This window comes from Sceloporus occidentalis, unplaced genomic scaffold, assembly GCF_023333645.1.
Source record: "Sceloporus occidentalis isolate IW3139 unplaced genomic scaffold, rSceOcc1.0.p SCAF_38, whole genome shotgun sequence".
In the NCBI taxonomy this organism is placed as follows: Eukaryota; Metazoa; Chordata; class Lepidosauria; order Squamata; family Phrynosomatidae; genus Sceloporus; species Sceloporus occidentalis.
In genome coordinates, this window is record NW_028317018.1 from 9,492,605 (window position 1) to 9,564,693 (window position 72,089).

The 72,089-nt window shown below is 40.1% G+C and overlaps 2 protein-coding genes across 2 annotated transcripts; one reads left to right on the top strand and one right to left on the bottom strand.

Moving 5' to 3' along the window:
- Positions 1 to 4,612: 4,612 nt before the first annotated feature.
- LOC149297650 (transmembrane protein 11-A, mitochondrial) lies at positions 4,613 to 7,400 on the bottom strand. Its single transcript, XM_089488574.1, has 2 exons — positions 7,354 to 7,400; positions 4,613 to 5,129 (listed from the first exon to the last, which is right to left on the bottom strand). Exons 1-2 carry the CDS (start codon positions 7,398 to 7,400, stop codon positions 4,613 to 4,615), a joined length of 564 nt encoding a protein of 187 aa, XP_089344700.1.
- Positions 7,401 to 8,154: 754 nt separating this feature from the next.
- On the top strand, positions 8,155 to 41,538 carry LOC149297651 (protein NATD1). Its single transcript, XM_089488562.1, has 3 exons — positions 8,155 to 8,248; positions 40,920 to 41,038; positions 41,422 to 41,538. Exons 1-3 carry the CDS (start codon positions 8,155 to 8,157, stop codon positions 41,536 to 41,538), a joined length of 330 nt encoding a protein of 109 aa, XP_089344688.1.
- Positions 41,539 to 72,089: the final 30,551 nt, after the last annotated feature.

The following is a 72,089-nucleotide window of genomic DNA, read 5'->3' on the forward strand; positions in this document are numbered from 1 at the left end:
TTATTTCAAAAGAAATAAAACAATGTATAATGTATGAGGGTGTACTAAATGAGTTAGCGGGGAGTTGAATAAATGTCAACAAAAGCACAAAAACAGCTCTGGTCATTTAGGGCAAACATGGTAAAAAGCAAACAAAAAAATGGTTCTGAAGGGGTTAATAGTTGTAGTGAACCAGAGAAAGGTAAGTGAAGTCTCTTTAAAATATTCAAAGGGTGTGCGCGTTCCAGTGATATATAGGTAGCAGTGGTTATTTTGATTTATTTTTTGTCCGTTCGGTTTCAATTTCGTATCCATTCGTTCTGGACGATACTCGAGTAGCTTTTTAGATTCGGAAACAAAATTAGTTGTCACTCACCCTAATGCTCTTTCACACTCTCCTGAAACGTCTCCCTACCTTCTCTGCTTCTTCGCATTTGTTCTTCGTCTGCTGCTTCAAAAAAAAATAAAAAAATGGAAAAGGGACATGACCTCCAGTGAGCTTGCGTGCACATCATCTTCCCCATTGGAAGATCAAGGGAGAGGGTGCGTGGCTCTGTCCTTTTGCCTTAAGTTACCTCCCATTTTGCAGAATTTAACTGTGAGGTCATGTCCCTGTCTCATTGTCCACAGAGAAGCAGACGAACAACAAATGCTTTTTTAGAACAGCAGAAGCAGACAGAAGAAAGAAGGCCAGGAAGATGCTAGATCAGAAGCGGAGCTGCGTGGCATGGAGGCAGGGACACGGAAAAGGTTGTCAGATGTTAGGGAGACATTCTGAGAGAGCACGCAAATGAGAGTGTGCAAGTGACAGAACCAACGAACATTCTGAACGCTTTGCTTCACTTTCGAATGCGAATGCCCAAGTCTAATCATTATCCCTCAAAAATCAAGATATGTGCACTCATGATTCAGGGGCATGTTGTGACCTGTGATTATGTAGGTTTTGTGGTATTGTACTTGGAAGACTTACATGAATCACTAATATTGGACATATACATAATCATATATCCCAATGCTGTATTTGTTGTGTAAGAAAAAAATTTCTTATTTAAAAGTTGTTTGTGACTGCATTAATAGTAAAACAAGATAAACATGTGCTTGAGTCTTTGCCCTTGTGAGCTTTCAGAAAATGTACACTTATTTTTACTCTATACCAGTTTGACCACTGAATATAGGTTGACTTTTTTCTTTTCAACGTACGTAAATATGAATGGAACTTCTGAGACCAGACCTAACTGAAGTCAAGTGACTTTCCTCTGAGAACTTTTAAAAGCCCTGTATTTCTCCTAATACTTAGTAATGAAATGATCTGAAAACTGTACTTTTATACGTAAGCATTATTTTTTGTACCCTTCGTGACAAATGGCTGTTTTAACATTCCTGCCCTGCTTGTGTTTAGCAGTAATTTTCTTCTCTCATTTACTGAATCCACACAAGTTATATATTGTTAGGGCTTTCTTTAGATGTCATTGTTTGATTGTATCATATAATTTACCATAAAAAAAAAAAAAGTATAAAATATGGTGAAAAATATTGTACTCATCTATAAAAGCTAGTGAAAAACCATGCTAAATACATTCTATTTGCCCTGAGTTTAGAAATACCCAATGTTTTTTATGTTTTTTCCACGTTATGGGGTAATAGGTGCAAGTAGCGTTTTGCTATTTCAAAACCATTTTTTCCAAATCTGGTAATTCTTTCCCCATGTGTTATTTCCGGTATCTTTAAAGCCGGCCAATGCAATTTACCACATCAAACATATATTTTTGAAGACAAGACACACCAGGGTGTTTCAAATGTTGGTATTTTAACTCTTTCCATGCACTAATTCTAGCGCCAGCCTTTGTCAAACTTTGTGGTAGTTTTCTTCACGTATGAATTTATAGCTCCTGGAATATGCCACTGCCACACAACACCCCAATTAGCAACATCCCCCGAATACAGCGATACCCCAATGCTGGGTGCAAAAAGGCCACATTTGTGGCATGCACATTTTTCAATATTGAACTTTATTTGGTGATCCTGTGTCCATGCCCTATTTGGTACATCTTTGAGCCCGACCATTTCAATGTGCCCAATAAAACCATATATTTTTGAAAACTAGACACCCCAGGGTATTTCAAATATTTTCATGCACTAATTCTACCACCAGCCTTTGTCAAAGTTAGCAGTAGTATTTTTTGTGTGTATTTTTCCCACACACGTTGTACTTTAGGTATGAATATACAGCACCCCAATATGTGTTCAGCAACATCTCCTGAGTACAGTGATATCTTGCATGAGTTTGTCTGGTTGTTTGGGGCCTGAAAGGCCACATTTGGGACATGTGCATTTTTCAAATTGGAAATTATACATATGGTCATCCTTCCCCTCTTGTTAATTGGGACATTGTTCAGCCCATCAAATCATATATATATTTTTTTTTTAAAGTAGACACACCATGGGCATTTAACATGCCAGTATTTTAGCTCTTTCCATGCGAGAATTGTTTTAAGATAAATCGCTAGTTTTAGGACTTGCTCATAAAATGCTGGCGACATCATTGGAAAATTATTCTTACATGTTACTTTTTTTTTTTTTTTTTTAATTTATTTTACCAATCACATAGTGATCAGAAAGCTGGGCTCCTTTGACTTGCATGGTGGAATGCAGTACCTGCAAGTGTTCTCCAGAATTGTCAGGAGGGTCTGGAGAGACCCTCTTAGAAATGTTTTCAACTGTTATTTTTTTCAAAGGACGCGCCGTTGACGCCCCGGGCAGTGGCCGATCTCAGTGTTGCTGAATGCCTCGACATCTCTCATAGAATATCATTTTAGTAAAATCTATGGATGCAGTTATATTTACATTTTGGAATTAGTAATTTACATGGACTATGAAGAAAAAAAGCATTGCAAAATATTCCCTACAATGCTTCTAGAAAGCACACGATCAGTGTAAAAATTGATTATAATTACTCTCGGCTCTGTAGTGTCTATAAAGAATGCACATTCATTCAGAAAACAGATTACATACCTGTTAATTCAGAGCTCATAAATTTAAATATATGTTATGTTGGTATATGCATAATACACACCAACACTTGGTAACAAGGTAATAAAAAAAAAATATATTTTTATTATTATGAATAAATAAAAGTAGTGCTTCAAGTAGAAGTGAACATCTAATATAATGAGAGACAGAGAGAGAGAGAGAGAGAGAGAGAGAGAGAGAGAGAGAGAGAGAAAAAAAGCCAAAATATTGTTTTACTACTCCCTTTCCTTTCGTAAAATACCAGAATGCTTATATTAATCTGTAAACATAGGCTTAACTGCAAGATGTAGGAATTGGGAGAAAGATCCATCTGAACTGAAACATACCAGTTTCTGTAATACAAATTAATCACTATTGTTTAATCTGGGAATAACACCATTTTTACATGTATATATGTGTAAACCCATGCATGAGGGGTATCACTGTACTCGGGTGATATTGCTGAACACATATTGGGGTCTTGTTTGAAAGTGACGTATACCAGGAGCTGCCACAAAGTTTGACAAAGGGCGGTAGCAGAATTAGTGCATGGAAAAGGTTAAAATACCAGTATTTGAAATACCTTGGGGTGTCTTCAAAAATATATGGTTTGATGGGGTAAATTGCATTGGCCAGCTTCAAAGATACCCAAAATAACACATGGGGCAGAATGACCAGATTTTGGAAAAAATGGTTTTAAAATAGCAAAATGCTACTTGTACTTATTGCTCATTCATTAACTTTTTTTGATGAGTAAAAGATTTTTTTCCATGTAAAAGTCAGAAAACTTGCTTTTTTTTTTTTCTTCTTCACTTTATCATTTTATTTTTTTATGGGAAATTAGATAATATGATCAACCAAATGGTATCTGAAGAAATACCTTCTTGTCCTGAAAAAACAACATATAACTTGTGTGGGTACACTAAAGAGGAGAAAATTACATCTAAACATAAGCACTGCAAAAGTGTTAAGACAGCCTCGATCCCAAAGGGTACAAAAGGTAAAACACAGCCTTTTAACAGGGGTTAAAAGGCTGTTAGATTAGCAAAGAGATTATATTTTCTTTTGACAATACCCTTTCAATACATACTTTGTGTGTATGTATGTATATATATATATATATATATATATATATATATATATATATATATATATATATATATATTATATATATATATATATATACACACACACTTTAATGATGTTTACACCAGAAGACTAACCACATGTAAGAATTTTAAATATGCTGTCAGGGAAATGTCTTCACCCATGTTTTAAAAACGACATAATGAAGGCACATAAAGCAAACTGTTTTGTTTACATTTTAATGTTGATGTGGACTGTTCGGTTTAGTATGGTACAACAAAAGCTTCATGGAAAAAAAAAAAAAGTTATCCATTGTTTTCCTGTAGATATTCATGTTAGTTAGTAACTTGAATCCAAGGTAATTAGTTAACTGCAGGTCCTCGCTGTCCAGCTGTAAAAACTGAAACTAATCAGTGCAGCAGTATTGTAAGGGTTTGAGTTTATATACTTGTTTTAATCAAAATTCTAGCTCCAACAATATTCAGATGAGATAAAGCTGTTACTGTTGTGTTTTATCTTCTTAAATAGAAGGTGGCAATCATAGGGCATACAGTTCATAAAGCTTCTTGACACAGTATGCCAGAGCAGCAAGAGCTATTGTGTTGTGAAGTCTCTTTCTATGGATGTCGTCCTTTCTTACAAGCACAACAGGAGTAGAGGAGGTGAGTGTGTGCAGCGGCAGTCTTGAAAGTTTGTAGGCATCATACTCCACCTGATATTTGCAGCATGGGTCGAATTGCCAGGAGATGCCATAAAGAGTGGAGCAGGCCAAACTGACTACACCTGCAGGCAGGGACACGTAATGCGAATACTCTGATGGCAATGCCAGTGGGGTAAGGAGACAGACTGTGCCTGATAATACTGCAGTCTTATGCAGGCAGTTTCCCACAGAGATCCAGCGTGCCGTTTCATCGCCGATGCGTGTAGGCTCAATCACTATGTATTTGTACTGGGATTCCAGTGCCTGCTCCAGCTCATACTCAAACTGGTCCTGTGCATTTTCTCCATTGTAAATTTCATGTACGATGTAGCACTCACCCGCTGACAGAGGCACCCTGATAATAAGAACGTATTAACAAGTGTAAGCTCTCATAATACGCACTCCACATTATTATTACTCAAATGAATCCAACACACAATTGGGTATATTCACTATACCCAATTTCACAAACACTAGCATGTTTCTAGAGAAAGATAGGCTGTAGAATGCATACTTCAAAAGGTTATATATATATGTTTTGTAGGGCTAAGATGCTTTCTTACGGTACTATCTTTCTTTCATCATGATTCTGTTTTTCTAGCCAGCAAAGGTTTTTTTTTTTTATGTTATATCTGAAGTGGTTGAAGCATGAGTATTTCTTCTCAAATCTTTTTTCCCTGTTTACAACTTTTTAAGGTGGAGAAACTCAAACCAGTGCTTCTGACATAGTTTGTGTATTGTGTTTCTACCATGCACCAAATCCGTCAGCAGCGGGGAACCCAATCTGTTTGCAGAGAATGGCAAAACACATGCTCAGCTCTGGCATGTTTATCCCCTTCTCCTTACCCCACTCTTTCTCAATGTGTACAAAAAAAATATGTATAACACGGAAGAATGATAGTGATAGAATAATTGTGAGTAAAACTAAATAAAATAAGGACTCAAGAGGAAGTAAAATTTGACATCACTTGTCCCACATGTACAATATCGCAACCGTGGTTGTTAATCTGTATATTAATCTGCAGGGTGGCAAGGGACAGTTGAGTTCTTACAATTGCTTTATCTTACCATTTTTCTATAATTAGTTCAGTGCTGTCGGGTCCTAAAGCTGCTGTCATAACTGCAAGAATGTCATAACTATAGCACAAACTCCACTCGTGTAATTAAGAGAAGCATGGAATGGAATAGTGTATTTCCAAGCCTAGGTGTTGATGACTCCCTCAGCAGGTGTAAAGTCCGGATTTTGGGTGAGGCGAGATCCGTACTCACCTCAGGTGCAACAGCAGCCCCCCTGCTGTTGCACCTGAGGTGAGTACGGATCTCGTCTCACCCAAAATCCTCACCCAACAGCCACCCGATCAGCAGCTGCAGGACTAGCTGGGAGATCGCAATCTCCCTCTAGTCGGCTCAACATTAGGGAGTGCTAGGTCTGTCACTTCAGCTTTACTGCTCCCTATTAATCACCACCCACCGGCAAATAATGCAGAGCGCGGGGATGTGACGTCATCCCTGCGCTCTGCAGTAATAGCCGGCACGTAGTGATGAGGGAGCAGTAAAGCGAGGTCTGAAGTGACAGACCTCGCGCTCCCACAGAAGGATATAGGGTAGAGGCAGACGGATGAAGGATGGTGGAAGAGGTAAGAGATGGGGAGAAAGGACAGTGTATATGTATGTGTTTGTAAGCTTCTGTGTGTATGGGCCAGTGTGTGTGTAAGAGCAGTATTGTGTGAGTAAGAGTAGGTATTTATAGCTGGCGCGTAAGGGCGGTGGACGGGTATATATGTGTGTGCATAAGGGCAGTGTATGTGGCGAGTTCCACATGATTAAAAAATAAATAAATAAAAAAAAGTGTCCCTCTTTCACATTTTGAAATGCTGGGAGGTATGAACAGGTGCCATGACATCATGTGGACCCACATTCCTATGGTGGCAGCTCACACAGAAAAGTGTTCCACAATCCACGGATTTGAGAGATCTAAATTGATTATGATAAGCACGCGTGGCTGAAAATAATGTGTATGAAACATACATGTGTGCCTCAGCAGGATTGAGTCTCCATTAGCCTAATTTTAAACACACACAGATGGGGAAAATTATCCATTGTAAAGCATAAATAATATCAGGTCCTGTGTGTACAATCACTTTACACATATAAACGGTGTAGGGGGACCATGCGTGTATAATTACGGAAACCCTGCAAAACATCACGTGTAGCTCATGAAAATTAACCCACTAAATGTTGCTTGCCACACACAAAGCTCCACTCGTAATCTGTAAACACTGCTCATACCAGCAAGAATATTAACGGATCCGCCCCTCAATCAATGTATTACTTAAATTAAGGGGGAAAACACGCAACTTCCAATAACCTGCCGAATCCACTCCCTCACACCTAATCGTGCCCCTGCGTTGGCCCACACATACAGTCGAACCCTGTCAGTGCTCAAATTCCCTTCCAAGATCCAGGCACCAACCAAGCATTCCTAAGCAATGCACTCAAGGCCCAACACACCAAGAAATACCCACCTCAGACAGAAAGCCTTCCCTATACCCAGGTTCACAGTGGGTACTCTAACTCACCTTTCTCTGCCTCCCTGCCCAGCGCGCCTCCTTCCCCAAGTGGCCATCTTGGACACTCGGCTCGATAACGTTTTCCTAGGGGCTGCACGGCTACCGGGGTTGATGGGAAATGTAGTACTGACATCACAGGGCACACAAGGAGGATGGAGGGACAAAACTACAATACCCAGAGTATGCTGGAGCTGCGTAAAGGCGTATATCGCTTAGCTGCATGGAACATGTAGTTCTCAAACCTCTATACGTATTAGTGAATGTCACAGGGACGCAAAGGGCAGGGAAATGGAGTTCCCACCGAAACCACACGTCAGCATGTTTTCCACTGAACTTAATTAGATAGTTGTAAAGTGTACGCATTGTTTTCTACAGAGACAACAAAATGCGTATTATGCAGCTGAAAAAAACTTTAAAAAAAAAAACATACGCGTGGAAATACAGGTCGCTAATGGTCTGACTTCTGTTACAGAAAATATAGTGGATTTACTTTTAGGTCAAAACTACTATGTCGAGGATTCATGTACGTAAACGTTACATCCACAGGGAGAACGTCACTGTAGTTCGCAAAGAAACAATGTCTCATTTTCTTCAAGGACAATATAACAAAACGTGCATACGGATTGGCTAAACTCAAATCCGTCATTTGGTAATTGGTCAGAAAATGTGTTCACTCTGTGATTGGTTGTTTATACCTGTTTGGTTCTGTAGAGAGTGACATCCGATTTCTCTGTTTTGATTGGATAGGTGTGGCATGTGACTTTACAGCTGATTTCCTGGCCGTGTTTAGGGGGTGAAGCAGAGCTGCACATGGCGCATTCTGTGTCGGAAAGCATGGAACAAATTGGTCCTATTCGAGTGGAACACGACCGGAATAGAAGGCAGTTCTCTGTGCGCCTCAACGGTATGGGGATTATACTGAGAAAAAACTAGGGAGGGGGTTCAAAACATGACCCCTGTGATTAGTCGAAATTCTCCGTCACGATTTCGTGGGAGAGAGAAGGGGTCAGAGGACTATAAAACGACAATAAGGTGAACTACTGATACTTATGTATGTGACAATGCATGCCCGGTTGCAGCGATATATTTGGTCGACAGTAGAATTTAAAACGTTAAAAAAAAAAAAAAGTTTACAAGTGATGGCAGGAAAAGGTGTTGGTGATGGCAACAAACAATGGCAACATGAATGTAGGCAAGGAAAAACATTTGCATGTATATGTATATTAATACTAACATGAACTCAGTGTTTACACTATAATACATGGGAGGTACAACCAGGGAAGGCCTGGCACCTTCACACTTGGTGTAGCAGATAAAGCCAAGTGCTCCCCTCACCAAAACTAACGTTCACACTAGCACTACTACACGCGCACTCATACCAAAGCATCCCAACCCCACAAACTTGCCGCGATCTTTTATTTATATATATATATATATATATATATATCCTCCCACATGCTACGATGGGTGCTTTAGTACCGGAGGGGTTTGTATTAAAGAATTTGGAGCTAGCTGGGGGGTAGTTACACGAAGGGCAGCCCGCTAACCTCATACAGTAACTGCAGCTGTTTACTAAACACAATGGTCAGGCCTCATGACTGGGAAACAATAGGTGGATGACTACATTCAAAACGAGAAAAAGCAAGAATTACTACTATTTTATAAAGGGCAGTTTCTTTTGTATCAGGTTGTTTTTGATTTGATACTAGAAATGACAAAACGGAGCACTAGGGGAGAAGCAGGACTAAATTTGCCAGACACTAAAGCATACAACCTGCCAACTTTTGACAAACATTTGATGTACCTAAAAAGACATACATGCCAAGCTTCAATATGAGTGAGAGATGGCTCTTTGAGTAGTGGGGCCAGCCATTCATTTTCCTCAATGGAGGCCTGGCCAATATTTGAATTATTAGTAAATTTATCCAATAGCTGTATGCATAAAAATGTGTGTGTGTGTTACAGTACCATCCACAAATATTGGCATCCTTGGTTAATATGAGCAAAGTAGGATGTGAAAAACTGCTTACTGTTTAACCTTTTAAAAAATACACAAACATACTCTGCTCTTGTGGATATCAAACAATTGCAAACACCATTTTATATATAAAAAAACAGATTTGTGAAATGTGTGCCACAATTATTTGCACAATTTTAGTCAATACTTTGTGCTACCTCCCTTTACCAAGATTACTGCTCAAGTCTTCTCATATAATGCCTTATGAGGTTGGAGGATACATGGCAAGGGATCTGAGGTCATTCCACCATAAATAAGCTCTCCTTCAAATTTTAAGGTTGATGCTAATGGACTCTCCTCTTCATTTCACCCCAAAGGTTTTCTATGTTGTTCAAGTCAGGGGCCTGGGTTGACCATGGCAGAACCTTGATTTTATGTTCAGTAAACTATTTTTGTGTTGATTTTGATGTATACCGTATTTGCTCGATTATAAGACGACCCCCCAAAATCTGAATATTAACTTAGGAAAAAAAGAAAAAGCCTCAATATAAGACGACCCTAAAGGAAAAAAGTTTTACCAGTAAATGTTAATTCATGTAAACTATTTTTTTTAATAAAAGCTATGATTGAGAAAAATATTTTTTTTGTTTTTATTTCTTGTATTTTCCAACCTGTCCCCCAGTTACGCACATCTGCCCCCAGGCTTGCCACTCCAATATGGCACTGTGGCCCATGATATGCCTTTTAACCCTCTATATGCCACTGTGCCCCATGGTATGCCTTTTGACCCCCTATGTGCCACTCTGCCTCCAGAAATGCCTTATACCCCTATATGCCACTCTGCCTCCAGAAATGCCTTATACCCCTATATCCCATTCTGGCATTTAGGGGGTTAAAATGCATATTATGGGGCAGAGTGGCATATAGGGAGGTATAAGGCATTTCAGGAGGCAGAGTGGCATTAAGGGAGTTAAAAGGCATTGTATAGAGCACTCTGCCTCCAGAAATGCCTTATACCCCTATATGCCACTCTGGCATTTAGGGGGTTAAAATGCATATTATGGGGCAGAGTGGCATATAGGTGTATAAGGCATTTCAGGAGGCAGAGTGCTCTATTAAATGCCCCCTTAACGCCACTCCAGAAATGCCCTATGCCCCCATTTAACACACACACACACACACACACCCTATACCCCCATTTAACTAACACACACACACACACACACTCTCCCCTCCCCTCCCCTCTCAGCCCTCTCTTACCGGTGCTTCCAGCCGGGGCAGCGGGTTGACGTCGCCTTCTGCTGCAGCCGGAAGGAGGTGGAGTTGGCAGCGGGGGTTTGTATCCGTCCGTCGCGTATACTTTCCCCGGCTGTCAGAGATCAGAGTTCCCCGCACCGGTGCGGGGAACTCTGATCTCTGACAGTCGGGGAAGGTTTGCGCGACGGACGCAGACAACCCCCGCTGCTAGCCACACCTCCTTCCGGCTGCAGCGGACGTTGTCTACGCGGATCGCGTAGACGTCAACCCGCTGCCCCGGCAATACAGCAGGAAGCACCGGTAAGTGTGTGTATGATGGGGGGGGGGTGAGACAGGAGGATCCAGGTCCCCTGCAGCGGTGCGGGGGATCTGGATCTTAGTCTCCTAATCAGACTCTATTTGAGGTCTGATTAGAAGACGACCCCGATTAGAAGACGAGGGGTATTTTTCAGAGCATTTGCTCTGAAAAAAACCTCGTCTTATAATCGAGCAAATACGGTATTTTGGATAGTTGTCCTGCTGGAAGATCCAACCACAGCTCATTTTTAACCCCTTAAGGACAGCTGTTTTTAATTTTTCGTACCCTTGCTGTGGCAATGGCTGTTTTTTCACATTTCTGTGGTGTTTGTCTTTAGCAGTAATTTTCTTCTCTCTCATTTAGTATACCCACACAAATTAAATATTGGTTTGGTTTTTTTTCAGGACAGAAAGGCTTTGTCACACTTTGTGGTAGTATTTTTGTGTTTTTTTTTTTCCCCACACACATTGTGCTTCAGTGAATATACAGCACCTGGTATATGTCACTGTCAAACACCCCAATATGTATTCAGCAACATATCGTGAGTGACATCATCCAAACAGGTTTGTCAGGTTGTTTGGTGGTTAAAGGGCTACTTTTGGGAGGTGTGCATTTTTGTTTTGGAATTTTGACATCTGGTCAGGCTCAGTCAATGCCTTTTTTGGGTCATCTTTGAAGCCCACTAATTTAATTTACCCCGTCAAACATTTGAAGACAAGACAACCCAGGGTGTTTCAAATGTTGGTATTTTAACACTTTCTATGCACACATTTTACCACAAGCCTGTGTCAATGTTTGCGGTAGTATATTTTATTTGGGGTTTTTTTTCCTCATGCACAATCCCGTTCAGCTCCTGGTATGTGTCACTGTCAAACACCCTCTTTGATCACCTTCTCCTCCTCCTTTTAGCCACCTGGCGACGGCAAATTTGAAAGGTATATAGCCTTTCTACATGGTGCATAGGATTGTTCCTAGGAGTGCGTGGTATGGGGGCCCCTACATTTTTATTGGTGTTGCTCAATGCCTCTATGTCGAGACATTGCAGCAACACCAGCTGATCAAAGATTGCTTTCTACACTTGTCTTACCCTATGACTTGCCAGTCACGTCAATTGTCATTGAAGGGATTTATTTCCATGAAGTGCCTGGCACATCAATTGTCAAGGGGTTGCTATCTGGAAGAGGCAGTCAGGTGTTCGTTTAATATCTGCTGTGTCCACTATGCCATGTATCCTAACAAAATGCCCAGGCCTCTGTCAGAAAAAACAGCCCCTAAACATTAGAGCCACCATTATATTTAACTGTGCACATGAGGTACCAGCATCACATGATGTAGAAGCCCCAGCGGAAGTGAAGGGGAGTAGCGGAGACTGTCTGTGCACATCGTGCAGACCCCCACCGGCTGACAGAGAATCGAGGTCTCCTGCAGAGGATCACCCTCTCTGTCAGCTGGTGGGGGTCTGCGCAATGTGCGCAGACAGCCTCTGTTACTCCCCTTCACTTCCACTGCACTTCAGTGCCGAAGTACAATAGATCTGCATAGCTCCTACCAGCTCCAGTGAAAGTGCCTGTCAGCAACGGAGGTTCACAAAACACCAGGGAGTCGGGAGAGAGGCAGAGTGGCATATGGGAGGGGGAGGAGGAGGAGGCAGAGTGGTGTATGGGAGCCACCGTCCCATACAGGCCCGGACTGGGACAAAAAATAGGCCCGGGCATTTAAGCCTGAGCAGCCCATTTTTATTTATTTATTTATTTATTTATTATTAAAGCCCACCCTTCATGTACCATCTTTGCATTTACTTTCTCATTCACACAAATCATTAACAAATTAATTAATGCAGTCTCACAAATCATTCAAGCAATTCATCCACACCTGAATTCATTAATTGTCATACGCATTCACACAATTCATCCACACATTTATTCATTCATTCTCATATGCGTTCACACTACCCCCTCTCCCCATCTTATCTGCCCCTTATCACTGTTCCTCCTTTTCACTATGTACCCCCTCTCACTATCCCCTCTCCCCATTTCTCACTATCTAACCCCCCTCTGCCCCTTCTCACTGCACCCCCCTCCCTCACCCTACTTACCATGTTGCCGGAGCAAGCAGCAACTGCGACCGGGCCCACGGCAGGGCCGGATTGACTTAGGGGCTGATGGAGCTGCAGCTCCAGGCCCCTACCTTAAAATAGGCCCAGTGGCATATTGGTAGTTATAAGGCATATCAGGGGGCACAGTGACATATAGGGGGGTATAAGACATATCGATATTAGGCATATCAGGGGGTCATAAGACATTTCTGGGGGTAAAAGGTATATCAGGGGGCTCAGTTGCATATCACTGGCATATAAGGATTATAAGGCATATCGGGGGCCCGGTAGAATCTCTGGCATATAGGAGGTATAAGGCATATCTGGGGGCAGAGTGGCAAGCTGGGGGTCAGATGTGCATAACTGGGGGCAATTTGGTAAATAAAAGAAAATATAAACAAGGCTTTTTTTCTCATAGTTTTTATTAAATATGAAAAATAGTTAACATATGAATTAATATTTACTAATAACTTTGTATTAAAACCTAGTTTGAGAAACACTGTGTTTGGGTTCTTGTAGCTTTTATTATGTCAGTAAAATAAGAAGGTGAATAGGGAAATGCCATTGTGATAAAGAGATGAAAGTGTAAATTGTAAGTTTTTTTATTACATTATTTTAAATAAAAAAAAATAATCGGCCAACTAATCGATTGTTAAAATAATCCTTAGTTGCAGCCCTTTACCAAACCCACCTCTGGTGTTAATTGCCAATAAACTCTATTTTGATTTCATCTGACTTTCTTCTTGAATCCCCTCTAAACACCTAGTGGTGATATAGGTAATGCCAAATTTGTAGTTTTGGAGTCTTTCTGACCCCAAGATGCAATTCTCCAGCTATGGTTCTTGGGAATTCTGGGACAATATAGATATACATCCTCTTCCAGGTAAATTCATAGCATTTCCAGTTGACTGAACCTTTTGCCACACATCAAAGCTCTATTATAAGTAGGGCTGCAACTAACGATTATTTTAATAATCGATTAGTTGGCCGATTATTTTGTCGATTAATCGATTAATCGGATAAAAAAATACATTATTTTAAATTGAAGAAAAATTGCAATAAAAAAAACGTACAATTTACACTTTCATCTCTTTATTGCAATGGCCTCTCTCTCTCTCTATTCATCTTCTTATTTTACTGACATAATAATAAAAGCTACAAGAACCCAAACACAGTGCGTCTCAAGCTAGGTTTTAATACAAAGTTATTAGTAAATATTAATTCATATGTTAACTATTTTTCATATTTAATAAAAACTGAGAAAAAAGCCTTGTTTACATTTTTTTATTTACCAAACTGCCCCCAGTTATGCACATCTGACCCCCAGCTTGCCACTCTGCCCCCATATATGCCTTATACCTCTTATATGCCAGATTCCACTGTGCCCCTGATATGCCTTATACTCCTTATATGCCAGTGATATGCAACTGAGCCCCCTGATATACCTTTTAGCCCCAGATTTGTTTTATGCCCCCCTGATATGCCTAATATCCATATGCCTTATACCCCCTATATGCCCTAAAAATTCATAATACCCCCCATACACCACTATAACTCACCCATACACCACTCTGGCTCCTCCCCCTCCCATACACCACTCTGGCTCCTCCCCCTCCCATACACCACTCTGGCTCCTCCCCTCTCTCATACTCCACTCTGCCTCCTCCCCCCTCCCATACACCACTCTGCCTCCTCCCCCGCCCATACATCACTTTGGCTCCTCCCCTCCCACACATCACTTTGCCTCCTCCCCCTCCCATATACCACTCTGCCTCCTCCCCTCCCATACATCACTTTGGCTCCTCCCCCCTCCCATACTCCACTCTGCTTCCTCCCATACACCACTCTGGCTCCTCCCCCTCCCATACTCCACTCTGGCTCCTCCCATACTCCACTCTGCCTCCTCCCATACATCACGTTGGCTCCTCCCCCTCCCATACATCACTTTGCCTCCTCCCCCCTCCCATACTCCACTCTGCCTCCTGTGAACCTCCGTTTCTGACAAGACACCAGGGAGCCGGGTAGAGAGGCAGTGGCGTATGAGAGGGGGAGGAGCCAGTGTGGTGTATTGGAGGGGGGCTCCCATACACCCCTCTGACTCCTCCCCCCTCCCATACACCGCTCTGCCTCTCTACCCGGCTCCGTTACTGAAGGCACTTTCACTGCAGCTTCATAGAAGCCACAGTGTAAGTGAAGGGCAGTAACGGAGGCTGTCTGTGCGATGCAGACCCTCACCGGCTATCAGAGAGGATGATCCTCTGTCAGCCGGTGGGGGTCTGCATCGCACAGACAGACTCCGTTACTGCCCTTCACTTACACTGTGGCTTCTATGAAGCTGCAGGGAAAGTGCCTGTCAGTAACGGTGCCGGGTAGAGAGGCAGAGTGATGTATGGGAGGGGGGAGGAGGCAGATGGGAGGGGGAGAGAGACGGAAGTGAGAGACCGGCCGACAGTGAGGGGAATCCAGGTCCCCTGCAGCGTTGCGGGGGATCTGGATTCCGGTGTTATAATCCGATCTCTGTTTGAGGTCGGATTATATAAGGAGAGGAGTTTTTCAGAGCATTTGCTCTGAAAAAAACCTCTTTTTATAATCGATAAAAATCGATCCGATTAATCGATGATGAAATTCGTTGACAACGATTTTCATTATCGATTATTATCGATTTTATCGATTAGTTGTTTCAGCCCTAATTATAAGCTTGAGAGCAAAGCTCTTTCCACCTAATGTATCGGTTTGTCTAAGTAATTTTTCCCCTGCCCTATCTGGGTAGGATCTTCTCCCGCTTTTTTTTTTTTTTTTTTTTTTTGCAGGCTCATGGGAGAGCCCAATTTTTGCTGACATGATTCCCCCGCTATGAGAAGTGAATAAGCGTCTCAGTACCCCAGCCGGGTACTTGGGAGTAGAGCCCTGCGCGGGACTGCTTTTTTAATCCCGCTCCCGCTGTTTTTAATCCCGCTCCCGCAATGTGGGTGTTCCGCTCCCGCCACATTTGTGGCCAATCCCGCCCGCAGTCCCGCAGGTTGTTCCCTCACAGCGTCTCTTCTCTTGCTCCGCCCAGGAACAAGGAGGGGTCACAGGAAGTGATGTCACATTACGTGACTCCGCCTTGTTCCTGGGCGGAGCAAGATAGGTGACACTGTTATGGAGCAGCGAGAAGACAGCCTTGCGGGACTGCGCGGGATTACCCACCTCCCAATGCAGTCCTCTACTTGGGAGCACTCTGCGGTTGGGACGATACACAACTGTCGTTGGGCTTACTTACCGCTAGCCCTTGGGCAGGCAGCACAGTCTTCCTCCTGCTGGGCTCCGTGAATGACGAGGATGTCAAGATGGCACCACCCACTCATCATTGTGCTGAGTGTGACATACTTCCGCCGTCAAGTCTCCTGCTCTTCCTGGTTAGGGGCATTTAAACAGAGCAGAGGAGGCATAGAGAAGTTTTGTTCTGTTCTCAGTCCTCTTGCAGGTGATATCTTTTCTGTCTGTTTCCCTGCTACTGAGCCCCAGGAGTTGATTTTCTGCCCTGTCTAAGTAGGTTAAGGGATAGTTGTAGGGCTGGAACAACTAATCGATAAAATCGATAATAATCGATAATGAAAATCGTCAACGATTTTCATTATCGATTAATCGAATAGATTTTTATCGATTAAAAAAAGAGGTTTTTTTCAGAGCAAATGCTCTGAAAAACTCCTCTCCTTATATAATCCGACCTCAAACAGAGATCGGATTATAACACTAGAATCCAGATCCCCCGCAACGCTGCAGGGGACCTGGATTCCCCTCACTGTCGGCCGGTCTCTCAATTCCGTCTCTCTCCCCCCTCCCATCTGCCTCCTCCCCCCTCCCATACATCACTCTGCCTCTCTACCCGGCTCCGTTACTGACTTCATAGAAGCCTCAGTGTAAGTGAAGGGCAGTAACGGAGTCTGTCTGTGCGATGCAGACCCCCACCGGCTGACAGGGGATCATCCTCTCTGTCAGCCGGTGGGGGTCTGCATCGCACAGACAGACTCCGCTACTCACCTTCACTTACACTGAGGCTTCTATGAAGCTGCAGGGAAGGTGGCTTCAGTAACGGAGCCGGGTAGAGAGGCAGAGCGGTGTATGGGAGGGGGAGGAGGCAGAGTGGAGTATGGGAGGAGGCAGAGTGGTATATGGGAGGGGGAGGAGGCAGAGTGGAGTATGGGAGGGGGGAGGAGGCAGAGTGGAGTATGGGAGGGGGAGGAGCCAAAGTGGAGTATGGGAGGGGAGGAGGCAGAGTGGAGTATGGGAGGGGGAGGAGGCAGACTGGTATATGGGAGGGGGAGGAGCCAAAGTCATGTATGGGAGGGGAGGAGCCAAAGTCATGTATGGGAGGGGGGAGGAGCCAGAGTGGAGTATGAGAGGGGGAGGAGCCAGAGTGGTGTATGGGAGGGGGAGGAGGCAGTGGTGTATGGGAGGGGGAGGAGCCAGAGTGGTGTATGGGTGAGTTATAGTTGTGTATGGGGGGTATTATGAATTTCAGGGCATATAGGCATATCAGGGGGCATAAACATATCTGGGGGTAAAAGGTATCAGGGGGCTCAGTGGCATATAGGGGGTATAAGGCATATCGATATTAGGCATATCAGGGGGGCATAAAACAAATCTGGGGGTAAAAGGTATATCAGAGGGCTCAGTTGCATATCACTGGCATATAAGGAGTATAAGGCATATCAGGGGGCACAGTGGAATCTGGCATATAAGAGGTATAAGGCATATATGGGGGCAGAGTGGCAAGCTGGGGGTCAGATGTGCATAACTGGGGGCAGTTTGGTAAATAAAAAAAATGTAAACAAGGCTTTTTTCTCAGTTTTTATTAAATATGAAAAATAGTTAACATATGAATTAATATTTACTAATAACTTTGTATTAAAACCTAGTTTGAGAAACACTGTGTTTGGGTTCTTGTAGCTTTTATTATTATGTCAGTAAAATAAGAAGGTGAATAGAGAGAGAGAGAGGCCATTGCAATAAAGAGATGAAAGTGTAAATTGTACGTTTTTTATTGCAATTTTTCTTCAATTTAATGTATTTTTTCATCCGATTAATCGATTAATCGACAAAATAATCGGCCAACTAATCGATTATTAAAATAATCGTTAGTTGCAGCCCTAGATAGTTGTCTTGTATATATGTTGATTTATACATATAATATATATTTTATAATTTTTCACTCTTTGCCTGATAGGAAGATCCAACCACGGATCTAGACAAGCCTTAGTTGCCTAAGGATACTGGGGGTCCTAAAAAAGCTTTCTCTGAGATGAGATATAGCGCCTGTAACAATTGCAAGGCTACCCTGTCTGACTGAAGTTACAGTTGTGCTAAAAAGTTTGCATAACCTGGCAGAAATTGTGAAATATCGACATTGATTTTGAAAATGACTGATCATGCAAAAAAAACCTGTCGGCAAAAAGCACGGGGAATCTTTTGAAAATTGATGGCAAGATGAATGCAGAATGTTTTTAGAAAATACTGGCAGACAATTTGCATTCTTAAGCACAAACGTGCGACAATGACCCTAAGCACAAGGCCAAGTTGACCTTCCAGTGGTTACAGCAGACAAAGGTGAAGGTCTGGAGTAGCCATCGCAGTCTCCTAACTGTAATATCGCCGAGCCACTCTTGGGAGATCTCAAACGTGCGGTTCATGCAAGATGACCAAAGACTTTGCATCACCTGGAGGCATTTTGTCTCGATGAATGGGCAGCTATACCACATGCAAGAATTTGGGTCCTCATAGACAACTATTACAAGACTGCACACTATTATTGATGCTAAAGGTGGCAATACACACTATTAAGAACTAAGGGTGTGTAGACATTCGAACAGGGGTCATTTTTTTTTTCTTGGCGCCATGTTTTGTTTTATGATTTTGCCATTTTGTTATAACCTACAGTTCAATATGAATCCCATAAGAAGTAAAAGAAATGTACTTTGCCTGCTCACTCATATTTTCTTTACAAATGGTACATAGATTACCAGTCCTCCAACGGTATGCAAACTTTTGATCACAACTGCATGCTCCTCCTGCATCAAAGCTAAGGAAGAGGTGATTGCCGACTTCAAAGATTGGAAGAAGACAGAATTAGAGTTCATTCAAACTCTTCTATATTAAGCTCTATTCCTCAGGTTAAATTCTCACAGTGCAAATCTATATTCCTCAGATTCAGAGAGAGATTGGGGACCGCCAGATGATCTGGCCTCTCCAGAAGAAGGGGATGTGTTTGTCAATTTCTTTTTTTTTTTTTATTAAATTTTATAAATACATACAAAATTACATAAATACATATAAATAATCCATACAATTACAATTATAAAACATAACTTAGTACATTATGTTAATGATTCCTTATTTCAGTTATATAATATTACTGACTAGAAACATATTGTATTTTCAACAAATTAAATTTACTAAGTTAGCATCTATAAATATTTTTTCACATAACATTTACTAGCATTCGTCTCAAATAAATAATATTGGTATCGTTTATAATCGTTTATAATTTTTGGGTTACTTATTTTTATAAGTTTATGTTATTTTTCCTAGAATGTGCATAGGCCATCCATGGGGACCAAATTTCTAGATATTTCTTATATTTAGATATACTTATATAATAGCCCTCTTCCATTTTGCATTGAAATTGAATCTGACCAAATAACTCTTCATATAATATCATTCCGGGTTTTTTCCAATTTCTTGCTATAATTAACTTACAGGCTAATAGTAATTGTATAATCAAATTTTTTGTACATAATTAAAATTAGAGAGTCCCATATGAAAAATGAATACTTGAGGCGTTATGTCGATTTTACATCTCAATATATCGTTAATAAATCGTGAGAGAGTAACTATTATTTTCCCTATCTCTTCACACCCCCACCACATATGGTAAATATTTCCCTCTTCCTTTTCACATCTCCAGCAACGATTAGATATGTTTTTATTATATTTTATTATTTGTACCGGTGTCCTGTACCATCTGTGTATAATTTTATAATGTAATTCAAGCATACCTAAACAATGTGTATATTTCCTAATTTGGTTATATGCTTTTAACCAGTCCTCCATTTGATAATTTTCTCCTGTATCTTTCTCCCATTTTTCTTTATTTGATAAAGATTCATCTAATATAAAACTATCTTTTAATAGTTTTATTCTGTGAATTATTCTTGATTTATGATGTTTATTTAGAAATTCCTCCACTCTCTGGGATCTCGTAACTCCTACTGATTGCAGAAAATATTTTATTCGTATATATTTAAAGATGTCTGTGGCCGATAGATTCCATTTCTCTTTGAAAAGAGGCCAAGTTAAAAAGGTTTCTGCGTCATACATATCAGATATACATTTTATATTAGATCCTCTCCAGTTACGTAAATCTAAATCGCTTATATAATTTGTCAATACCTCGATTGGAGTTGAGTAGAGGAGGGCTTTATCAATTTTTATATGCTTTTTCCACTTTTCTAAAGTTATTATTGAATCCTTAATCACAGCATTGTCACACTTTACATGTTTGGAGCTTTCATAATTTAGCCAAATAATATTATAAGGTTGAATAGGATTTATTGCCTCTTTTTCTATTTCAAACCATGCGGTATTATCGTTCTGTGATTTATCACATGCAAGTGTGTGGGCTAACATGCAGGTTTCATGGATTTCTTTTATATTTGGTAGCGCGAGACCTCCTGTTTGATTGCTTCTAGTTAAATGTTTATAAGAAATTCTTGGAGTCTTATTTTGCCAAGCATTTTGTTAATAAGGAGGGTATAGTTTTCTCTAATCATTTCTTTTAAATTATATTTTATTTTAATGCCTAAATAATCCAAAATTGTATTTCCCCAATCTACGTTTTATATATAACTGCATTAATTTGGCTTGTGCCTCTGTTTGATAAAGTGAAATGATCTGAGTTTTATTGATGTTTAATTTGTAATTTGAAAAATTACCATATTCGTTAATAATATCAAGTACATCTATCAGGATGTGGGAGTGTTAAAATGTCATCTGCGAAGTTATTTTAGATTCATTTTTTTATTTTAATTCCCATTATCTCTGTTGAATTCCTTATCGATTGAGCTAAGGGCTCAATCGATAAGGCGTAGAGCAGAGGAGCTAAGGGACAACCTTGTCTTGTACCATTACTTATTTCAAATCTGTTTGATATAAACATAGGGCCTGTAATTTGAGCTGAGGGAGTTTTATATAAAGCTAATAGATTTTTCTTAAATTCACCCGAGATGCCAAAAGCTTCCAATACTTCTGATAAAAATTGCCAGTCGACCTGGTCAAAAGCTTTCTCAGCGTCAAGCGCTAAAAATGCAGTATATGTTGAACTTTTATTGACCGTATCTATAAGATTCAATATTTTACGGGTATTGTCCGTTAGTTGTCTTCCTATAATGAAGCCCGCCTGATCCATATGAATTATAGCTGGAAGATATACCTTAAGCCTTTCAGCTAATATCTTTGAATAGATTTTAATATCAATATTTATTAAAGAGATGGGTCTATAACTAGATACTTGGGTCTTTATTGGGTTTTAAAATAGGACATATTGATGCTAATAACATCTCTGGTGGGAAACTTGAACCTTTCATCACTTCATTAAAGGAATTAAATAGAATTGGTACAATAATTTCTTTAAATATTACATAGAAGATTGCCGTATATCCATCTAGTCCAGGAGCTTTCTTCTTTTCTAAATTCTCAATTACTTTTTTTATTTCTTCTTTACTTATCGGGGCATTCAGAATTTCTAATTTTTCTTTATCTATTTTTGGTAACTTCAGAGAACGGAGGTAGTTTTTAATTTTTTTCATTTGATTTAGGAGGTCCTGTTAAATTATAGAGAGATTTATAATATTCCTCAAAAGATTTAGCTATTTGTTGTGGATTTAAATAAATATCATTCCCCACTACTATTTTTTTAACCTTTTTTTTTTGTTCTTGTTTTAATTTATTCGTTAGATATTTTCCAACTCTATTATTCCCGTAATACTAATTTTGCTTCATTCTTAGAAGTCCTCTATTCACCCTTTCTTGTAATCTCGAGTTTATCTCAGTTCTTATTATATTAAGTTCTAATGTATCTGTAGTGTTGGGATTTTGTTTATTTAATCTCTCTTTTATAGCTAAATTAATATATAGATCTGCTAAACAATGCCCTTTTTTCTTTTTTAAATTATAGGTTGCTTTTATTAAACATCCCCGCATAAAACATTTAAATGTATTCCATAATGTTAAATTTGAGACTTCTCCATTATTATTCTTCTCCATAAATATGTCAGCTTGTTTATGTAGATCTTCCACAAGCTCTTCCCTATTTAGTATAAATTCATCTAATCTCCATTTTCTATTGATTCTATAATCCTGATTATTCCTAAATTCAATAAATACTGGAGCATGTTATTTGTCCTATACTAGATTTTATTATAGAACCTAGATTGTCTGGTTCTGTTAGTATATAATCTAATCTGTATGTGGTTGAGAGAAAAAGGAGAAATCTTGTTGTCTAGGATGGAGAACTCTCCATATATCAAAGAGTGAGTTATTTTCTAGAAAATGTTTCATGTTTCTTGCTTCCATTTTTATATTTGAATCTATTATTGATTTAAAGGGTATTTTCTTATCTTTTTCTGGGTCAACAATACAGTTGAAATCTCCACCCATATATAGTATACCTTTTTTCAGCTGTTGTACTCTATTGTAAAGTTGTTTTTTTTTATATCTAGAGGGGTTAATATTTGGTGCGTAAATATTTACTATTGCATATGTTATATCATTAATTTTACATATCAAAATTTGAAATCTACCTTGTGGATCATCTTCATGTAAAATAAGTTCAAATTTTACTTTATTACAAATTATAATTGCTACCCCCCTTTTTTGGTAGTCCCTTGTAAATTTCTCCATATTCTATGTGGGTCTGTTATCCAGTGAGTTTCTTGAATTAAAGCAACGTACACTTTTTTTGACAGAGCATATCTTTCAGATAGCTTCTTTTTAAGGGTGAATTTAGGCCTTGCGCATTCATAGTAACTAATCTTAAAGAAGTACCCATTTTTGTATATTCTCTATGAAACTAAACAATACCATTTTCTTATTTCTAAAACCATTCGTTCTACGTATATACATCCATATACTAGTTCGCAATACTTCTAAAATACATACAAACATATTGATTTCAATTCTAAGAAACTCTTTCTTAAAATCCATCCTGTTACTACTTACAGGAATTTCCCGGCGTGGAGGTAGGCTATAATAATTTTCTTAAAACTATTGCGTAATAATCCTAAACTTGTCCCTCTATCTAATCCCCCAAGAAAAAGGGGGATTAAGATAATTTAAGGGACAAGAGAAAATGTAATAGAAGCTTATATATTTACGTTAAGATTTTATATCACAAATAATAAAGGATTGATCTTTAATAACTTACATTATATATTAGTATACAGCTCAAATTCATTAGTTCATTCATTAAGAATATCAATCATAAGGGAAAATTGAAAGGGGAAAAAAAAGAAAAAATGTTGTATTGTATTGTGTGATGATATGTATCTTCTACAATTTTTAAATTAAATTTTTCTCCTCCAAATGTTTTATTATAAAAAAGAAATTGAATAAATTTAAGACCACATTTAATTTAACGCAAGCAATCTCTATGAATTCCCCTATAGTCATAGCTAAATACGATATAGAAAATATGGATATAACAATATGGACTAATGCCGGCATAATCTACATATCGGATATAATGAATAATGGCAATATTATTCCGTTTAGGGATTTGCAAACTAAATTTAACATCCAAAATAGATATTTGTTTTCATATATGAGGTTGAAAAACTATATATATCCAAGAAGTTCCTATTACCACTAAATCATCAAATTAATAGGCTATTAAATAACTTAGAGAAAAGGACAGCTCTCAAGAATATTGTCTTTAAGTAAAGAATCTAGCATTAGGGATTAATATCTCCCCATATTGAAATGGGAAAATTCAATAGGAAATGTATACGACATGGAAGATTGGCTTAAAGGGTTATTAATAGTCATACGGAATACCCACTGCATATCGCTGGTAGAACTTCAGTATAAAATAATGTACCAATGGTACTTAGTCCCAACAAGATTACACAAGATATCAAAAGCATTCTCGAATTCCTGCTGGAGATGTCAGAAGGCTGTAGGCGATATGATACACATATGGTGGGACTGCCCGATGCTTGATTCTTTAAAGGGAAACCTTAATAATATGTTATCTAGGATGTTAAACATAACAAATAATTACAGTGGAATCTTTCCTATTTAATATCAATTTTCCGGCAGTGAGCAATGTACAACAAATTTTAATTTCTCAGCTGTATTTAGCAGCTAAAATATGTATTGCAAGAAAATGGAAACAATCGGAAATAATAGATTGGAGAGATGTTGTTGTTCAGGTTAAATACCAAAACAAGATGGAACAAGGTTTCTTAGTTTCTAGAGGCCAACATAATGTATATGAACAAATATGGAGACCATGGGTACATTTCTATAGTGATATGATAGATTAGACGCTCCCCTAATGTCTACCCCAAGTTTACGTGAAGTGTGAATGAGTGAGGTACGTATGTACAACCTGATCGTCTTATGTAAAGTTGGTAATAATGATTATAATGAATATTTATCTTCCTATAAATGGTAGAAAGTACATTTTCTGTAATTTTATGGTATTTACGGAAGAAATGTTTTATGATGTGTAAAAATTAGAAAATTCTTAATAAAGAATAAAATAAAAAAAAATAAGGAAACACGATCTGTTTTTAGGTGACAAAGTGACAAATTTTAGGTGAAAAAATCTAAATTCACGTTACTTGCTCATATCTTTGCTGATCTCAACATTTATGAGAAAAAGATTACAAGAAGACCTATATTAAAGTATTAAAAAAAAAAAATTTAATACAAATATATATTTTATGTAGCATCTTTTATCAATGTTAATATTAAAGTGAGAAAAGAGAGGAGAAAAAGGAGAAAGAAAATAAATAGCCAAAAGAGGGAGTTATATTATGTTGTGAATTAAATATCTAGTGAATTAAAGAGAAAGATGATAAATAGATAAAGAAAAAAAGTTATAAAGTTATATTATATTGTGCAGGGCTGCAACTAACGATTATTTTCGGATAAAAAAATTACATTTTTCATTTATTTTAAATTATTTAATAAAGTAACATAGGATGTTAAAAACAAACGGCAGAATAAAACATTTTTCTTGTCTTTATTTCCCCAACCTGCCCCCCAGTTATGCATATTTGAGCCCAGGCTTGCCACACTGCCCTCCCCGACATGCCACACTGCCCTCCCCATATATGCCTTATATACCCTATATGCCTTATACCCCCAGATATGTCACTCCGTCCTCCTCAGGTATGCCGTATACCCCCCTGATATGCCGTAGTGCCCTCAAAGGATTTGCAGACTCGTTCACAGACACAATACTTTTATAAATAAATACAGGATTAATCTTCACTACCCCCAGGATTTAGATTCCCCTCAGTTTGCCCCCCTTTACCTCTAACTGCACCTTAAGTTAACCTTATTAAATTAACCCTCAGTCCTCAGCATTAAATTAATCCTCAAGAGAAGACCCCATTAACCACAACTGCCCCTAAATTAACCCTGAAGACCCCATCAACCACAACTGCCCCTAAATTGACCCATTAACTATAACTGCCCCTAAATTAACCCTAAACACCCCATTAACTGCCCCTTTCTTCGTCCCTGCAGTCACTGCCGATTGGCCCCGCCCCTTTCTCCAGCAGCGATTGCAGGGAGGGACTGGAAAAAGGAAGTGGGCGGGCCAATCGGCAGTGACTGCAGGGAGGAACTGTAAGTAGCAACTGCTGCGCTGACTCCTGTGAGTCACACTAAACGGATTAAAACACGAGGGGTATTTTTCAGAGCATTTCATATCATTTTATAATCGATAAAAATCGATTCAACTAATCGAAAATGAAATTCGTTGCCAACGAATTTTATTATCGATTATCATCGATTTTATCGATTAGTTGTTGCAGCCCTAATATTGTGTAACATTATAAGTCTTCTCCAAGACCTTAATATATTATACCGTATTTGCTCGATTATAAGACAAGGTTTTTTTCAGAGCAAATGCTCTGAAAAATACCCCTCGTCTTCTAATCGGGGTCGTCTTCTAATCAGACCTCAAATAGAGGTCTGATTATGAGACTAAGATCCAGATCCCCCGCACCGCTGCAGGGGACCTGGATCCTCCTGTCTCCCCCCCCACACACACTTACCGGTGCTTCCTGCTGTATTGCCGGGGCAGCGGGTTGACGTCTACGCGATCCGCGTAGACAACGTCCGCTGCAGCCGGAAGGAGGTGTGGCTAGCAGCGGGGGTTGTCTGCGTCCGTCGCGGATACCTTCCCCGACTGTCAGAGATCAGAGTTCCCAGGGAAGGTATGCGTGACGGACGCAGACAAACCCCCGCTGCCAACTCCACCTCCTTCCGGCTGCAGCGGAAGGAGACGTCAACCCGCTGCCCCAGCAATACAGCAGGAAATTGGAAGCACCGGTAAGTGTGTGCGCGTGTGTGCGTTAAATGGGGGCATAGGGCATTTCTGGAATGCCTTATACCCCCTATATGCCACTCTGGCACTTAGGGGGTTAAAAGGCATATTATGGGGCAGAGTGGCATATAGGGAGGTATAAGGCATTTCAGGAGGCAGAGTGGCGTTAAGGGGGCATTTAATAGAGCACTCTGCCTCCTGAAATGCCTTATACCTCCCTATATGCCACTCTGCCCCATAATATGCCTTTTAACCCCCTAAATGCCAGAGTGGCATATAGGGGTATAAGGCATTTCTGGAGGCAGAGTGCTCTATACAATGCCTTTTAACTCCCTTAATGCCACTCTGCCTCCTGGAATGCCTTATACCTCCCTATATGCCACTCTGCCCCATAATATGCATTTTAACCCCCTAAATGCCAGAATGGGATATAGGGGTATAAGGCATTTCTAGAGGCAGAGTGGCACATAGGGGGTTAAAAGGCATATCATGGGCCACAGTGCCATATTGGTGTGGCAAGCCTGGGGACAGATGTGCGTAACTGGGGGACAGGTTGGAAAATACAAGGAAATAAAAAAAAATATATATTTTTCTCAATCATAGCTTTTATTTAACCCCTTCGAGACAAAGGCTGATTTTACTTTTTGTACCCTTTGTGACAATGGCCTTTTTAACATTTCTGCGCTGCTTGTGTTTAGCTGTAATTTTCTTCTTTCCCGTTTACTGAACCCACACACATTAGATATTGTTTTTTTCAGGACAAGAAGGGCTTTCTTTAGATGACATTGTTTTGATTGTATCATATTATTTACTATTAAAAAAATTATAAAATATGGTGAAAAATTTAGAAAAAAATGACTGTTTCTAACTTTTAGTTAAAAAATCTTTTACTCATCTATAAAAGGTAATGAAAAAACCTGCTAAATAGATTCTACTATTTGTCCTGAGTTTAGAAATACCCAATGTTTTTATGTTTTTTTGCTTTTTTCTACCCATTATGGGGCAATAAGTACAGGTAGCGTTTTGCTATTTCAAAGCCATTTTTTCCAAATCTGGTAATTCTTCCCCCCATGTGCCATTTCGGGTATCTTTGAACCCGGCCAATGCAATTTACCCCATCAAGTCATATATTTTTGAAAACTAGACAGCCCAGGGTATTCCAAATGCTAGTATTTTAACTCTTTCCATGCACCATATCTACCACCAGTCTTTGTCAAACTTTATGGTAGTCATTTTTTTGCATTTGTTTTGTCATACACATTTTACTTCAGGTATGAATTAAAATGTTCTAGTTTATGTCACTATCACAAAACACCCCAATATGTGTTCAGCAACATCTCCTGAGCGCAGCGATACCCCACATGAATGATTTTGCCTGGCTGTTTGGGGGCAAAAGGGCCACATTTGGGGCATGCGCATTTTTCAATGTTGAACTTTGGCATTTGGGGATCCACTGCCCATGCCCTATTTGGTACATCTTTGAGCCGGGCCATTTCAGTGTGCCCAATAAACCCATATATTTTTGAAAACTAGACACCCCAGGGTATTTCAAATGCTAGTATTTTAACTCTTTCCATGCACCATATCTACCACCAGTCTTTGTCAAACTTTGTGGTAGTCATTTTTTTGCATTTGGTTTTCCACACACATTTTAATTCAGGTATGAATTAAAATGTTCTCGTATATGTCACTATCACAAAACACCCCAATATGTGTTCAGCAACATCTCCTGAGTACAGCGATACCTCACATGAATGATTTTGCCTGGCTGTTTTGGGGCAAAAGGGCCACATTTGGGGCATGCGCTTTTTTCAATGTTGAACTTAGGGCATGGGCAGTGGATCCCAAATGCCAATTTGGTACATCTTTGAGCCAGGCCATTTCAGTGTGCCCAACAAAACCATATATTTTTCAAAACTAGACACCACAGGGTATTTTAAATGCTGGTATTTTAACTCTTTGCATGCACATATTTTACCACCAGCATTTTTTCAAAGTTTGCAGTAATATTTTTGTGTGTGTATTTTTCCCACACACACCTACTTTATGTATGAATTTACAGCTCCTGGTATATGCCGCTGTCACACGACACCCCATAATGTGTTCAGCAACATCTCCTGAGTGCAGTGATACCCCACATGCATGGGTTTATCATTTTTGGGGGGAACTAAAAGGCCACATTTGGTACGTGTGCATTTTTCTAATTGGAAATTAGATGTGTGGCCATCCTTCCCCCCGTGTTAATTGGGACGTTGTTGAACCTGGCCCATTCAATTTACCCCATCAAATCATACATTTTTTAAAAGTAGACACCCCACGGGCATTTAATATGCCAGTATTTTAACTCTTTCCATGCGAGAATTGTTTTAAGCTAATATGCTAATTTTAGGACTTGCTCACAAAAATATATTTTTTATATATATATATATTTTTTTTATATTTTTTTAAAAAAAATTTAACATTTTTTTTCAACTTGGAGGTTCCCCTGATAGTGACATCAGTGGGAAATGATTTTTACATTTTACTGTTTTTTTACTATTTTTTTCTAATTATTATTAATTTTATTTTATTTTTTAATTTATTTTTACTAATCACACTGTGATTAGAAAGCTGGGCTCCATTGACTTGCATGGTGAATGCAGTACCTGTATTCAACCTGCAAGTGGAGCCAAAGTTCTCTAGATGGTCTGGACCATCTAGCGAACTTTTAATATTTGTGGTTCCTGTTACAGGACGGCGGCCATCTTCCTTGATGGCGAAGATTGCCGGCAGCTGCGGCTGTGACCGCTCTCCGGAGCGGTCACAGCCCATCAAAAGGTTAGTGTTTGGTGTCGCTGGATGCCTCCTGATCGAGGCATTCCAGCGACACCATTTAAGTTTAGGAGGCGATCGTCGATCGCCTCCTAAACGCTTTTAAAACGGGCGTCCGCCGCCATACAAAGTATGGCGGATGTTGACGCCCCGTGGAGGGGCCAGAGATGGCCCCTTCGTGCCGATCGCGGCGTTGCTGAATGCCTCGAGGTCGAGGCATTCAGCAACGCTTTTTGGGTGCAGAAAGCGATAGTAGATCGCTTTCTGCACCTGTTTAAAGACGTGCCGGTCCTGGCACGTCAATTGTCGTAAAGCACATGCTTTTCCGTGCCGTGCCAGGACCGGCAATTGTCATTAAGGGGTTAAAAAAAATAGTTTACATGAATTAACATTTACTGGTAAAACTTTTTTCCTTTAGGGTCGTCTTATATTCAGGCTTTTTCTTTTTTTCCTAAGTTAATATTCAGATTTTGGGGGGTCGTCTTATAATCAGGGTCGTCTTATAATCGAGCAAAGACGGTATGTATCGACGTGACTAATACAAATTTGTGAAGTCGTGTGTATCAAAAGGAAAAAAAAGTCATATTATATTGTGTAGTGTTATATGTCTTCTACATAAATTTAATAAGATATTAATATAGTATTACTTAGGGCTGAAACAATTAATCGATAAAATCGATAATGAAAATCGTTGCCAACGATTTTCATTATCGATTAATCGAATGGATTTTTATCGATTATAAAAATTATAATCCGACCTCAAACAGAGATCGGATTATAACACTAGAATCCAGATCCCCCGCAACGCTGCAGGGGACCTGGATTCCCCTCACTGTCGGCCAGTCTCTCACTTCCGTCTCTCTCCCCCCTCCCATACACCCCTCTGACTCCTCCCCCCTCCCATACATCACTCTGCCTCTCTACCCGGCTCCGTTACTGACTTCATAGAAGCCTCAGCGTAAGTGAAGGGCAGTAACGGAGGCTGTCTGTGCGCATCGTTTAGACCCCCACCGGCTGACAGAGGATCATCCTCTCTGTCAGCCGGTGGGGGTCTGCATCGCATAGACAGCCTCCGTTACTCACCTTCACTTACGCTGAGGCTTCTATGAAGCAGCAGTGAAAGTTCCTGTCAGTAACGGAGCCGGGTAGAGTGGCAGAGCGGTGTATGGGGGGGGAGGAGTCAGAGGGGTGTATGGGAGCCACCCTCCCACTCTGGCTCCTCCCCCTCCCATACGGCACTCTGCTTCTCCACCCGGCTCCCTGGTGTCTTCTGAACCTCCGTGGCTGACAGGAGGCAGAGTGGAGTATGGGAGGGGGGGAGGAGGCAAAGTGATGTATGGGAGGGGGGAGGAGGCCGAGTGGAGTATGGGAGGGGGAGGAGGCCGAGTGGAGTATGGGAGGGGGAGGAGGCCGAGTGGAGTATGGGAGGGGGCAAAGTGGTATATGGGAGGGGGAGGAGGCAGAGTGGTGTATGGGAGGGGGGAGGAGGCAGAGTGGTGTATGGGTGAGTTATAGTGGTGTATGGGGGGTATTATGAATTTCAGGGCATATAGGGGGTATAAGGCATATCGATATTAGGCATATCAGGGGGGCATAAAACATATCTGGGGTAAAAGGTATATCAGGGGGCTCAGTTGCATATAAGAGGTATAAGGCATATATGGGGGCAGAGTGGCAAGCTGGGGGTCAGATGTGCATAACTGGGGGCAGTTTGGTAAATTAAAAAAAAATGTAAACAAGGCTTTTTTCTCATAGTTTTTATTAACCCCTTGATGACAATTGCCGGTCCGGGCACGTCACGGAAATTCATGTCGATAACGACAAATGACGTGCCAGGACCGGCACGTCATTAAACGGGTGCAGAAAGCGATCTATTTTCGCTTTCTGCACCGAAACGGCGTTGCTGTAATGCCTCGACCTCGAGGCATTCAGCAACGCCATTATCGGCACAAAGGGGCCATCTCTGGCCCCTCCCCGGGGCGTCAACATCCGCCATACTTTGTATGGCGGCGGACGCCCGTTTTAAAAGCGTTTAGGAGGCGATCAACGATCGCCTCCTAAACTTAAATGGTGTCGCTGGAATGCCTCGATCAGGAGGCATCCAGCGACACCAAACACTTACCTTTGGATGGGCTGTGACCGCTCCGGAGAGCGGTCACAGCCGCAGCTGCCGGTGATCTTCGCCATCTGCAAGATGGCGGCGGTCCGGGAAAATTCAATAAAGAAACAAAGTCTAAAAAGTTCGCTAGACGGTCTCCAGACCCTCTAGAGAACTCTGGCTCCACTTGCAGGTTGAATATAGGTACTGCATTCAACCATGCAAGTCAATGGAGCTCAGCTTTCTAATCACAGTGTGATTAGAAAAAATAAATTAAAAATAAAATAAAATTAATAATAATTAGAAAAAAATAGTAAAAAACCAGTAAAATGTAAAAATAATTTCCCACTGATGTCACTATCAGGGGAACCTTCAAGTTGAAAAAAAATGTTAAAAAAAATAAAAAAAAAAGGCAAAAAAAAAAAATATATATAAAAAATATATTTTTGTGAGCAAGTCCTAAAATTAGCATATTAGCTTAAAACAATTCTCGCATGGAAAGAGTTAAAATACTGGCATATTAAATGCCCGTGGGGTGTCTACTTTTAAAAAATGTATGATTTGATGGGGTAAATTGAATTGGCCGGGTTCAACAAGGTCCCAATTAACACGGGGGGAAGGATGGCCACACATCTAATTTCCAATTAGAAAAATGCACACGTACCAAATGTGGCCTTTTAGTTCCCCCCAAAAATGACAAACCCATGCATGTGGGGTATCACTGTACTCAGGAGATGTTGCTGAACACATATTGGGGTGTCGTGTGACAGCGGCATATACCAGGAGCTGTAAATTCATACATAAAGTAGGTGTGTGTGGGAAAAATACACACACAAAAATACTACTGCAAACTTTAAAAAAATGCTGGTGGTAAAATGTGTACATGCAAAGAGTTAAAATACCAGCATTTAAAATACCCTGGGGTGTCTAGTTTTCAAAAATATATGGTTTTGTTGGGCATACTGAAATGGCCCGGCTCAAAGATGTACCAAATAGGGCACGGGCAGTGGATCCCCAAATGCCAAAGTTCAACATTGAAAAATGTGCATGCCCCAAATGTGGCCCTTTTGCCCCCAAACAGCCAGGCAAAATCATTCATGTGAGGTATCGCTGTACTCAGGAGATGTTGCTAAACACATATTGGGGTGTTTTTTGATAGTGACATATACCAGAACCTGTTTATTTATACCTAAAGTAAAATGTGTGTGAAAAAACAAATGCAAAAAAATTACTACCATAAAGTTTGACAAAGGCTGATGGTAGAATAAGTGCTTGGAAAGGGTTAAAATACCAGCATTTGGAATACCCTGGGCTGTCTAGTGTTCAAAAATATATGACTTGATGGGGTAAATTGCATTGGCCGGCTTCAAAGATACCCGAAATGGCACATGGGGGGAAGAATTACCAGATTTGGAAAAAATGGCTTTGAAATAGCAAAACGCTACCTGTACTTATTGCTCCATAACGTGCAGAAAAAAGCAAAAAAACATAAAAACATTGGGTATTTCTAAACTCAGGACAAATAGTAGAATCTATTTAGCAGGTTTTTTTATTACCTTTTATAGATGAGTAAAAGATTTTTCAACTAAAAGTTAGAAAGTCATTTTTTTCTAAATTTTTCACCATATTTTATACTTTTTTTAATAGTAAATAATACGATACAATCAAAACAATGTCATCTAAAGAAAGCCCTTCTTGTCCTGAAAAAAACAATATCTAATGTGTGTGGGTTCAGTAAACGGGAAAGAAGAAAATTACAGCTAAACACGAGCAGCGCAGAAATGTTAAAACGGCCATTGTCACGAAGGGTACAAAAAGTAAAATCAGCCTTTGTCACGAAGGGGTTAAATATGAAAAATAGTTAACATATGAATAATATTTACTAATAACTTTGTATTAAAACCTAGTTTGAGAAACACTGTGTTTGGGTTCTTGCAGCTTTTATTATTATGTCAGTAAAATAAGAAGGTGAATAGAGAGGCCATTGTGATAGAGATGAAAGTGTAAATTGTACGTTTTTTATTACATTATTTTAAATAAAAAAAAAATGTAAATTTTTTTTATCCGATTAATCGAAAAAATAATCGGCCAACTAATCGATTATTAAAATAATCGTTAGTTGCAGCCCTAGTATTAATATCTAAGTGAATATAGTCCTAAAGGTGCAAGGGAAAAAAAATTAAAAATAAATAAAATGTGTATATATATATATTTTCAATTAAAGGGTATTTAAACACTGTATATAAACTAAATATTGCTTGTATATATTCAATAGCATAAACTTAATATATGGTTTTCCTTTACAGAATACCCCGTTGTTTAAATTTTTCTCTTCCGCTTTCTATATTCTTTATATTCACTGATATACCTTCATATATCATTTTAATACTAGTAGGAAAACCCCATCTATATTCTATATTTTTCTGTCTTAAGATAGCAGTCAATTCTTCAAATTGTTTCCTTTCCTTACGAATTGTTGACGATATATCAGGATAGAACTTTAAATTTTTAAACTTATTAGATAACATTGGATTATTCCGTAGTCCTCTATTGAATTTTTCTTTTGCGTGTAGACTAGTAAACCTCACCAATACATCTCTTGGGAGGTCTTGTTTTATTTGAGTTGGTTTATTAGTTCTGTAATATAGTTCCAGAGGTATATAGTTGAATATTTGATTTGATGTTACTTCTTGTATTAATTCCATTAAATAAGATTCTAATTCATCTTGAGAGATTGTTTTCGGTATTCCTCTTATTGTTATGTTGTTTCTACGGTATTTGTCGTCTTGATCCCTTATTTTAGTTTCCAGAGATTTAATCTTCATATTTAATTGAATATTTTCTGCTTGTATAGATTTTTGATCTTTTATTTTTAGAATTGTATCTTCTTGAGTCTTTAGCAATACAGATATTTTAGCGACATCTTCTTTTATCTGAAGACTATTTTCTTCGATATCTAATTTAATTTTCTTATAGAGATTATTAATTCGGGAAGTGTCTCCTCCTCGTTATCTTGAGGTGGGTCTCTCACCAGATGAGTTGAGTCTCTACGACCTTCAAGTGTTAACCTTCTGTTGATTGGAGTACTATCTTGATTGTGTGTTTTGGTAGAATAAAAATCATTTATTGGTTTAATTTTTTCTTGGTTTTTTTCCTGATTTGATTTTTCTTTCTCCTTTTCTTTTTTAGGACCCATAGTTTTCTTTCTTACTCCTTTTCCTTTAAATTAAATTAACTTTGAAGGAATTCCCACTAGCAATTAGGTTCCACTTGTTTCAGCAGATGGTTTCAATGAGGTTCAATCTAATTTGAACTTTTGTCTGTTGTATCTGTTACATAAAAAGAAAATCTAATTACTAGTCTTGTAATGATTTTCACTGTTATTTTTAGAGCATTCCACAATAAAATCATCAGACAAGACTAGGTGTACATACTTGTGATAAAATTAAAATCTCTCTCTATTAATTATCTCATTACAGTTCATATAGTATATTTTCATTTCCAATATTATTAAATCTCACTTATCCTTCATTATCTTCAAGCTATCTCTTTGATTTCATTCCAATAGTATTCCAATAGTTTTATTCTGTTGATAGGTGCAAGCTATATTATCCACTACCTAACTCTCCTCCTCCTCCATTTATCCTCCAATATATCCATGTGGTGAAATATGTTTGATGGCGTCGTTCATTTAAAGTAGGAGGGAGGAGAGTGGCAGGTTGTAGATCCGGGGACAGTCTGGCATCAAGGAGGCTTCAATCGACCACCGATTGATCGATCACCGATACCCGGTCTCTCCACTTCCTTCAATCGTCTGCCCCATCGGCCTACGGGACCAATCACTTCGTCCCCGCGCAGCCATCATCTTCAGTCCACGGACATTGTTGGGGCCATCGAAGTCCTCCCGAAGTCCCACGGCAACCGGGACCCGTCTCGATCTTGCCGCACCCGTCGCGGCTGCGGGTACTGCCGCAGCTCTGGCTGAAGCGGGTCAGGATCGAGAGCCGGGTCACCATCGCACCATCGGCTCTCACCCGCCCACCTCCCACGCTCGGCACGCCCACTCACTCGTCACGTCATCAAGTCCATTCCAAAGTCCGTGTTAGTCAATTTCATCAACAGGAAAAAAGAATGCTTCAAATTAGCTAGTGTATTGGAGTTGGCAGAAGAGAAACCCCAGAATAAGGTGGATTGTTCCTCCTGGGGTGTGATTAAAAAGCAGCGAAAGTTTCTTTTTCGTTAAGCATTTTTTTAATGCGATGCAGCGATGGCATTGGTTCATACAAGGGCCAGACCCCTAGCTTTGTCAGTGTCCCGTAGGGCCTTATGGCTGAAGTCCTGGGCAGCAGATAATGCCTTCTAAGCATCGCCTTTACAGCATTTCCTTTGAAGGAAAGGAATTATTTGAGAAGGTATTAGAAATTCTTCTCAAGAGAACTACTGGAGATAAGAATTAACTACCCAGGAGACCTCGTCCTCATTTTAACCAATTCAAGTTGTAGATCATCCTACAGATCTTGCAGAAGACCTTATATCTTGAGATTTTGTTCTTCAAGAAGTAGAGGCAAGCAGACTCCTCAAAGCCAGGAGGGAGCCTCAGAGCATAAAGCATGATGCCAGTTTATTTCCTGTTGGAGGCAGGCTGCGGGACTTCCTTCAAGAGTGGGCCAAGGTTACTGGCTGGAGTTTGTTGGGACTCCTTCTGCAGAGTGCCCTCTGGCAGATCCAGTAAGATGGTTTGCTTTACAGAAGATGATAGAAGAATTCATGCTGAATTTGTTTCAGTACCGCAGGGACAGGAAGTAAAAAGTGTCTAAGCTCCGGTTTTTGTAGTCCAGAAATCCTTGGGAGGTTTCTGCTTGGTAATGAATCTCAGGTTACTGAGTTGTCTACCTTTAACATAGCCATTGTACAGGAATCTCAGAAATTCCTAAGGGTGGCAGTTCCTATGGGTGGATCATACACCTACAGTTCCTGGCTCTACCCTTCACACTTTCACCAGTCTCAAGAGTGTTCCTACTTCAGACCATAGAAAGCTTGGCAGAGATAAATATCTATAAATATCTTCTGGCCGTTTACCAGGGGGACAGAGAAAATAGCTGATTATCTCTCAGCCAATGTTCTGAAGGAAATCAGAGAGGACAAATGTCAGGTGATAATGATAGCTCCAGATTGGCCCAGGAGGATCTGGTACCCAGAGCTCATGCGTCTGTCGGTGAAGGCACCTGTCACGGTAACCCCCTGATGGTGAGGGCACATGGGGATAGGTTTGAGTTGGGGACCAATTTTTTTTCTTTTTTTTTTTTTTTGTGGGACTCCTTACCTGTCTGCACCATTCCCTCTGATGTCTAAGGGTGAGCAGGAAACTTTGGTCTGCCTTAACCAGACTTCTAGGAACTAGCCAGCTGTGGGGTTTTTACATGGCTGGAAAAGCTCCATGCACCTGACCGGGACCTAGCCACAAATCCATGGAACTGTACAGCGGCTAGGAACAGTGGCAATGACACTATGGATGTGTGTTGCCCTACCACGTCGCTCTTGTGAGGTTATACTGGGCTTGTGGTGGGTCACAATTGGAGGTGTTTACAGAGAGGGAGCACATTTTTGAAAACTGGTTTTATTACTCATCCTTTGAACCCGGGGTTTACCTGGCTGTGGAACTCTACTACCTTGCAGACTATTCCCGGGGACCTACCTGGCGCTGTTGCTCACGGTCCCTGAGCTTCCCATTGGTACCCCGAGATTGACGCCGCTCCCCGAGATCACCCTGAAATAGTGATTCTTTGATGGGTGGGCATTAAAGATCTACCTAGAAAGAAGTTCTTCTTGGAGAAAATCAACAGGTATCAGCAGTTTCCAGAACTTTGGTTTCAGAAGCCTACTAGGCAGCCAGGATAGAACCTCCCTGGGGACTTACAGTTCACTGAACAATCTTTGGCAAAGGCAGCCGGGGGTTTCTGCCTGGAAAACTGTGCATACATCTATTAAGCACGATAGGCTTCAGTCTTCCTTTTCAGATGATGTTAAATTCGGAAAAAGTGAACTAGGAGTAAATTCTCACTTTTTTATATTGATTTGGTCTTGGTTACTCACAGGGGAATTGGGGAGGTTCCTTAAGTTTTTTTTTTTCCCGCCCTTCCTGGATAGACAAAGCCTTTTCCTACTACTGTGCTACCTGAAGTGACCAAGAAAAGAAATTCTTGGGTTAGAATTTACTCCTTTCGCTTTTTTTACCTAATATTTATATCGCTGCAAAACAGGAAGTCAAGGTTGAATAATTTCCTGTTCCTAGTCACCTAGGTGTACAAAAAAAATTATAAGTGGGGATATACAGCAAATATATTTTTTTCATATGAATTCATAGGGGTGCCAATAATTGTGCCACACATATATTTAAAATGTTTTACTTTTTTATATATAAACTTGTTGTGTCTGCGATGGAGGCATTGCTAAACACTAACTTACATCCACCAGTCGGAAGTCCTGTAGTGCACATCAGGTTAACTATGATCATCTCTTTTATCCACTTTATACATGGATCTCTTAGAGGTAATGCCTGTTGTGCCAGACATATTTTTTTAAGCCCTTCACAGCAAAGCCTGTTCATGTATGGGCACCAAATGCAATGCCCATACATGTATGGGCTGCTTTAAAATAGCTGCAATTGCGCCATTTCGCAGTGATCAGCATCACATCTTTCATGGAAGCCCCACCCCTCAAAACAATGGCCACGATAATGTACCTCCTATGTAGCTGGAACTCTAGAGGTTAGTCACCCACTTCACAATTACTACGTTATGACCTAGTGGAGCAACCCAGCAAGTCCTAGGCAATAATGAGAACCATTCTCACCTTTAATTGTTTAAGCCCTTGATGACAATTGCCGGTCCGGGCACGTCACCAAAATTTAAGTCGTTAACGACAATTGACGGGTGCAGAAAGCTATCTATTTTCACTTTCTGCACCGAAACGGCGTTGCTGTAATGCCTCGACCTCGCCATGATCGGCACAAAGGCATCTCTGGCCCCTCCCCGGGGCGTCAACATCCGCCATACTTTGTATGGCGGCGGACGCCCGTTTTAAAAGCGTTTAGGAGGCGATCAACGATCGCCTCCTAAAATTAAATGGTGTCGCTGGAATGCCTCGATCAGGAGCCACTTACCTGGGGATGGACTGTGACCGCTCCGGAGAGCGGTCACAGCCGCAGCTGCCGGTGATCTTCACCATCAGCAAGATGGCGGCGGCCCGGGAAAAAAAACAATAAAGACGAAAAAGTTCGCTAGAGGGTCTCCAGACCCTCTAGAGAACTCTGGCTCCACTTGCAGGTTGAATACAGGTACTGCATTAAACCATGCAAGTCAATGGAGCCCAGCTTTCTAATCACAGTGTGATTAGTAAAAATACATTAAAAATAAAATTAATAATAATTAGAAAAAAATAGTAAAAAAACAGTAAAATGTAAAAATTATTTCCCACTGATGTCACTATCAGGGGAACCTTCAAGTGGAAAAAAAATGTTAAAAAAAAAAAATTAATAAGGCAAAACAAAAAATAATATATATATATAAAAAATATATTTTTGTGAGCAAGTCCTAAGATTAGCTCAATTAGAAAAATGCACACGTACCAAATGCGGCCTTTTAGTTCCCCCAAAAAATGACAAACCCATGCATGTGGGGTATCACTGTACTCAGGAGATGTTGCTGAACACATATTGGGGTGTCAATATGTAAATATGTAAATTCATACATAAAGTAGGTGTGTGTGGGGAAAAATACACACACAAAAATACTACTGCAAACTTTGAAAAAATGCTGGTGGTAAAATGTGTGCATGCAAAGAGTTAAAATACCCTGTGGTGTCTAGTTTTCAAAAATATATGGTTTTGTTGGGCACACTGAAATGGCCCGGCTCAAAGATGTACCAAATAGGGCATGGGCAGTGGATCCACAAATGCCAAGGGGATCCACTAAACACATATTGGGGTGACATATACCAGAACCTGTTTATTCATACCTGAAGTAAAATGTGTGTGAAAAACAAATGCAAAAAAATGACTACCACAAAGTTTGACAAAGACTGGTGGTAAATATGGTGCATGGAGAGAGTTAAAATACTAGCATTTGAAATACCCTGGGGTGTCTAGTTTTCAAAAATATATGGCTTTATTGGGCACACTGAAATGGCCCGGCTCAAAGATGTACCAAATAGGGCATGGGCAGTGGATCCCCAAATGCCAAAGTTCAACATTGAAAAATGTGCATGCTCCAAATGTGGCCCTTTTGCCCCCAAACAGCCAGACAAAATCATTCATGTGAGGTATCGCTGTACTCAGGAGATGTTGCTAAACACATATTGGGGTGTTTTATGATAGTGACATATACCAGAACCTGTTTATTCATACCTGAAGTAAAATGTGTGTGAAAAAACAAATGCAAAAAAATTACTACCATAAAGTTTGACAAAGGCTGATGGTAGAATAAGTGCTTGGAAAGGGTTAAAATACTAGCATTTGGAAAAAAAAAATAAAAAAAAAAATACTAGCATTTGGAATACCCTGGGCTGTCTAGTTTTCAAAAATATATGACTTGATGGGGTAAATTGCATTGGCCGGGTTCAAAGATACCCGAAATGGCACATGGGGGGAAGAATTACCAGATTTGGAAAAAATGGCTTTGAAATAGCAAAACTCTACCTGTACTTATTGCTCCATAACGTGCAGAAAAAAGCAAAAAAAATATAAAAACATTGGGTATTTCTCAACTCAGGACAAATAGTAGAATCTATTTAGCTGGTTTTTTATTACATTTTATAGATGAGTAAAAGTTTTTTCTACTAAAAGTTAGAAACAGTCATTTTTTTTCTAAATGTTTCACCATATTTTATACTTTTTTTAATAGTAAATAATATGATACAATCAAAACAATCTCATCTAAAGAAAGCCCTTCTTGTCCTGAAAAAAACAAGATCTAATGTGTGTGGGTTCAGTAAACGGGAAAGAAGAAAATTACAGCTAAACACGAGCAGCGCAGAAATGTTAAAACGGCCATTGTCACGAAGGGTACAAAAAGTAAAATCAGCCTTTGTCACGAAGGGGTTAATTCATACAGCACTCACTGTGGATGATAACACAATGTGTCTGACAAGGTGATTTTCTAATTTCATTTGTGAAAGTACAATATAAAGCCTAGCATCCCACTTCTTATACCTTGCGCACAACTGGTAGATGTTTTGAAAAATACTTCTTGCTTATGGAAAAGTACACCTCTCTTTGTAAAATGCTTTTGCAATATGCCCTAATGGAAACGGTTTAATACAGTAAGCTACAAAGGCTAGCTTAGTAGTGTAAAAAAATAAAATTAAAAAAAAAAAGCATGCAGTCTCTTATTGTGAAAACCTGTGCTGACACGCAATTGAAAAGCAGATCTTGTTTGATGTTACACTTTCTTATTTCTTTAGGGTGTCATGACAGAGCAGTGTTGCTCTATGAATATGTAGGGAAGAAGACTGTTGATTTGCAACACACAGAGGTTCCTGATGCTTTTCGAGGGAGAGGGATTGCAAAACACCTTGCTAAGGTAAGAGAAAAGTGCTTTTCTCTTGAGTTCCAGACAAGAATGTAAGTTCAGAAGTGAAGCCCTCCAAATCCCACCAATCTAATCATAAAGCATATCCGGGGTTATAAAGCATACTGTTTTACCATTCCACTAATGTGTATGTTTTCTTTAAAATAGCACCAAACTTTAAGGGTTCGGCCTGTATTCGAGCCAATACGGTAATTTGTTATATATTTTGGTGTGATCTGAAAGAATTTAGGATTAGAGATAAAATATAGAGCATTTCTTTATATAATAGTACCACAATTTTGCATATTTGATAAATATTGGTTTTGCATGCTTATGTCATAAACGGTTCTAAATTTTTAACATCTTTACTTTGTTTCTCTCCTTCATCCTTTCAGGCTGCTATGGACTTTGTGGTCGAGCAGGATTTGAAGGCTCATCTCACCTGTTGGTATATCCAAAAATATGTAAAGGAAAATCCACTCCCTCAGTACCTTGAACGTTTACAGTCTTAAAATCAGGAAAGCCAAGGTTATGATTCAAAAACAATCAAGAGTAACCCAAAGCACAGCTGGTGGAGTGAAGAGAAAGCTGGGTGCTATTTATACAGCAAGATCACTGTTGTACGTGAAAGCATACACAAGGACAAACAGCACCCTTAATGTACACTGATTTGGGGTGAACACTGACTGTTTTGATTCTTCTGTAAAACTGGATGAATCATTTATCGGGTGCTTCAATGTGTCTCAGCTCCAAATATGAGATATTGATTCTTAGAGTTTCTGTTCCCGGGGCAATTTATGTGCAGGATGGGACAGGGACCCTTGTTTTATTTTTAAGCAGGACCCGCTGTTCATTGGAGGAAGAAAATGTTTTGAGCTGGTTATTGTGAAAATAGAGGTCAGGTTTAGTTTTGGCTGCCAACTCTAGATTAGGAATTATCATTAATACTTAGAAATGTTTTCTGCAGAAGCAATGTGCCTAGGATCTAAATAATCTAACCAATACAATACTTGTATGTGTACTAACTTCTAGAATGGCTTGACTCAAACTACTGTAATACAGTTTTCTGAAACAATACCAATCCAATAGTAGATTAATATTAAACATTTTTTCATTCTACCACTGTTCTTTTTTTCTGTCCACATCTGTTGCTTAAGAAATGGTAAGATTTGAAGTATTAACAGAGAAAATATAAGTCTAACTCTCTGACATGTGCAGTAGCTCAACAACTTATTACATTAGATTTTTTTATAGAATGCCAGCAGATTCCGTAGCGCTGTTACAATAAGAGGCACTACAATGGATCACATACATTAACACAAACTGGTACAAATGGGGAAAAAAGGGCTCTGCTGTGTCAAGTGTACAATCTAGTCAAAACCGCTACAAAAAATATCAAGTTGATCCAATTCCTGGCATCTGTGGTCTTCCTGTTTTACGGATGGCTGCTTGTCTCTGTAGGCAGTCTATCATTGAAGTCTAGTCTTCACATGGTTAGTAAAATTATTCATGTGTAAGGCTGTAGCATGAATTTAGCTTTAACCTGAACTGTGCAGAGTAATAATTACTTTACCAGAATATATGGTTTGGATGCCTTTTTTGACAAGTCGCATGGCTTGGAATAAAATGGAAATTCTCTTATACCTTTACTAGCCTGATGCAGGATATTAGATTGTTGTTCAGAATTTCTTGGCAGTGAATTTGTCCTACGCATGTTTAAAGAAAAGAAAAAAAAGTGTAATGGCTGTTTTTTATTTTACTTTGTTTACCTAGCCATCTTAAATTATATGATCATATTATGCCATATTTGTAAAATGGTGATACTGCTTTCATTTTCTAGATCTTGTATAAAAGGCAGAGTGTTCATTATACAAGCTGGAGGGATCCAGGTTTCATTGGTGTTTAACACATTAAAAAAAATACTTGGTTTGTATGACTTTTTAGATAACAGCATTTCTTGACAATGATTCTGGGATAAAAATTAACATGTTGAAATACATGTAAAATTCGGTATGTGCACATATTTGGTCATTCTCTCTGTGGTTGGTAACACCCAGGTTGGCAGAAATCGCAACCACCAAATGTTTATTGAAGCTAATGGACAGTGCTCTTCCTTATGATCCCCCCCACGCTCTTCCTTGTCGAATGGTTCTAGATCAGAAATATTCTTTGGTTGTCTTGCATGTTGCAATGATTTTCCGTAATACTCAACATACACTTTGCTACAGGGAGCGTTGTGAAGGTCTTGAATTTTTTTTTTTACAGATTGACCTATGTATTATACAGGGCCGACTTGGACCTTGTCACTAAACACACTTGCTAGTGATGACCCTTCATAATGAATCGTGAGGTAGGGGAGTTAAAACCTAAACTCTCTCTCTAGTGAAAATGCTACACAAAGTATGTGTGTGTAAAATTCACAAAGATAATATTCATTTTTTTTTATTGTTGATGGTTGATTTTGAGATTTATAGATTTGTTGAATATTGGGAGAGCATGGGCATAAGAAGTTAAGGTAGAGGTTTGCTGATGTTAGAGAGCCCCCTTAGAAACATCCTGCACCAGACATAAAATGAACAATGTATAGGTAAAATAAGCCAGCTTACAATTCTTTTTTTTTTTTTTTATTTTTTTTTTTTTTTTAAACTTGACTGTTCTGTAGGTCACCTTCAGGACAAATTATATATGTTTGTTACTGTTAAACCTTATACGTATACATATTATGTATGTTTTAACCTACCTTTTTATAGTGTTTTTTTACTGTAAAATTTCAGAGCATTATGTATAAATTTTCTTGTGAAATTCATCTTTCAATATATTGTGTTTTGGGTTTTTTTGTAACATCAGATCTGTCTCCATTTTATGCAGATGTCTGCAGGTGCTTGTATCAAGAATAAAGCTTTATATGTTTAAAAAAAAGTCTGGTGATTTCTGAAAATTCAGACATTATTACACAAAAAAGCTATATCATGTTGATTATAGTTGATGGACACAAATGAAGAAATAATATAGATAAAAGGTTATTAAAATTTATTAAATAAGGACCACACAGAGGTGGTGACACTAGCACATTAGGATTAATTCCTTATAGGTATATTTAACAAATGATTTTATTTATTCTTTTTTTTCATTACACCACATATGGTCCTAGATATAAATTAAGCTACACATAAAAATAAGTAATGTATAGTTCACTAGTATAAGAATACACAGCTACTGGTACTGGGTAATAAACATTAAAATACGGTTGCAGATTAATAGATGAGCCTAGTAGCACGTAATTGTTGAAAATTCAGACATTACACAAACAAGCTATATCATGTTGATTATAGTTGATGGACACAAATGAAGAAATAATATAGATAAAAGGTTATTAAAATTTATTAAATAAGGACCACACAGGGGTGGTGTCACTAGCACATTAAGATTAATTCCTTATAGGTATATTTAACAAATTATTTTATTTATTTATTTATGTATTTTTTTCTAGCCCAGGGCTCCAGATTGCGATTTGAGTGATGGCAAAACTTTTCTGCAATAATGGGGGTAATTGTAGAAGTAGGCAGTATTATGGGGTGTTACACCACCTACAACTATATGTTTTTTATGTGTTGTTTTTTGATTGTTATTTACGTTGATTCCAATTCCTCTCAATCCAAGATCTATATGAGATGTGTTAGAAAGGTTAAAAGTCAAATTTCTAATGGGCCGAATTAGGTTTGGAACAATTAACACTCAAGGGCTCAACTCTCCACAAAAGAGACTTTTAGCTCTCCAGAGATTATGGAAAGAAAAGATAAATATTGCCTTCTTACAAGAGACACATTGGTGAACCATAGATAATAATATAAAAAAACCAGAATTATCCTTTGTGTAGAAGCATCTCTGAAAACAAAAAAAAAAGGGGTGTAGCAATTCTATTCTCTAAAGATGTAGATGTAAAATTCAAACATATTGAAACAGATTCAGAGGGTCGTTATATTATAACTGTAGTGGAGATAAATATCTGGCGTATTCTAGATACAACTGAAAGAGATTTTACTTGCTTCTCAAAAACGCACTGCGCTTATTCCCGGATAGACTTAATCTTGGGAGATATTGGGTTACTATCAAAAGTTAAAAACACCAAAATCCATGATATTACTTGGTCAGATCATAATTTGGTAACGATGGATATAGAAGATTCAGCGAGAAAATTAACTACGGAATGGAGATTAAATCATAAACTAATAAGGACAAATGCAGATATTGAATACATAAAAGAAACAACTCAACTTTTTTTTAACCCCTTCAATCCCAGGGGTTTTTGGTACCTCAAAGCCCAGAGCAATTTTGCCATTTTTGGGGTATGTCGGTTTAGCGATGATTCTCTTTTCATGTGAATAGTGTACCCATATAAACTATATATTGTTTTTTCAAGGAGAGATAGAGCTTTCGTTTGATACCATAGTTGGATGATTATCTGAAAATTTAGAATGAGAAATTTCGTAAAAACTAGCGAAGATTAGAAAATTAAACTAATTTTTTTTTACATTTTCCCTCTGAATCCTCACAAAATTAGGTAAAGTGATGGAAAATCCCCTCCAAGTTTATTAATTCAGGTGTCCTGATTTCAGAAATACCTAATTTATATAGATTTTCCAGACTTTCCCAGCACCAGGGAGCATAGTATTAGGTGTACAATTTTGTATAATTTTAATGCCTATGGCTTAACGGGTTTGGGGGTTGTGAACGGGGCAGAAGGGTTATACTGGCTAGATGTTATGCTAGGGCAATAGGAAGTAAGGTTTTTTAATAATTTTTTAATTTTTTTTTATAGATTTTTTTTAATTTTTTTTAAATTTTAATTTTTTTACATTTTTTTATTTTTTATATATTATTTTTACACAGAAATGGTTAGAGGTCCTTTTAGGGACCTCCTGAACATGCCAGTGATGTCACAATGACATCACAGCTCACATTATAATTTTTTTTTGTATTATATATATTATTATTTTAATGATTTATTTAATATTATTTTTTAAATGAATTACCTTTTTTTTTTCTTCAGCTTTTCCGTTTCAGGACGGGAGGGGGAGTGAGAGAGATGGTTTCTCACTCCCCTCCCCGCGATCCCCCTGCACCGATCACACTGTGATCTCTATGCAGGTCCTCACAGACCTGCATAGAGATCGCAGCATCTCTGTGCCTCATCAGGCAGGGGATATCCTGTCCTCCGATGACCTTCCGGGTTACGTCAGCAGTGATCGCGCGATCGGGCACTTTCAACCGTAACAGCTTACCGGCTTTCATGCCGGAAGCTGTTACGGGAGATCGGGCAGCAGAAATCCGGCGATGCCGGCTTCTGCTGCCAGGGGGGAGTCCAGGCTGTCAAACGAGCCTGGTCTCCCGTGCAGCAGCAGGGATGTGTCCCTGACACTGCACGAAGGGCTGGACGTACCGCGACGTCTATAGGGGAACGAAGGGGTTAAAGAAAATGATGTAGAAAAAATGTCTGCATCTAATTTATGGTGTACATATAAAGCAGTGATAAGAGGACATTTTGTTAAACTAGCTGCACATATAAAAAAAAAAGCAGAAGCCAAATTGTCCGATTTGTACATAACCTTATTTCAGTTAAATAAAATTAATAAACAGACTCCTTCCAAATTAATTACCGATAAAATTGAAGATATAAAGACCAAGATAAATATAAAACTTATGGAACAAACTAACAAAGTTTTGATGCCACTAAATTCTAAAAGATACTATAAGGGAAACAAAGCAGATAAAATGCTCACGAACCTGTTAAAAAAGAGAAGAGAAAAGAGAAATATCTCTAAAATATTATATAAAGGTAGAACCCTTATGGACCCGAATGAGATAGGTCAAGCATTTAATGAATCGTATAAGGTGTTATATAACTTACTGGATAATGTTTCAGAATCAGATATGCAATATTATTTTTTAAATAGGTCTTTTCCTAAAATTTCAGAAGAAATCTTAATAGGATTAAATAATGAAATCACTCTGGAGGAGGTCCAGAATAGAATCCGAGAGTTAAAACAAAAAAAATCCCCGGGCACGGATGGGTTTGACTCAAGCTTTTATAAGTTATACATAGAGGAACTTTCTCCTTACCTAGTCAGAGCTTTTAATGAAAGTATTGATAGAGGAGCCCTCCCAGAAGAACTGCTAAGAGGGTATATAACACCAATATTAAAACTAAATAAAAATCCTGAGGAGATAACTAGCTATAGACCGATATCCCTCCTCAATACAGATGCCAAGATATATGCAGCAGTACTCGCCCATAGGTTGAGCGCAGTACTGCCGCAGATAATTCATACAGATCAAGTAGCAACTAACCACATAAGAGCAATTGCTGGTATTTTTGAGGAAAATATTAAAAACAATATCTCGCAACTGACCCTCTCGTTAGATGCCGAGAAGGCTTTCGATAGGGTCAGTTGGAGATTTATGGCAGGTGTATTGAAAGCTTTCGGATTCCAAGGACGAATATATCATGCAATAATGGCTCTGTATACTAAACCAATGGGTAAAGTGGTAGGTCCTGGAATTCAATCTAATTGGTTCTCCTTTCTGAATGGCACCCGTCAGGATTGCCCTCTTTCTCCATTGTTATATGTTTTATCTTTAGAACCTCTTGCTAGAGATATTAGGGCCGATCAGAATGTGAAGGGATGCGGAAATGAGGGAATACAAAAGATTAAATTATATGCAGACGATGTGTTGTTGACAGTTAGGGACCCAGTAAATTCTTTAAAACACATTATTAATTGGATAGATCAATAAAGCGTAGTGTCGAACTATAAGTTAAATATTGATAAATCGGTAGCTTTAAAAACCGCAACAGAGTCCATATAATCTCACCTTTTGTCTAGGCAGTGAATGTCTTTACATGCACACAGAGTATGATCTCATGTTGGCTGTAACCAATGCATGGCATGAGCAGCAGCATCCTGGAAACACTGGGCTCTATTAAAATTCTTCTCCCTGTTGTATCAATGTGATTAGGGCTGTGTTTTTTGTGTTTTCTGCTGAAGTTGGGTACTTTCATCACGATGGCTGATATGAAAGAAGGCATCCAGTACCTGGCTCGCTCAGAACCGGAGACTCTATCAAATGACCTTAAGGCTCAAGGTATGTTTGTCTTATGCCAAAGTCAGGGAATAATTCTCCAATTACTTTATGGAGTGGTTCCGGTCTGAGCTGATGATGATTGACCCATTTGAGTCTGGTTTCTTTGGCTGTCTCACTTTCATCCGCCAAAATCCTTTTTATGAAAATTGAAAGAGAGTGTCGATGGTCAACATGTCCCAGCAAGCATATTGAAAGGCAAGCCATTTTTCTCAATTCCACTCTTGAAACTATACTGAGACTGCTGTTGATAAAGACCATGTTCAACCATACTGATGATTTAAGCTTACAGTACCACCTGACACTACCTTTTTAATATCCCCTTTAAGACCAATGACGGGCCAGGCATGTCACGGAAAAACATCCCATCTCTAAATGGATGTTGCTATAATGCGGGCGAGGCGTTCAGCAACACTGAAATCGGCAGCAGGGGCCCCACGTGGTCCCTAACCCAGACGCTAACGTCTGCCATTTATTGTATGGCAACAGATGTCTGATTGGGTATCGGTGTGGCAGAGCCTATCCTGGTGTGTGTGTGTGTATGGGTGTTGGTGTGACAGAGACTGTCCTGGTGTGTGTTTGTATGGGTGTCGGTGTGGCAAAGCCTGTCTTGGTGTGTGTGTTTGGGTGTCGGTGTGGCAGAGCCTGTCCTGGGGTGTGTGTGTTGGTGTGACAGAGTCTGTCCTGGTGTGTGTGTGTGTGTGTGTGTTTGGGTGTCGGTGTGGCAGAGCCTGTCCTGGTGTGTGTCTGGGTGTCATGGGCAGAGCCTGTCCCGGTGTGTGTGTTTGGGTGTTGGTGAGGCAGAGCCTGTCCTGGTGTGTGTATGAACACAGAAAAGAACCCCAGCACTCCAATCAGCTTCCAATCCTTAGGTTACTTTATGCAGAGAAAGCAAAACAAATAAAAGCAACGTTTCAGCCAAACAGGGCTTTTGTCAAGCTCAAAATGCCCTGTTTGGTTGAAACATTGCTTTTTTTGTTTTATTGTGTGGCAGGCTCAGTTGGCCTGATCTGAAGTCTGAGTTTCCTCCCTACAGTGCTGTGAGTTACTCACAGCACTGTAGGGAGGAAACTCAGACTTCAGATCAGGCCAACTGAGCCTGCCACATATGGGATTGCGCTGCGATCACATCCACGATTGCGGCGCTCAGTTGCGCTCAGTTGGGCCCGCCAAACTGTAGACTTGGTCTGCATAAACAAACAAAAATGATTTAGCTCCGAAACGGCAGAGAATTGAGCGGTGAGACTGCCGGGACATGATCTATACACCAAAACGGCCTCATTAAGTTAAAGTTGTTTTGGTGTTTAGAGTACCCTATTAAGTAAACAAGGCTTAGTTTCTAAGTGAAAGGTTTTGTTTTTTTAAAGTTTCTACCTCTTTCTAAGTACCAACTAAATGGTCAAAGATTAGTTACTGTTTTGAATCTTTCATTAAAGATATAGCACTTTTTAAATTGCATTGACGTTATGATTCATTTATTATATATTTATATAATGCTAATTGATTACAGTGACAAAAGCATGCTGAAATATAACTAATAGAAAACAAGAAATTGTATATTAAATTTGTCAGAATTTGGCTTAACAAAAAAAAAAGGGCTGCTCAGTCTTAAATGCCCGGGCCTATTTTTTGTCCCAGTCCAGGCCTGCTGCGAAGATTTAAAATAAGAAGGGAGTTGCACTCACATATGGGGTTGTTGTTTATATCTCTTCCTCTGACACAATGTCATTAAAAAAAGACAGACCACCATTATTGTTATTAAATTTGATCCGTTATTACTTGTTGAATGTGACAAGGGAAATGTGAAAGCTTTATGGATAGATATCAGCTTGGGGCAAAAAAAAAGGAAATGAACTACTGGAGATATGTTATAAACCACCTAATGTTAATAATGATGAGGAAGAACAGCTGTTAGAGCAAATGGAGAAAGCTGCACATCCGCGTAACACGTTCATTATTGGAGATTTTAATTACCCGGACATAAATTGGGATAGAGGGATTAGTAGTTCTGCAAGGGGATTCAGGTTTTTGAACCTGTTAAATGACACCTTCATGTCACAACTGGTACGAGCACCAACTAGAAAGAATTCTTGTCTGGATCTGGTGATAACAAACAATGTTGATCTTTGTCTAACCCTTCAAGTGGGGGAGCACTTGGGTAATAGTGAATATGGTATCTTTTGAAATAAACTCCAAAAAAAAGGCCAATTTCAATAAGATAAGGGCAGCTTTACAACGACATAAATTGACTGGCATAAACTCTTTAGGGATAAAAACACTGAGGGAAAATTTAGTATTTTCAAACAAATATTAGCAAGGTACACTTCTCAGTATGTACCAATAGGTAATAAATATAAAAGAAAAAAATTGAAACCAATGTGGCTTAGTGGGGAAGTTAACAAGAAAATTAAGGGGGGGCGTGGCCGGCGATCGGGCAAGATGGACGCTTGAGACTGAAGCTCCGTCGAGCCTCCTCGGTTAAAAGTTTTTTTCTCGGACGCACATCAAGATGGGGAAGACTAACAAGGTTGCGGCTACCCCAAGATCTCAGGAGAGTAGGGAGAAGTCGAATATTACCTCTGTCCGCTCGTATTTTCATGGGACGTTTGATCAGGACTCCAGGGACTCTCTCTCGAAAAAGGCAGCGTCTCCTCCCGCCAGTCCTAACAGCGTGCTCTCTGAAATTAAATCCGACATGCGACAGATTGGCGACCGCGTGGCCGCCCTGGAGGGTGAAAACTCGACCGTTTGTGCTGCGGTGGATAAGCTCGCCTCACAGCTTTCTGAACAACATGACACGATTATCACTCTTTCAAGGAAGTTGGAAGATATTGATAATAGGGGTCGACGCAATAATCTCCGAGTTCGGGGTGTCCCTGAAACGGTCTCCCCTTCGGAAATCCCAGCTACACTACAAGCAATATTCAACTCCATCTTAAAATGACCGGCTGAGACGCCTATCAAGTTTGATAGAGCTCATCGTGCCTTACGGGCCAAAGGTAATGACTCCCAACCACCACCAGACATCATATGCAGACTACACCATTTTCCACTGAAGGAATCGATTCTTCGTAGTTGCAGGTCTCAAACCTCCATTATCTGGGACATTCATACTATCCTTGTTTTTCCCGACTTGTCGCCTACAACCCTAAACACTAGGCGTTTGTTGAAACCGATTACCCTTGCTTTGAGAGAGGCGGCTATTCCCTATCAGTGGGGTTTTCCGTTTGCCTTAATAGCCCGTAAGGGCAAGGATTCCTTCTCGATACGCCAAGCATCTGATATACCTTCTTTTCTGTCGGACCTGGGTCTACCGCATATTGAAGTCCCCGATTGGGATCCTCCGTTTTCCTGCTTGGATTGTCTTCATGACCCTGCGACCGACTGGTCGCCTAAGCAACAACGTCGGAAGCGGCAGAAAATACCTGGTTCGTCCGCTCCTTGATTTGGCTCCTCTCTTCTCCTTTTTGTTCTACTTTTATTGCCTTTTATTTTGTTCCTCGACTCGGTTCGCTTGTACTTTCATTTGGATACCGCCTATTGCCCGAATACATACCTGGTCTTCGCAGCAAAGTTTTTTGTTTTTGGACATTCTGCGCATTTTTTCAGCTGCCTCGGGTTCCTGTTCCGGACTTCACAAGCCTCTGGACGCTCATGACACACATCTTCCTTCAATGTGTTCACCATCTACCTGTCTCATCACACCATGTCCCACAGGAATTGCGAGGGACGGCTTCTACACTCACCTTTTTGTTCTGCACCGTCCCTGTAGACCGAAAGGTTAACTTCTTTGATCGCTTTCGGATCTTCAATGTCTTCCTGCACCCAATTTGTAAGTACCACACTTACACCTCCTTGGGCTGCTACTTCACTCGGACTTTTTCTGTTCACCGGTCACTTACCTGATTTGTTCGCCTCACTTTGAATCCTGCGGGTATCTCACTGGTCGACTGCGCATCCCTGACAGCTTTGGGACACTATTTTTGTTTTGTGTTTTACTCATACTTACCCTTCTGCCATCGTATGCATTTAATCGTTTAGGCTATGCACTCCCACATATCTGTGCACTACTGTGTTTATGCCTCTGTCTAGCTACGAGTTAATAGATACAATATCGACTGTATCTATCAGATTTTTCTTCTGGTATGTCTGCGTTTCGGCGCCTGTTTTCTCGCGCTCCCGTTCGGGCGCATTACATGGGTGGTATCCTTGGAATGGTATTCATGTTTGGCTTCCCGATCTCGTATTTTCTTTTTGGTTTAATTTTGTTGCGTCCGTAAATTTCGTTATGTATCTATCACCGGGGCGGGGGAGGCTTGCGTGGACACTGCACCCTCCTTGTCTACCTTGTCTCCTTTCTTTCGCACCTACCCCTACAGGAGCCTGCCGACCCTGACTGTACTCGGTCAGTGGTCTGGGCCTTGGACCTCTCGTATGGTCCGCTGGCTCACAATTCGATGCTTCGGCATCCTAGTAGCATCTTGTTTTTCGATGTTACTTCAGGTTACTTTGTTCTTTTTTTTCCTTTTGTTGTATATTTTTGTTTATTTTCGTTTGTGGCGCTGGTGTGTTGGCTTTCTGTTTGACTTTACTCACATGACCTGCTAAGGCGGGCCGGGTTAAATTTCCGACAATAAATGTGCGGGGCCTTAACAAGCCCCAACAGCGCTTTAAATTATTGTATGTTTTACACACCATGAAATCACATAGTATTTGTTCAAGAAACCCATTTCCTGGCCTCTAGAGAGTTTCGATTGATTAATAAGCATTTTCACACTGTTTACCTGGCTAGCTCCCCGGACTCTAAGTCCAAAGGCGTTGCCATTATGATACACAAACTGGTCCCCTTTCAATTTCTAGACATCCTGACGGCAGGGGTCTATTCCTTAAGGGCTTTATAGGCCTTCAGAAGGTCACTTTGGCGAACGTCTACGCGCCTTTGGTGCGTCTTTTATCTCGTCTTGCTGATTATCAAGAGGGCCTGACGGTTTTTGGAGGAGACCTCAATATGACTCTGGACCCCGCCAAGGATTGTTCCTCAGGTAGATCTCATATCCCTTTTGCGCGTATTAAAAAGGTCAAACGTTTACTTCACTCCACTCAACTTACTGACGTTTGGAGGGCTCTCCATGTCTCAGATCTAGATTTTACATATTACTCACATGTTCATAACCGCTATACTAGAATTGATGCTCTTTTTATCTCTCATTATCATTTGCCTTTGCTCCGGTCATCGGCAATCGACATTCAAGTCATGAGTGATCATGCCCCGGTACACATGGTATTAGAATTCCCCCAGGCCCCCAGCAAACTCTGGAGTTGGCGTTTGAATGAAAATCTTTTGAACGACCCTGCTGGTGTGGAGGACCTTTCCTTAATAATTATTTTGTAGAAAACTGTACCCCTGACATCCCTATCCCTATTATATGGGAGGCCCATAAACCGGTAATTAGGGGTCACCTAATCCAATTAGGGGCCCCGCGTAAACGTATAGCGTTTGGGAAAATTGTCGAGGTTTCACGGGCCATTTCCACGCTGGAGCAGCGACATAAAGGGACCCCTCTCCCGGGTATTCAAACACAATTGGATGCTCTCAGAACACAACTGGCGGCTCTTCTTGATTCCAAATGTAAGAGGAATTTTTTGTTAACTAAATCACATTTTTTTTAATTTGGCAATAAGCCGGATAAATCGCTAGCCAGAGCCCTCCGCGCTATTTTATCCCGAATATACGTGATGCCCACGGTAATTTGCATTTCCTTTCGGACAAAATTGTGGATTGCTTTTGGGAATATTATAGCAAATTGTATAATTTACCCCCCGGCTCCAGCCAACAGGTCCCCTGTTTAGATCCGGTTGACACATACTTGTCCAAATTCTTGCGAGCTAAATTAAACATGGAGGATAGTATGTCCTTGGAGGCCACTATCAGTCGGGATGAGGTGGAGGAGGTGATCAAGGCCATGCCACAGGGTAAATGCCCTGGTCCGGATGGCTTCACTTCCATGTATTATCGTAAATTTCTCCCGACCTTGGGCCCTCAGATGGTTACATTTTTTAATGCTCTGGCTGCCGGTTCTCCTTTAGACCCCCGTGCTAACTTAGCCCACATTGCTGTTATCCCCAAGCCTGGAAAGGATGCTGAATTGTGTGAAAGCTACCGTCCCATATCACTTATCAATACTGACCTGAAAATTCTTGCAAAAATTTTGGCCCTTCGCCTCCAACCTTTCCTTCCCTCATTCGTACATCCTGATCAGGTGGGTTTTGTGCATGGCAGGGAAGCCTGGGACAACACCATCAGGGCTCTGAATTTGGTTACGATGGCAAACCTCTCCAAATCCCCCTTTTTGTTGGTATCCATGGACGCTGAAAAAGTGTTTGACAGGGTGGCCTGGCGTTATATGATGTTTAAGGTCCTTCATGCTTTGGGTTTGGGCCCGGGCTTCATTCAACTAATTCGGTCCCTTTATACAGGTCCCTCTGCCCAGATTAAGGTCAATGGTTCCCTCTCCTCGCCGGTCACCCTGTCGAACGGCACGAGGCAAGGATGCCCTCTTTCCCCCCTTCTTTTTATTTTAGCCCTGGAACCTCTTGCGAATGCCATCAGAGCCAATCTGGATATTAAAGGGACGGTGGTCGGGGGCACTCCACACAAACTCGCTGTTTACGCAGATGATATGCTGTGTATGGTGGAGGATCCGTTAACATCTTTATCCCATATTGTATCCGAACTAGATTGTTTTGGTCATATTTCTAATTACAAGATCAATCTCCAGAAATCTGAGATTCTGGGTATCAATATTGAGAGGCCCCTGGGGAATCGTATTACCAGTTCTTTCCTCTTTAGATGGTGTGACTCCTCCCTTCGTTATTTGGGCTTACAAATTTCTTCTGACACTTCTAGGTTGGCAGCTTTGAATTACTTTCCCCTCCTCTCCCAGATCAGGGCGGACCTCAAAAAATGGTCGTTCCCGCACATTTCTTGGTTTGGGAGGATAGGGGTTGTTAAGATGAATATTTTACCCAGGTTTCTTTACCCCTGCAATCCATGCCTATATTCCTTCCCAGGTCCTTTTTTCGATCCTGCCATAGGGCCTTTGTACATTACGTTTGGGGCGGTAGGCCGTCCAGGTTGGCATTTGCCCACATGATCCGACCCCGCCTTTGCGGGGGTATGGGGCTCCCGAATATCGAATTATACTGGCAGGTGTCCCATATGCGCCGGGTTTTGGAATGGACTAGGGACGTGCCGAAGCAATGGGTTCAGACTGAAAAACAGTTTTTTTCTCGCCCCATTTCCGTAGTCCCCTGGTTGGCAGATCCACATAGGCGCTCGCTCTTTGGGGGCCATCCCACTATTACTCCCACCCTCAAGGTTCTCCGAAGAGTTTTGCGCAAGGGTCTTCTCACGTCTTTTCCCAGTCCACTTCTCCCTTTGGTTGATAACCCTGATTTCACGCCGGGTTTGGAACGTGGCCGGCTGCAGGTTTTTGCTCCCCCTGACATAACCATTGTGAGGGCATTCCATGTGTTGCAACATAATTCTATGAAACCTCTCACTGATTTGGCTCGTACTCCCTTGGTCCCTTTTCAGACCCGCTTTCTCTACCATCAACGTAGTCATTTTTTTCTGTTTCTAACGTCCTCCCGCAGGTTGGCAGGCCCCTTATGCCGTTCGAGGAATTATGTAGTGGTACTCCCGGCCTCTCTCATCTCCTTTCTAGGATTTATGCTCTCCTCCTACAACAAGCTTCGCGCACTAAACCATTTCACATGGGACTTTGGGAAAGAGATCTGGGGGTCGTTTTGGATCCCGAGGATTGGGATAAGGTGCTACTGATTATACATAAGGGGTCCCTCTCGAGTGCGATTCAGGAATCGGCCTTTAAACTCCTTATTTGCTGGTATAAGGTTCCAGCGGAGCTACATCATTATCTCCCTCAGGTTCCGCCGACATGTTGGAGATGTGGCGCTGATCTGGGTACCTACCTCCACCTATGGTGGACATGTCCGTTGTTATGCCCGTTCTGGGATGTGATAACGGCTGTTATTCGCATTGTGGATGATCCCCATTTCACCCCGTCGCCGGTGGCGATTCTTCTACATCATAATTCACTCTCGTATGGGAAATACAATCTTAATCTTAAACACAGCCAAATCGGTTATCCCGAAATTTTGGAAACAAGCTGTATCCCCGCCTATCGCGGGGAATACTTAATCATGTCTTCTAAAGGCTTTGCACTTAAATACGAGTTAAAATGGTACTCATGGCATACATTTCTCTCCCTCGTCCTCCACGGTGCTGGGCTCCTGATTGGTTATTTATTTCGTGAGGTATTTTATGTTTTTTATGTTTTGCGCTGGAGTACTTGCCATGTGTTATGGGTCTGGGCCGCCACCAATCCTCTCTTCTCTCCTTTGGTATTGTGGGTTCTAGTCGACACACCACTTTCGCCTCGTTTTTTCCTTTTGGTTTCTTTTTTTTTAGTTTGTTTTGTTAGGATTTCTTTTTATGTCCTTCCTGACTGTTTTTGACTTGCTCATTTTTTCTCCGTCTCATTATTGTTTCGCAGTCTGTGGTCATATGCAGTTCTCTTGTGATGCCGTGCAGCTCTGTCACCTTATATTGCACTACTACTATTGTAATACAAATACTGTACGACTGCTATTGTACTTTTGCAATATGGCCTGACTGCTATGTTGTAACAGATGATATTGTACCACCTGTGTTTTTCTTGTAATTGTATTTTCAATTACTGGTTATGTACTGTATTTATGTACTTTTTTCATTCTTTTTATGTTTTCTGCTATTGTTTAATAAACAGAGAATTGAAAAAAAACAAACAAAAAAATTAAAAATAAGAAAATGGCTTTTACAGCATTTAAATCGGACAAATCAGAGGCATCCTATACAAGATATAAGGAAGCCAATAAAGCATGCAAAAAGGTGATCAAATGGGCTAAACTAGAAAATGAGCGACAGCCAAAGAGAGCAAAACTAACCCCAAAAAATTCTTTACGTACACAAATTCTAAAAAAAAAATAAAAAAAAATAAAAAAAAAAATCAACGTGTAGGTTTACTAAAAACAGAGATGGGAGTGTTGGTTAAGGAGGACCAGGAAAAAGTAGGATACGGGTCCTCTGCACCGCTGTGGGGGATCTGTATCCTAACCCTGCTGCCTGCCCGGCGCCCGGAACTGCATGTCCCGGGCATCGGGCGCTAGACCCCGAATATAGGCCGCACCCCCACCTTAAAGTGGGGGAAAAAAAGTGCAGCCTATATTCGAGCCAATACAGTATTAAGGAGGAACCTATGGCAATGGATATACATAGGACTACTGAAAAAAAATTGGAGTCAAACTGTGATTGGATGGCTCAGGACAAGGTGCTGCAGCAACTAACGAAAGTTAATGTCAACAAAGCTCCAGGACCTGACGTGTACTTAAGGAGCTGAGTCAGGAAATAAGTGAACCTCTGTTTCTAATCTTCTGGGATTCTTTTCTTTCAGGAATTGTACCAGAGGATTGGAGGAAGGCAGGTGTGAACTATATTCAAAAAGGGTTCAAACTCTGTGCCTGGAAATTATAGACCTGTGAGCAGTGGAGGCTCCTCCATAGGAGCACCCCAAGCGCGAAAGGAAAAAAAATTGCTAAATTCATCAAAAATCCATTTTAATCTAAAAAATCTTATGAATTTTGCAATTTTTGTTTTCCTTTTGTGCTTTGGGGTTCACATGCCATGAAGCCTCCTGTCCCCTGTTCTAGCCTGCCTATGCCTCTGCCTATCGCACGTGCGGTAGGCAGAAGGATCCTATTTGGCTCAATGCTGCCACGCTTGCTAAAGCGCCGGCTGAGCCTCCCATTTGAACCCTGTTCGCACAGTAAACGCGAATCGGGGGAGGAGCTCCCAGCCGTCAGCTGCCAGCCACCACACTCTCCACCTAGCCCAGAGTCTCCCCTCCCTCCCCAGTGACTGCAATCCTGCAGTCACATGGCCCGCCCATTTCCTGATAGCATCCACACGGCTCTAACTGTGAGTATAAAATTAATATTTGGGCTGATGAAAGTTAGGGGAGGTGGGGGTTAATTTAGGGGCAGTTGTGGTTAATGGGGTGTTTAGGGTTAATTAAGGGGCAGTTATGGTTAATGAGGTCTTAAGGGTTAATTTAGGGGCAGTTATGGTTGATGGGATGTTTAGGGTTAATTGAGGGGCAGTTGTGGTTGATGGTGTGTTTAGGGTTAATTTAGAGGCAGTTATGGTTAATGAGGTATTTAGGGTTAATTTAGAGGTAGCTATGGTTGATAGGTGTTTAGGGTTAATTTAGGGGCAGTTATGTTAATGGAGTGTTTAGGGTTAATTTAGGGCAGTTATGGTTAATGAGGTCTTTAGAGTTAATTTAGGGGCAGTTATGGTTGATGGGGTGTTTGGGGTTAATTTAGGGGCATTTATGGTTGATGGGGTGTTTAGGGTTAATTTAGGTGCATTTATGGTTCATGGGGTGGTTAGGGTTAATTTAGGGGCAGTTATGGTTGATGGGGTGTTTAGGGTTGAGGGGCAGTTTTGGTTGATGTTGTGCTTAGGATTAATTTAGGGGCAGTTATGGTTGATGGGGTGTTTAGGGTTAATTGAGGGGCAGTTATGGTTAATGGGGTTGTAATGGGTTGCTTAGTTAGGGTTATAGATACCCTATGAATCATTTGTCTGTCCCTCCAGGATAGTCTCCAGCCTCAAAAGGCTAATAGATGGATCTTTGTCTTAGATCACAAAAGTAGTCACGACCACCATGATTGTGAAGAACAAATGGAACATTTTATTGTTGTAAAACATAGCCTTATATATCCACATAATTGAATTAACATTAATAAACAGGTACATGTAGACGACCCAACCTTTAATCCCCTTTGGCTACTGAATATCCTCCTGGCAGTAATCCTGTTAATGGGATTTGTTAACACAATGGAGTTCCTGCCTGAGCCATGTTTGTTTGGCAGCCAGGCTGGAGCCATCTCTTGGGGCCCTGTATGACAGGTCATTCTGTCACAGGGGTCTTCAGGGTTATTTTAACCTGTACATTACGTCGTAAATCTACATTTCATTTTCAAAATGTATATATTGCGAACCCCCATTGGAATTACCGACCAGCCCCCACTGCCTGTGAGCTTAATTTCTGTGGTTGGGAAAGTATTTGAAGGCTTATTAAGGGATAACATTCAGGAATTCATTGGGAAGAACATCAGCATGGTTTTATGAAACATAGGTCCTGTCAAACTACGAAGAAGTAAATAGAAGTGTAGATCAGGGTGTTGCAGTGGATGTAATCTACTTGGATTTTACCAAGGCATTTGACACGGTTCCACACAATAGGTTAGTATTCAAACTGAAAAAACTGGTCTAGATGCAAACTCTTGGTCTTGGGTAGAACATTGGCTTAGAGATAGAGTAACATAGTAACATAGTAACATAGTTCATAAGGTTGAAAAAAGACCAAAGTCCATCAAGTTCAACCTATATACATATTGTGTCCCTACTGTGTTGATCCAGAGGAAGGCAAAAAACCCTTATGAAGCAGATGCCAATTGCCCCATACCAGGGGGAAAATTCCTTCCCGACTCCAAATATGGCAATCAGAATAAATCCCTGGATCAACGTTCTGTCCCTATTCTGTCTAATATCGATAACTTGTAATATTATTGCTTTCAAGAAACACGTCCAGGCGCCTTTTGAACTCTTTTATTGAGTTTACCATCACCACTTCCTCTGGCAGAGAGTTCCATAATCTCACCGCTCTTACTGTAAAGAACCCCCGTCTGTGCTGGTGTAGAAACCTTCTTTCCTCCAGCCGTAGAGGATGTCCCCTTGTTATAGATACAGTCCTGGGTATAAATAGGTCCTGGGAGTGATCTCTGTACTGTCCCCTTATATATTTATACATAGTTATTAAGTCCCCCCTAAGCCGTCTTTTTTACAAACTAAATAACCCCAATTCTGATAATCTTTCTGGGTACTGTAGTCCTCCCATTCCCCTTATTACTCTGGTTGCCCGTCTTTGAACCCTCTCCAGCTCCACTATATCTTTCTTGTACACTGGTGCCCAGTACTGTACACAGTATTCCATGTGTGGTCTGACTAGTGACTTGTACAGGGGTAGAATTATTTCCTTGTCGTGGGCATCTATGCCCCTTTTGATGCACCCCATGATTTTATTTGCCTTAGCAGCAGCTGCCTGACACTGGTCGCTACAGGTAAATTTACTGTTAACTAAAACTCCTAAGTCCTTTTCCATGTCAGTCGTCCCCAGTGTTTTCCCATTTAATACATATTCCCAGCCTGGATTTTTCTTCCCCATGTGCATAACCTTACATTTATCTGTGTTGAACCTCATCTGCCACATCCCAGCCCAAGCCTCCAACCTATGCAGATCCATTTGTAATCGTGCGCTGTCCTCTATTGTGTTAACCACGTTACAGAGCTTAGTATCGTCTGCAAAGATTGATACTTTACTATACAATCCCTCTACAAGGTCATTAATAAATATATTAAAAAGAATAGGACCCAAAACTGACCCCTGTGGTACCCCACTAGCAACAGTCACCCACTCAGAGTATGTACCATTAATAACCACCCTCTGTTTCCTATCACTGAGCCAGTTACTTACCCACATACACACATTCTCCCCCAGCCCAAGCATTCTCATTTTATGTACGAGCCTTTTATGTGGCACCGTATCAAATGCTTTGGAAAAATCAAGATATACGACATCCAGCGATTCACCCCGATCCAGTCTTGAGCTCACCTCCTCATAAAAGCTGATCAGGTTAGTTTGACAGGACCGATCCCTTGTAAACCCATGCTGATATGGAGTCATACACTTATTTTCATTGAGATACTCCAAAATAGCATCTCTTAGGAAACCCTCAAACAGTTTACACACAACAGAAGTTAAACTAACAGGCCTATAATTCCCCGGGTCACTTTTTGTCCCCTTTTTGAATATTGGCACAACATTTGCTATGCGCCAGTCCTGGGGAACAGACCCTGTCACTATAGAGTCCTTGAATATTAGAAATAGGGGTCTGTCTATTACATTACTTAACTCCCTTAGAACGCGGGGGTGAATGCCATCTGGACCTGGTGATTTGTCTATTTTGATTTTTTTTAGGCGGCACTGCACTTCTTCCTGCGTTAGACAGGCGACATGTACTGGGGCATTTATCTCATCCTGCTGTATATTACCTGGCATTTCATTTTCCTCTGTGAATACAGCAGAGAAGAATATATTTAATAGATTAGCTTTTTCCTGATCCCCGTCTATAACTTCTCCCTCATTACTTTTTAAGGGGCCAACGCTTTCATTGTTAACCTTTTTACTATTTATATAGTTAAAGAACATTTTGGGGTTTGTTTTACTCTCTTTGGCAATGAGTCTTTCTGTCTCCAATTTTGCTGCTTTTATCTGATTTTTACATATTTTATTTTTTTCCCGATAGCTTTTTAGTGCTTCCTCACTGCCTTCCTGTTTTAGTAGCTTAAATGCCTTTTTTTTTGCCATTTATTGCCCCCTTTACATTTTTATTTATCCACATTGAGAGTTGTTATAAATGGTACATTTTCAAGCTGGACAAAAGTGGTATGTGGTGTCCCTCAGGGTTCTGTTCTGGGACCAATTTTATTCAACATATTTATAAATGACCTGGCAATTGAAAGTTGAAAGTCAATGGTTAGGCCACACATTGGATATGCTGCGCAATTTTGGGCACCTATTCTAAAGAAGGATATCATAGCACTAGAAAGGGTGCAGAGGCGGGCTACAAAATTAATAAAAGGAATGGAGCACTATAGTTATGAAGAAAGGTTAATTAATTTAAATGTTTAATTTAGAAAAATGGCACATCAGAGGGGATATGATAGCATTATATAAATATATTCGGGGCCATTGTGTGGAAATCTGTTCATAAACAGGACTATGTATAGGACACGTGGTCACGCGGTTAGACTAGAAGAAAGGAGATTTAGTCTAAGGCAGAGGAAAGGGTTTTTTTACAGTAAGGACAATAAGGATGTAGAATTCTCTGTACAGACATTTAAACAACAATTGGATGAATACTTGAAAAAACATAATATTCAGGGATATAATCTTTAATTATGGGGAAACAGATTATTGATCCAAGGAGAAATCTGCCATTTTGGGGTCAAGAAGGAATTTCTCCCTGGTTAGTGCAAATTGGAAAGAGCCAAACTGGTGCTTTTTGCCTTCTTTTGGATCAACAGCAACAAATTAACAGATATAGGAAAGGCTGAACTTGATGGACGCATGTCTTTTTTCAGCCTATATAACTATGTACTATTTTAAACCACAAAATGATTTTATTCCATTAATGTTGGCAGGATTTAATCATTTACAATTATTTCATACCTGTAAAGAAGCCGCATCTAGACGGCGAAACGTGTCAGGTTCATTGATTTCCACCAAACGGCGTTATAACAAATGTAAAGAGAAAAGAATTCATACATGTGTTTTATTATTATTGTATCTGATATTTATATGTAGTATTATGTTGAATTTTACATATTTATGTTTATTAAATTTTATTAAATTGTATATTTAATATAATTCCTGCCATTTTTATATATACATCATAATACAGTACCAGTCTCAAGAGGAATCCTAACCTCCTTAGCGCTCCCCCCATTATTATTTTTCTGTGTTTTAGTAGTAAAGAAACACGTATGTTTTTTTATTCAAGGCAATCTAAGCTATTCGTAGGAACTTAGTTTAAGGCAATCTGCAGTTCCCCATCTACTCTGTACGATTCTTGTCACTGACTGGGTGTTTCATCCATCACAAAATCAGGGGATTCCAAGGGACCCATTGTAGAAATAAAATGGGAAAGTTCATTAAATCTCAGATAATCTAAAGAAGAAAGGCAGGGAAGAGACCCAAAATAAGTACCATGCTTGTAAATTAGGTGTGCCAAATGCCTTATCATAATAGGCGGAGTCAAGGCCTGGTGGGAAACCAGGGTTGTGAGTAGAGAATAGAGAAGGATGTTTGGAGATCTCGAGATCTACAAAGGCAATCCTAACAACTCAGTGCGAGACAGATGGTAAGGTCGGTCCTCCAGTCTGATGGACAGAACCCAAGGTGGATCCACAGGATCTCTGCTAGGAAATTACTGCATCACGTTTAATCTTTACCCAGTCCCTCAAAGACTCTCATCGGGTCTGTGACGGGAACGACCCGTACCCCAATTGGGTACACCCTTCAGACGCTGTTTCCTTCTCCTCATAGACAAGAGGAATGCAAGACTTCAGTTGTCAGATGGAGCTAGCATTGAAGACAGCAGGAAATGCAGCGCCTCAGGAATCTTGGTGGCACAGTAAGCAAAGCAATGCAGGGCTTTACTGTCATGACAAGGACAGCACCGGGGCTTACCCCAATAATAAGACAGAACTCGTATTTAGGTAAAAACAGAAACTGACTTTATTGGGAACAGCACAGTTATCTATACAGACAACATAATTGGATCAGGAGCATAATCCCATCAACTACCAGACAGCCCGGCGCCTCCACATGGGTCTATGCCCACCAGACAAAAGGTCACTATTTTCGGCGTGATCTTGAGGGAGCAGCATCAATCACAGGGGAGCATGTTATGTACCATACAGTGACTTGATCCAACTGCAGGACCCTAAGCGACGGCGTTAGAAACATCCCCGGGAATAGTCTGCACAGTAAGGTGTAATATTAAGAATTTCTGATGTCATAGTTAATAGAAAGGTTCGAGAAGCTGTCAAAGATTGCAAAGTCCTTCATAATGATAGATAGAGCTACTCTACGGTTAGTTTAGATAGGATATATTTGGTATCTGAGACAAGAGCCCCATGAATAAAGTCAATGATCTTAGCAGTAGCTTTTTACCATTTTCATATAGAGTTATACCGTTAGGAGGCTTAGTTTTGCTGTGAACCTTGTATTAGTTAATTACCACAAAGAAAGTAATGAAAACCAGTGTGAAGTGGGATATTCAGAGAAAAAATGTGTAAATATACTTCCCTTTCTCTTGCTGACCGGATACCCAGCTGCAGCCCGTAAAAAACACTCTCCAGGTGTTTGAAGTATGCAAAAAAAGTCCACTAGGGGGCGCTCGTGTATACCGGTTGGAAAATAAAAATAAAACAAGGAAAAACTAATAGTGTAATAGTATGCACAGACAGTCTAACTGTATATCTATTGTATGCACTCACAATGTGTATACGTATATTCAAGCCTCATATGCATCAAATCCTCCGGGTAGGTGTGTGGAGTATATATAGGAAGAAGCAGAAACACATAGGAACACAATGGTGTGGTATCAACAAATGCTGGAACACGCCAGAGTGGATGTACACTTTCAATTCGTGTAGGAATATAATGCCTGTGTAACTCAGTTGCTTCTCCTCTGCTCGCCTCCGGATTCCCAGCCTTCAGCTGGTGTGGATGTACACCCAGTGGGTGAATTGAACAGAATCCAAAGAGGAATGGTATAAAATAAATGCTATTTATTCAGGGCTATATGCCCAAATTAAAAACTAATAACATAAATCCACCAAGGGATACTAAAAGTAAATAAAAAGTCTGGTAAAATATAGTAAAAAGAGCTCTTAGGATAGTCCTCAACGCGTTTCGCCAGGTGTGTGGCTTCATCAGGAGTATCTTCAGTGCCGGTACGAGATCTTTTTATCCATGTGGGGCGCCATCTTTGTTGGCCGACGTCCATGCGTCTGACGTTCGATGTCATCGTCCTGTATGCTGATGTTCCGCAGTTCACATTCATACAGTGGGGCTCCGAGGTAAGTAAAAAGGTAAAGGTTATTGGTAGCAAAAATGAAATGTCTCGTACAGACATGTAGCAAGCCTACCGAAATAAGTAAAGAACAAGGGTGTCAATCGCCGATCACCATCTAAAAGGGAGGAGTCCCGTATGCTATCCCGGTAAGTGAGTTCAAAGGAGCGTGACCAAATGGGGGTAATGGTGCGTAATTGTTTCTTTTGCAGGGGACTGACAGTAGATGTCAAGCTATGCCCTTTCTGAGGTCCAGATGGAACGGCAAACATAAATAAGTGCAGCATTGAAACGGAGAAAGATGGAAATATTTTATGTGGATATAGGTATGGTGCAAAATAAGAGAACCCATTAATCCAGATCTCAAATATGTAGAATTTCTGTGTGCTTTTAAATATATCAAAGAGAGATCACTCAAAATGACTATGCCTTCAATGTATGCATCTAAATGTATTGGAAGTGTGCATATACGTTCTATAAAAAATAGAAAATAAAAAATACTCAATAAAATATGCTGAATTTTAATACAATATGTTTTTCCATAAAACTGTGCTGTAGTCTGCTTGTCCATATATATCATCTATATTGGATCAGTGTGTGTATAGTGAGAAGGATAAATGTATCCAGGGTAGATGTTATTAATGTATGTCACTCTTAGAAAACGTATTATGATGTTTATACATTTAATTTTACTTTTACATGTATGTCAGGATATCCAACTCCATATTTAGACCACCCTTTTTAAATGTTTTTAATTTAAAAATACATTCAGTTTCAAGTTTGGATAAGTTGTCTACTGTACTGCCGCCTCTGCAGTTAGGAGGAACCCAGTCTATACCTGTAATTTTTAAAGACTCGGTAGAGAATTTTGGGCACGCTTTACAGTGTCTAGGAACACTGTGTTTGACATTCTTATTTCTTATATTCCCTAAGTGTTCTAATATCCTCTCTTTCATGGGTCTTATGGTCCTGCCCACATATTGTAGGCCACACCCACACTCTAGTAGGTAAACTACATTTTTCGATAGGCAATTTATAAAATGTTTGATTGTATATGTTAAACCTGTTCTTGAGCCTATAAATTGGTTGTTTTTTTGGGTAAGAATGTACACATCCTTTAGGTTTGTTTCCTATAAACATTTGAGGGTTGTGTTCTGCTACTTGTTTAGGTAGAATACTTGGGGACAAGAGAGTTTTTAGTGATCCAGTTTTTTTAAAAATGATTTGTGGTTTATCTGGTAGTATCGTACCCAGGATTTCATAATTTTTCAATATGTGCCAGTGTTTATCTATGATGCGTTTGATTTTATTTGCTTGAGTATTATATTGTGTAAAGAAAGAAAAAACTAAAGTCCCTCTCTTTAGGTGTTTTTAGGGGTATACTTTTATTCCCTAACAGTTGCTGTCTATCTATTGCTTCCACCTGACGTAAGCTATCATTTAACCTTTCCTCTGGATAGTTTTTCTCAATGAATTTTTGTTTTATTTCTTCCGCTTTGATTTCAAAGTCATCGTTCTTCGTGCAATTCCTTTTGATCCTCAGTAGCTGACCCTTAGGTATATTATTTAGCCATTGAGGATGATGGCAGCTGGTATAGTTTATATACCCATTCCTGTCTGTAGGTTTACTGTAGTTCCTTGAACATATTCGATTATCTGCCGAGAAGATTTCCACATCTAGAAACTCGATTTGTTGGGTCTGTATATTTGAGGTGAACTTCAAGTTGTTGTCATCTATGTACCTCTTCCAGAGCACCAGGTTTGCACCGTATGGGTTGTTATTCCATATGAATTGGTTCTCCCATTCAGCTACGAATAGATTGGCGTAGCTCGGTGCAAACCTGGTGCCCATAGCTGTACCGCACAGTTGGACGAAGAACTCATCCTCGAACCAGAAGTAATTGTGTTTTAGTATGTAGTTGATACATTTCAGAATAAAAGATTTTTGTATTGGGTCCATACTTGTGTCTCTGGATAGGGTCCTATTGATGGCCTCCATCACCTGTTCATGATCTATAATTGTGTTAAGGAGGAAACATCCATTGTGGCCCATAGCCACCCATAAATTGTATGTCTTTTAATGTATTGAGTAGATGAGTGGTGTCCTTTAAGTATGCTGGGATGTTAGGGTCATACTTCTGGAGGAAATGGTCAACATATTCAGATGTATTGCACGTAAGGGAATCTATACCGCTAATAATAGGTCTACCGGGTGGCTCCTTCAGATTCTTATGGATTTTAGGAAGAAAATAAAAAAACGGTAGTTTCGGGTGTTCTTTTTTCAGGTAGTTGAATTCCTTCTTATTCAAGACACCTTGTTCCAATCCTTCTTCCAATATATCATATAGTGCTATGCTGAAATCTCTTGTGGGGTCTTTACCTAATTTCCTGTAGGTGATGGTGTCTTCCAGGATTCTTTTGGACTCCTTTATACAGTAAAGGCGGTCCATGACCACTGTTGCACCCCCTTTATCAGCCTGCTTGACTACTATGTTGTGCTTATCTTTTAGTGAACGTAATGCTGTTTGTGCATTTTTGCTTAGATTGTATGTTTTAGTCTTATTACCTAATTGTTCCCTAAAAGTCCCTTAATATGAGATCGGTAAAGACTTCTATATGCTCGCTTTTTTCATTTTGCGGGAAGAATTTAGATTTAGGTTTAAGATTCGTATGTGAGAAGTGTTTCGTGGTTGTATCCTCATTTATGTCTAATCTATCTGGTCTGCAGAAGAATCTTTTAACGGTAAGTTTTCTTAAATATTTCTGGGTGTCTAAGAATAATTGGAATTGGTTGGGGCCTTTAGCTGGAGCAAATTTTAGGCCTTTCCTGAGTAGGCTTATTTTGTTTTGTGTGAGTGTAGTTGATGATATATTAATAATGCCTTCTTTTTCTGGTGTTAATATCTGCTCATCTGTTGTCCTTTTTCCTCTCCCCCTCTGGCCTCTTGCGTACTTTCTCTTTTTCCAGGGGCTCTGTTCTAGAGGGATATACCTGTTTCTCAGTTCTATGGCTTCCCTCCTTGGGGGGGGGTTTCCTTCCTTTTTGTGCCACCCTTTAGGGATGGCTCCCTGTCTAAAAAAAACCTGTTCATGTGAAACTTCCGTGCTAGTATGGTTGGTGTTGCTAATGATTTTTTGTCTTGTGGGCGAGAAAGATTGGATTCTGGACCGTGTGGGTAAAGTGTGACCTCTATTGTGATGTTCGAAACGTGTTTTTCTAAAGGGAATGGCTCCCCTATTTTGTCTGGGTCTATCCCATCCATTCCTTTGTGTGTGATAATTGTGGTTGTGTTGATTGTATGAGGGTCTTGATAGATGGATCCCTCTTTCCATATCCTCTCTATCTCTATAACATTTTCTCTTTTTATTGTTAATAATCTCTTCTTCTATTCTACCTAATTTGTTCTCCACATAATTTTTATTAGATATATTTTTTATCTATTTTTATTTCTTCTTCTACTGTTTTTATTTCGTTCTCAATGTGATTAAGTTGTTCCTTCTGTTGGGTGACAATCAATTGCATTAATTTGTAAGAACATTCATCTAATGTTCTGTGCCAATTTTGCATAAAGCTTTGGTCCTCTAAACCAAAAGCGGGGTTTTTGTGAATTCTTAATCCTCTAGGGATCGTTTTGGTTTTAATATATTTTTCTATGAAGGTGATCTCCCACCATCGTTTGATTTCTTTTTCCATAAGCCTTTCCATCTTAATAAATAAACCTGTGTCAGGTGTGAACTCTTTAGGTGTCTTTGAAAAAATATCATCTAATTTTCTGTTTCTTTCTTCTCGCCAAGAGACAGACATGTAGCAAGCCTACCGAATGCGTAGGAAATAAGTAAAGAACGAGGGTTTTCATTACTTTCTTTTTGGCACATATATTTCTACTCCATTTGAATTCCAGTTGAAAGGGCAGGGGAATATTTCATATTAGCATAATGGCACACTGTCTGTGCATACTATTACACTATTAGTTTTTCCTTGTTTTATTTTTATTTTCCAACCGGTATACACGAGCACCCCCTAGTGGTCTTTTTTTTTGCATTAGTTAAATACCTCCAGCTGTTGGCAGTTGTAAAATATACCCTGAAGTACTTTACCTACCAGTTTATACAATTTCTAGATGCATTTGTTTTTCTTTCCCTAAAGAAACCGTGGTTGAGAAGTGGCCTGACCAGACCCCACTAATATGTAAATCAACCCTGCCTGGGATTATGTACAACAGATATGTTACATTTAAAAATAAATTCAGACAAGCTTTTTTATTTGATTTCCTGTAATTCTTTGATCAAAAATGTGAAAGAAGTCTTTCCTTGTGAGTAAGGAAAAGTAAGTCAGTAAAGACCTGAAAACCAACTTCAACTTGAAAATTCTAAACAACTGATTTGAAAACTGTCATGAAATATCATGAAATACCAGGAGATCTTTTAACTGCTTTATTCATGAAACAACACATAACATAACACACAGGCAGTGTCTGTCATGGCTGCTATCAGTTCCTGGTCGTCCTACGGCAGCACAGTAGAGTCCAATTAGCATAATTAATGAGCAACCTATTTAAGGCCCCAAGAACAGACATTTTTCTTTTTTCTTCTCAAGGTGAAGAGTCTACCTGGAAAGAACAACAGTGTTATCTATGGACTGATTAACCCTCTACAGGTGTGCAGTTTTTACCACCTATTTGGGTTATCTATGTTGCCCCATATGCTCCCTTTGGCGTGCAGTTCTACCGCCGGGAGTGATATTTAGGGGCGTTTATATTCCAGGATTGGACCCGTTTTGCTTATCCAGCCGCTGCTGGCAGACTCTATCCGGGTGTGCAGTTCTACCACCCAGAGTCTGAGCCATCAGGATAGCTCTCACCCAGCTTCCTGCACTCTAGAGGGGAGCAGTGCAACATACCGTTTGCAGCAGGTGATGGACATCTTCCTACTCAGCAATCTACTCCCTGCAGTGTTATGCGGCTTGGTTCTGGAGGCAGGAGGTTTTAAAAATAAAGCTCCTACCTCTGCATTCAGCGTCCCAGCACATCGCCGGGCAGCTGAGCTCTGAGCACATCGCAGTGAGTAATCCCTGCTCGGGTAATCAGAGCATCTTTCCTGCAGGAATGTAATTCAACACAGACTGGCTCCATATGTGTTTCTATTACAGGCTATGATACTTTGTGTGTATATCTTGCTTCCCTGCAGGGGGATCTGTATCTGCAGTTTGCTCAGCATTTGTTTTCCTTACATATGCATGTCTATGGATATCGTCTTTCTTTGCAGATTTATGGGCAATAATATATGACATTTTATTGTTATTGATGGTGTCTTTCCTTCTTGATAGATGTCTCTCTCATCTTCATCACGAAGGAAGGCGACTAGGAAGACTAGGCATAGACTTTGTTTGTCGTGTAATCAATTATTATGAGTAAATAATTAGTAGGATTATGAGGAGGATGTCTGTGAATCATGCGCAACACCTGCACCAACAGACGGCTTTCAATCAGAAGCCACATATTTTTTTTCCTGGTTTCAAGAGAAAATGTCTCAAGTTATAGGTGATATGCTACCACCTGCTAAGAAAAGAATTACAAATAATTCCCCTTCTTCCTCTGACAGTTCGGATTCTTCAGATGGGTCTGATTCAGATATTCCTGAAGATTATTTTCTGTTCCACAAAGAAAACACAAACTTATAAAAGCAGTAAAACATGTCGATTAAGGGTAAATCGCCCAAGGAAGGCTTGTACTATTTTCCAGTCTCAGATAATAAGTTTTTTCCTTCTCATCCGTTGGTCGATAAGTGGTTTAAAGCTGACTGGGACAAGCCAGATAAAAGGCTCGATGTGGGCGATAGGTTTAAATCTTTCTATAAACTAGATCCGGAGACGACAGAAGCCTGGTACGCTCCTCCATAGATTGACCTATCTGTGGCTAAACTGGCTAAAAAGTCAGTTTTTCCTTCAGAAGAATCTTCTATGCTGTCCAATCCCATGGACAAAAAAGCAGATGCTCTAGCGAAAAAATCATACTCAGCAGCTACTGCAGTAGCTAAAACTGCAATGTCAACATTACCTGTGGCAAGATCATTGAGAATCTGGTTAAGCCAGCTGTCTAAGGATTTGCAAGATAATGTACCCAGAGAGGAAATTCTGCAAAAAATTCCCATTATGAAGACTGCAGCTGAATTCATGTGTGATGCCCCTCTAGATATATTACGCTTTTCTTCTAAGAACATGGTCGTCATCAACTCCATAAGGAGAACCTTATGGATAAAAAATTGGGCGGGAGATATTTCTTCAAAAAATAATTTCTGTTCGTTGCCATTTTCTCCTGAATCGCTTTTCGGGCCAAAGCTTAAGGAAATTTTGAAAGAGATGAACGAAGATAAGGGGGCACATTTTCCTCGTCCTCCTAGGAAGGATAACTACATTCAAACAAAGGTTCAGAGGTTCTCCTAAGATCAGAAGTAACCCTCAGAAATCAGCGGGGTTCAAGAACTTCAGACAAAAGGCATATAATCCTCAAGCTTCCACTTCAAAAAGGAAACCACCACAAAAGAAATCTGATTTATGACGCCAGATTACTACCTGTCCAGATTGGGGGTCGATTAAAACTTTTTTTCAGGAATTTCACAGAACCACTCAAGACAGGTGGGTTCGCTCAATTATTCGGAACGGCTATTCCATCGAGTTGAAAGAAATGCCAAAAGACAAGTTCGTCCTGAACTATACGAACTATCCCCAATTACTTCCATTAGTACAGGAATTCCTTCACAAGGGCGACTTGGAGTGGGCCCCCCAGGATCAAACACACATGGGGGTTTTCTCAAGAATATTTACAGTCCCAAAACCAAATCAACGATGGAGATTGGTGATCGATCTAACATATCTGAACAAATGCATAGATGTGAAGCACTTCAAGATGGAGAATATAAGGTCTGTGTTTCCCATTCTCAGTCTAGGAGATTGGATGGCTACGTTAGATCTTACAGATGCGTATCTACATGTCCCAGTTGCCAAATCCGACAGGAAATATTTGAGAGTAGCCATTCAGGTCGATCAACGAATCTGGTTTCTCCAGTTCACGTGTCTTCCATTTGGGATTTCAACGGC

What these genes read in the sequence shown, in the direction of transcription:
- LOC149297650 (XM_089488574.1), bottom strand. Translation starts at nt 7,400, where the DNA reads ATGGCCACTTGGGGAAGGAGGCGCGCTGGGCAGGGAGGCAGAGAAAG. An exon ending in GGGCAGGGAGGCAGAGAAAG is followed by an intron (nt 5,130 to 7,353) that starts GTGAGTTAGAGT and finishes TCTTATTATCAG; the next exon opens with GGTGCCTCTGTCAGCGGGTG.
- LOC149297651 (XM_089488562.1), top strand. Translation starts at nt 8,155, where the DNA reads ATGGCGCATTCTGTGTCGGAAAGCATGGAACAAATTGGTCCTATTCGA. An exon ending in GTTCTCTGTGCGCCTCAACG is followed by an intron (nt 8,249 to 40,919) that starts GTATGGGGATTA and finishes TTATTTCTTTAG; the next exon opens with GGTGTCATGACAGAGCAGTG. An exon ending in TTGCAAAACACCTTGCTAAG is followed by an intron (nt 41,039 to 41,421) that starts GTAAGAGAAAAG and finishes TCATCCTTTCAG; the next exon opens with GCTGCTATGGACTTTGTGGT.